This window comes from Phragmites australis, chromosome 14 (genome assembly GCF_958298935.1).
Source record: "Phragmites australis chromosome 14, lpPhrAust1.1, whole genome shotgun sequence".
Taxonomy (NCBI): Eukaryota; Viridiplantae; Streptophyta; class Magnoliopsida; order Poales; family Poaceae; genus Phragmites; species Phragmites australis.
In genome coordinates, this window is record NC_084934.1 from 15,835,938 (window position 1) to 15,908,026 (window position 72,089).

Below are 72,089 nucleotides of genomic sequence, written 5' to 3' on the forward strand. Positions count from 1 at the left end.
TCAATGACCTTCTCGGTTCCCCAGCCCTCAGCCATGTTGCCTTTTGACTAATTTCAGTTAAGAACATATTTCTTCAAAACTCCGATGAACCTCTCGAAATAGTACATCTAATGCAGAAACAAGGGGCCAAGAATTTGTATCTCTTTCACAATATGAACAATGAGATGCACCATGATATCAAGAGACGATGGAGGGAACAATGCCTCAAGCTAGGATAGAGTCTCGACCATGTCTTCCTACAACTTATCTAGCTTGGTCGGATCAATGGCCTTATGTGATATCGTGTTGAAGAACGAACACTACTTTATAATTGGGTTTTAGACCTTCGGTAGCTGAATGCCTCTAATTGCAATTGGAAGCATCTATGTCATCATCAGATGACAATCATGAGACTTCATGCTAGTTAATTTCAAATATTTCATGTTTACTAGTCTCTTTATATTGGCGGAGTAACCGGATGGAACTTTGATTCCATGCAAACACTTGCACGTTGCAATTTTCTCCGCTTTTCTCAGACTATAACTAGCAGGACCAATATATTTGTCGTCTTCTTCCATATCTTCAGGATGTAGACCTTGTTTGAGTTTCAAACATTTCAGGTCCTCTCGTGCTTGGAGTGTATCATTTGTTTTGCTAGGTATGTCTAGTAACATACCAGTCAAGCTATCACACACGTTCTTCTCAATGTGCATGACATCGATTGCATGTCGAATCACCAAATTCGGCCAATAAGCTAAGTCATAAAAAGAATTTTTTTTGAACATAGGAGCTCTAAGATTAGATTTCAGAACCAGTGTACTCCCGCGTCCCTTTCCAAGTATAACCCTAAGTCCCTTTACCATCTCATATACCTGTCTCCTAGTGCGATGCTTAGGAGGTGATCGAGTCTCAACTTTCTCATCAAAAGCTCTCATGTTGCTGCGGTACAGGTGATCCTTATGTAGAAATCTATGATGACCTAGGTACACCATTTTTTGGCTATTCTTCAGCCACAAGCTCTCTGTTTCATCCAAACAATGCACGTATGCACAATAGCCTTATACAGTCTGACCCGATAGGTTTCCAAGGGCTAGCCAATCCTAGATTGTAACGAACGACATTGCGCATAGGGTGAAGTTCTCTCATTTGTATGCATCTCATACCTGCACACCATTATTTCATAGTATTACAAGATCTTCTATTAATGGTTTCAGGTAGACATCGATATCATTGCCAGGTTGCCTCGGCCCTGGTATCAGCACCGACATCATAATGTACATCCTCTTCATACACAACCAAGGAGGAAAGTTTTAGATACATAGAGTCACATGCCAAGTGCTATGACTACTGCTCATGTTGCCGATTGGATTCATCCTATCTGTACTCAACCAAAATCTTATATTCCTCACATCATCTGCAAAGGGCTCCTTGTATTTCCTATCGATATTTCTCCACTGCGTGGAATTAGCAGTGTGTCTCAGCATTCCATCATCATTGCGCTCCTCAGCATGCCACCACATCAGTTTGGGCAGGTCTTTTGTTCACGAATAAACACTCCAAACGGGGTACTATAGGAAAATACCACATCACCTTAACAGGAGGCCTTTTATTCTTTCCTTCACCATCGATATCATCATGGTCACGCTTGTACCCTGATGCACCACAGATGAGACATGCTTCCAAGTCTGCATGCTCTCCATGATACAACATGCAATCGTTTGGACATGCATGTATTTTCTGCGCTTCCAACCCCAATGATCACACAACCTACTTGGCCTGGTACGTGTGTTTTGGCAGCACATTTCTTTTTGGAAGCAATTTTTGTAAGAACAGTAACAATTCTGTGAAGCTTGTATTAGACCACACGTTGCTTGCCTCTAATTGTAGTAGTTAAAGTACAGTACACAACTTTGTGTGCTCTTTCTCGTAGCCCAGGATCAACGGTGTTTTAGAGTCCTCTACCATATGTTAGAACTTTTGAAACTCTCTTTTATTGGTGAAATTCCCCTCCCCATCGCACAACATCTGCTCCATATCATCAACGTCAGTGTCGGCCAACATATCCTCTAGATCATCATCGACCAACGTGTCTCTGGCAGGTGGCATATCGGTGTTTTTGTCAGCTGGCATATCGGTGCTCAAGTCTTCATCTTCTCTGTTAATGTATTGCCCTTCCTGTATGATCTCAGCTTCACCGTGCTCAGTCCAACGAGTATAGCCAAGCATAACGCTTCTTGGCATCAAGTGGGAATGTATCTACATGGTGATGGAAAACTGCTTCTTGTTCTCACAATCGACACATGGACAAAACATGTATTGAGACTGTGTATTTAACTTGTGCGCCACAGTTTGTATCAGGAAACAATCCACACTGTTCTTGTACTAAGTGCTCACATGGCTCACATTGTACATCTATTTTCTATCCATCTACAATTATATCATTATTGTAAATCCAAATTCATAACATCTAGAAGATTTTGCGATCACCAATAAATAAATTACCTCGTCATCTCCTACCAGAAATTGGCCCGGGTTGGAGGAGCCATCTTTTGCATGCTTTCGTGTCCGCTTCCGATGAGTATTTGTTGGTGCTATCCCTATAAATTTTCTTTATTATTAAACCCCCTATCTATGACTCATTAAGGAAATATGAAAAATAAATATGCTCATACATAACATTTCTATATTGGAGCTTGCTAATTAAATAAAATATCAAAAATAAAATTGGATCTTGCTACATACCTAAATATCATGGCGAAATTTTCTAATTCACTAAAAATCAAATAAGGGATAAGATCAACTTTGGTTTTTAAGGTAACATTTTGAGTTAAAATGCTAAATATAGGATTTAACTTAGGGATTTCAACTTACTTGGGCTCAAGAGGCTCCAAGAAGCTTGCTTGTTGTTTCGGAAAAATCCAGGGTTCACTTGCCCAGAAAATGAAGAAAAGGCAAATGGGCAAATTGAGAGCAAAGAAGGGATTTTGTTTGGATAGCTAGAGAGAGCTCATGTAGACCTTCTTCTTGACCAAAAATGAGCTTAAGTGGTGGAATCAAAGGAGAAGAAGGAATGAAGTGGGTGCTGCCATGTGAGAGTTTTTGAGGGGGATAGAGAGTTTTGATCGAACTGTCTGTTAGCTCGAGCTTGGATAAGGTGGGGAAGGGGGCATCACTGCCGGCTCATTTAACCACCCGATAATGATGCGATGCTATCACTGCCAGTTGGTGGATTAAGTTGGTAGTGATGAGGGAGTAGGGCATCACTGCCAGCTCAATCCATTGATTGGCAGTGATGACACTTATCACTGCTGATTCTTTCAACGCGGCTTACGAACCGGCAGTGATGCCACATCACTGCTGGCCCATTAGGAACCAACAGTGATGGGTTGGCATATAAGCCTGGTTTTGTAGTAGTGCCATAAGGCCAAAAATCATTGACAAAATTATTAATTTTGGGTAAGACTTCACCCACCAAGGTTTATATCGCCAATCTAATAAATTTGTTAAAGAAATAGGGGGTGCTTGAAGTATACCAATCATAAGGGTACACACAAGGGTTTTAAATAGTTCGGGGTCCCTGAGAATAATAACCCTATATTATGCCTTGGTTTGCGCCTCAGTTGATAGTCTGCAATCAACAGAATAAGAGAAATGGAAAATAAAGGACTACCAATCGACCAGTCGAGATCAGAATCTAGGACAAACCTCTTTGAATTCGGAAAGTGTGAAATGATGCTTGACTTTAGCCTTTTTGTGGTCACCTTCTTTGTTCTTGGTCTTGTAGGTGGAGCCGGTGGAGGAGTTACACATGGACCAGGCAAAGTCAAGTCATCATTAGCCTGCAAAGAACCAGATAATAAGAATGCATTATCGAGTGAAAGTATGACCAACTAAAGAACGATAATTCGCCTGAAATTACTTCTCTAGCTGAGTCATCAGGCATATCAGGCTCTCGAGTTGGCGATTGCGAGGACGCGCCAGACGTCCCCTAAAAAAGAACCATCCAAGCAACTCGTCATTAATAGAATGACCGAAAGAAAATCGATAACTCAAGAAGAGTTACCTCCAAACCGAATGCATTCGGGTATCTACTTGATAATTTGAAAGGAAATAAGAAGATAATAAAAACTTCAATTAGCATACCCGAGGGCTCCTTCGCTTGCGCTTGAGAGGGCACAGATTTGGCAATAGATGAGAAGACGGGGACGATCTCTTCGACCAAAGAGACCCCTCGGCCTCCTCGTTGGTCGATCCTTTCCCCTGGTCGACGGCATCGACGGAAGTAGCATCGTCGAGATCAAAGACCTCGCTCGAAAGGATATGTTCTTGACGGAAAATTGGAGTCTGTAGTCACACAAATAAGTCAGAACAAATAGACAATAACAGGTCTTACTGTTCCATTAAGAAAATCCTTACGTCTGGTCGAGGATTCGCTAAGGAGTAAGGCGCAATGCCACACTCCGGTGCATCGGAAGAAAAAAATTTGTTCAGTCGGGCGGTGACGTCCTGGGCAGGCAGGGCTGAAAAGAAAAGAAAGGTTTACTCGACAAAGCTCGAAGATCATAGCCAAACGAAAAGGGCAAAGTTCTAACTAAGCCTTACATGTGGTTGCATCCTTGGAAGCATCTTTCTCTCCATTGTACTCCCAAGTCAGGCACGTTCGTGCCTTCAAGGGATTCAATCTCTAATGAAGTCTCTAGCCACATGCTACCCAGTAAGGCCAAATTGCCTCAGCATGCCAATCCTGTTGGCGAAGTAGGTGGTGTGGCCAGACACTTGATGCTCTTGCGTCCAAGAAAAATTTTGGACAGGAAAAAGACCTCTATACACTAAAGGAAAACTGATCGAGTCGCGATTGGAGATGTAAAACCTAAGTATCTTCCAATCCTTCGACCAAGAGAAAGTTAGGGGAACCAAGATATAGGAGTCACCCCACTCCTCAACATGAAACCACATCCCCCAACACATTTATTTTCGGTAATCCTTTTCAGTTTGTAAAAATACTAAAAAATATTCAAACTTGGCTCGATGCCAAGGACAGCCTCACAAAGATGAACAAAAATACTCAACATGGTGACCGAATTGGGGTTCAGGTGGTGGAATTCAATTTGGTATCGATCGAGCACATTGAGAACGAACTTGGAATGAGGGATATTAAAATCACAACGGAAGAAAGACTCAAAAACTATGAACTCATGCTCGATCTTGCAGGAAGGGAATCTCTCACTCAATGTCGTCCTCCATTCGACCAGGCTACGCGGTGGCACCACTCCTTCTGCTTCGAGTTCTTCCACCTGAGTTTCTTGCATAGCTGAGGGCGTCCAGGCCTCATTCATGAACCTCTCCTTGTCATACTGATCGGGCGAGGCGCCGATGGCTGCTACGTCCGACTGCCTCTTCGGCAAGGAGGAAGTTAGAATCATTGAGGAAGAATTGGGATCCATGGATCTAAACTTCTTTCTGGTGATGGTGCGTGCCGAGGCAAAGAAAGCTGAGAGGCTTGTGCAGGAAAATTGATGGCAAAGGATGAAGAATGGTCGCTGCAAGTCTGGGTCTTACGGGTAAAAAAACAAAAATTTATCGTCGTTTCAACCACTCTCGCCTTTACAACGCCTCAGCTGGTGTGAAAAAAAAGGATGATGGCGATGTGTGAATCTCTGCACACCCTTCTGCTCGCATTAAATGCACCCATATCTGGCATTTCAAATTTCAAAAGGTTTTTTAACTCTACTCGGAGTCAGGTGTCGATCAGTTGAGTTTCTTCAAGTCTCGAGTGCAGTTAGGCAAGGGGCGCTCGACCCGACTGAGCTTCCACTCGATACTCAAGAAAGGATCCATCCATACTCAATTCTTTCGACCATGAGTCTGATCTACTTTACTCGATCAAGCTTAAACTTGGCAGTACTCGAGTGGGTGCTTATGGAAACCTCTCCTCCGGGGTAGAGTTAGGGGGATACTATCGAATATCTAACTATGGGGTATGTGCACATAAGGAGTACATCATATAAAGACAACGTATATACGACGCATATTCTGCAACTCTAGATATCACGAAACCGAATCAGCGGTACCTGATACACCCGGAATCAAGGAAGTACATACTGAGAAGAATTAGATTGGTTACCCAAACCGATACGACTTGTATTCGAAACAGATATATCTACTTGGACATCAAGGAAGATAACTCCCTATCGACTACGGCTGGATAGGAGTCGGTACCTCACCCCTATATAAGGCGGAAAGGCTGGGGGAGGAGAACAACGAATAAGGAACTACAAGCAACACGAAAGGCAACAACAGAGGAGTTACTCGACGACTTTAGCCCTAGGATATATTAGATTCAATCAACTCTTTGTAATAGTCTTAGCCACCTTGCTTGTACTCGAGATCATCAATACAAGGCAGCAACACCCCTACAGGATGTAGGGTATTACTCTAATCGGAGGTCCAAACCTGTATACATTGTTTTGTCTCGCTTCGTAATTAATCCCTACTCTCGAAGGTACCTGGTAAATTTACGGATATATTGTCAAGAACTAATCTTCGATAGTGGGGACAATGGTGGACGAAGTCGCTGGCGAGGTTGGGGACGGTGGAGAGAATAGTGGACGGGACAAGATTTTTCTAGCGAAGCATCAGGAGGTAGTCGAGACAATGCGGGGTGGCCTCAGCATATAGAACAGCGGAGAGGTTCCCAGACCTCGTCTGGGAGCGCATGCCACGGCGGCGCGGCGATAGCTGGGATTGGCCGATGGCCAATTCCTCAGCTGCTTCCCGAGACGATAAGGAAAGGGGAGGTGTACTCCGCGCGAGACGATTAGGATAAGCGAACAGGATTTGACCACACGATAATGATCGGACGGCAGACGTTTATTGGCGATGTGGATAGCCTCAACGCTCGCGGTTCTACCACGCTCTAATAGAAAGAGATGTTGACTTAAATTAAATGAATAAACTTGAAGAGTTCCACTACTGAAAACATCAAACTTCATCAAGTAGATTCCTCGTTGAACTTAAAATTAGATGTGCACACCTCACTATGTAGAAATATGAACTACAGGCAAGTCCCAAAGTAGTTGTATTCACCCTGGTGACGATGGTAGATTCCATTGGGGAGTTGGGGTGCAATGAGACCAAACTAAAAAACGATGATTTGGGAGGTTAATTATGGTTGGACTAGATGTGAGACTCGCATTGTGTTGACAGGCCATTTGATAGACACCGGCCTATCAACCCGCCCGTGCATCTATATGGGCTACAAATACTAAAAACACACGAGTATTATAGGGCCGTGAAAAAGTAGATAGCATTATTTTAGAATTACACTTTTTCGTGATTTGCAAACAGGAATGCGAATTTTATTTTGAATATTAAAAACATTATAATCTTATCCGACAACCACTACATCGGAATAGGTTATGACAGACATATTTAAACTCTATCGCAGATGGTAATAAGTTTTGTCTTTGCAAAAGTGTATGTGATATGGACCTTATTACATATGGTTTCCATTGAGTTTACGCACAGATAGATTTTCTGTAAAACCGTCTATGTGTAATAAGAATCACTGATAGGTTTTGTTTAAACATGTCTGTGTTAATGGTCACACAAATACACACTTCATTATTAACAAATTAAAAAAAACATATTGACATATTGTTCAAAATATCGGTCACACATTTTTTAGAACTTCAACACATGTATTTACATATGATATAGGTTAAGAAAATCAAATAGATGCACATCATACATTATTCAAAAAACATAAACATAATTAGCTAAACATAATCCCTAGCTATACATCATTAGTCGATCGACGCCGTCTAACAAAAAGGTAAATGATTGACCTCATGGCGACGCATCTTCCAAAAAGACGAAAAGTGATCGACAAACTTAAGTCTATCGATGCCATCTTTCAAAAAGATGAGATGATAGACATCATCTCAGATCCCTGCATTCACAACATCAACCTAAATATCATCTTCAATGAGCAGCACATAGTCATCTGGATCTAGCTACATCTTGACTATCTCACGCATGAGCCAGAACTAGACTACGTTGCTGCTAAACCGCTAGCCACGGTTAAGTAAGAAATGAGCATTCAAGCATGTCTTGCAGTTGACAAAAATATCTATAATGTGATGAACAACAATAGAGAAATTTATATCCGAAAAAATAGAATGGAGAATACGATTGACAGCATACACAGAGTCGATGGAGGGAGCCTTTGCAGCAGCGAAGAAGATGAAGTCCACCCAGTCAAAGTCGATGCCAAGCATCCACACCATCGAAGCCGTCATAGAGATAACCCCATCCTGCCACCTCCTGATTGTCGTGAACTACACCATTGCAGATCTACGACAGAAACAATGCTCTATCATCAGTTACACAGATCGAAGCAATAAAAACCTAACAAACCCTAACTAAACCGCGATGGGAACCATTTAATACTAACCTCGATGCAATGAAAGGGATTCGGTCCCTGCCGGGATCTCCCTTCTCTGACGCTGATGGCAAGTGAGGATAACACTTCTCAGTGCAGTGGAACACTAAGATATAACAAGTGAGGAAGAAGAATAATCCTCGTCTCTTTATATTGAGGATAAACGAGGGGTTGTGTGTGTGGAAAGCTAAAAGAGTCTGGGGAGACAAGCAGGTTGTATACGTATGAAACTAAAAGAGGCAGAGGAGACGAGTAGTCAAATTTAAAACAGTTCACGGGTCTTTAAATATATACAGTTTTCATAAAATCCGTCTATGTCTGTCATATAGACACCGACGGATCTAACAAAAAATCTTCCGTGACAATATCACAGACGGTTTTTTTTAAGCGCTGTCTATGTCTATTGGATACAAGTAGACGAATTTATAAAAAAGCATATGTGAGTTCAATCACACTTAGATAATTATCTTATTACAGATGCGTTTATCTTAATAACTGTCTGAGAATATTTTATCAGTGACAGGTCTTAAGAAACTGACTATGACACACTATCAGTTATCAATGATTATGTGGTAGTGAACACTTGTACAGGCGACTGTTTTTTCTATGAAGTAGTTGAATGATTTGGTCCAATTCTCTTATGAAGTAGGTGAATGATTTGGTCCAATTCTCTTACGAACTAGGTGAATGATTTGATCCAATTCTCTGCACGAATTCTGTCCATTTACTGAAAAATTATATTATCTATTCTCCTAGCAATCAGAAGAAAGATGTGTAACAAGAGTGAATGTGCTACCCATTAAACCCTCAAAAGAAAAGAATGCACTACCCAATTAATGAGCCACAGTGTGACGGGACGGAAGGGCAGTGATTAATGAGGTGAGGGTGAAGCAAAAGGGGTAAATCTTTGATGGTACACTTTCACATGGCATTCAGGCGTAGAAGAACCATATATTACTTCTGAGCTAGTAACATTCAGGCGTAGAAGAACCATATAAATGGTTCAGTAATAAGACCAACCATCATCCAGAAAACCTTTGGAAGGCCCAGATAGCTCTTTAGTAACATGAACAATTTATATGTGGAAACTCTTTCCGGAGAGGAGACAAAAACTGGCAATAGTATTCGAAGTGTTATGCAATGTTCGACTGCCATTTTCTTAGCAGTAAGCGCAGTAGGGTTGAGAGGCATTGGGAATCTATGTTCCTCTTTGGTCTGAACATTGGCGAGTAGCCCAGGGCAAAATATTGCATGCGTATGTCATGATGCTCCACAAGGGAACGCCCAGATGCTCCACAAGGACACAATGCAAGCAAACAGGAAGCCTTGGTGTCAGGGTTGAACGAGTACATGAGGTGATACACAAGTAGAAGTACACCTTGTATAGCTAGACAAAGAACATGAGGTGATACATTGTTTAAAGAGTAAAAGATGTTAAAAATGGTTTTTTTTATACATCCATGTGGATATGACATGAGGAATTCAGTTGGAATCTTTAGCAAGCGATCGAATTTTACATATTAAATGTGCAGAACCCAGCCTAGTAAACCTAGTGAAGTGGTTAATTTTTTATCCACAGAATCTTTGGTGAAACTAAGAGCATCTCCTTCGTTTTAAAAGAAGGAAATCCCAGCATTAATCCATACTAAAGAAGAAACCGTAATAAAATCTACATTATTCAAGAGAAACATATAATGGTTTACACCACTTGTTTTGGTGAGATCATGTAACAATTGGTAGATTAGACAACTGCAGAGTTTACAGTTGTATAAATCAATACAACAAATTTTTTAATCATACGGACCGAGTTGTACAACTAATATAATAATGTTTCCAAATGAGAAGAAGTCGAAATGACCCCCTCTGAACTATGAGGGCCGATCTACTCTACCCCCTGAATTTCAAAACTATCTAAACAAACTCCTTGAACTTTGCAATACCATCTAAGGGATCCTTTGAAGTGGTCCCGAAGGCCGTTTGTCGTGCCAGGTGACTAGTCGCTTATATGCAACAATTCAAGTTCTATTATAAAATTGAACCGTTAGATATATGTGACAAAATAACTTCTTCATCTTCCTAATCTTTTCTCTCTTCTTTCCTCTCTTTCTGGTCGCCCCGTGGACACACTGAATTCTTGTTGAACCACAGTTCTTTCCTCTCTTGTATTGTTTCTGTACTCAAACCGCCTCCCTCTGGCTACTATGACCAAAGCCGCAAATTTCGTCATGTCCACTACTCCGTTCACAAAATTGGAGTATCCAGTACACCTGCCACCATAGCAAAACTTCCTCCAAACCGCTTTTAGGGATCATTTAATTAGATGGTATTACAACGTTCAAGGGGTTGTTTAAACGGTTTTGAAGGACCCTTATAGTTCAAGGGGCAATTTAGACTACTTCCTTTCCAAATCTACCCTTATACTTTGCAGGTAATTCACCTAGTTGCAAGTAAACCTAGACACATTGTGAAACAATCGAAATCTCATGCTTGTTTTGCACCAAGACAAATATGAGGATATATGGTGAATGTCTTTTGTGGACTACTGACTGATACAAACTTAAGCTATCTTACCACTTTGCCATAGGAAGCTATCTATAACAGATAATTTGACTTAACCAATCTATGGTGAAATCTGATAAATAGTGATCGTTAAATAAAATTATAAGCTAATTTTTGAATTAAACTAACTGGAAATAGCATATGCCTTCATAAAAGATCACCCTAGCCGCCATGCTGGAGCAACAAAGCTATGCTTTCTTTCCATCAACATCTTAAGATAACCTGCCTTGTCAAAATCATATGTAAGGTATGATACAACAAAATTAGGCGCAAATATGAAACCAATAGGAGGGCACAAAAAGAGACAAAGGCCTACTTTTGATTGGATAGGCTATGATTTTAGAGCTTCTAGCTAGCTGAAGAAACGGTTGTGACTGTTGAATTTTGGTCGTTGGTTTTTAGAATAAATTTTTAGCTTCTTAGCACAACAAAGGCCAAAAAAATGCTCATCTTAACCTGCTTCTCAGCTTTTAGTTTATTTCAGCCATTGTCACTTCCTCAGCTAACCAAAAATCACCAGAAGTCGGAGCCAAAAGACAGCTACTTGGATAGCTTCTGACTTTTTTTAAGGAAAACCCAAAAAAAACCTACCCAAATAGAGGGAAAGAAGGGTGACTTATATTTGGATCGAAGGGAGTATTAAGTTAGATAAATTCTAATGCAAATAATACTCTGTTTGGAGGAAAGGTTTGTAGTTTTAGGAGGAGATTGAATGCTAATACTGCCAGTAGTAGAAAGTGGTACAAGACCACAAATTATTAATGCAATTATCATGAAATCAGCGTTATTTCCACTCAAAATGAAATTAGCGTTATGGAAATATGTGGTCATTACAGATCTAATGATAAATATCCGACCACATCAGGGACAATTAAACAATGACAATTATCATGATATATCCACGTTCATACGAAAATGAATCTACCTGTATACAAACACCTCACGACTTTCTTATATATACAATTGGACCGATCGAAAATCCTGGCTATTTTAGATGTTGTACATACAGATTTTGATTCAAAATTTAATAATCCTGACTATATACATGAAAGAGCGATACTAGGTCCAACAAATGAAGTTGTTGATGACATAAATCCACATATACTATCTTTAGGCTATGCCGGTTCGTGTGCTAGCAAAAGTTTAAAATGTATGGGAGAGTTAAGGAGCTATCGAACTACATGTACGTGAGAAAATATGAGCAAAGCCGGTTGATAGACTATGTCATCTGTAAGTATGTAATTGTCAGAGAGAGATCGAGAATGCGGAAGCTAGTTAAAGCTCATCCTACGATATTTAGGCATATCAAGCCATCAAACCAACAACAACCATTTCCCTTCATTTCGTTCTCTTTCCAGTCTAAAATCTCTTCCGGAAAGGATTCTCTTTCCAAACTCGTTCTCTTCAAATTTCTGCACTCCAATAGTATTCACTTCCTTATTCCTTTCTCCAACAAACTTCTAATATTCTATCATTTCCATATACCCCTCTGGCACCAGCCCAAGAGAAGCTTCTCATTCCTCTAGCTGCGGAAGCAAAGCAGTCGCTATCTCTAAAGCCGAGCACCCCCCCCCCCCTTCTATCTCTATCGATTCAAGCCCCATTCAAATTCGAATCCCCTCTATTTCCAAGCAAATTGAGGTCCCGTATCCTATCTCTAATCGAATCCAACTTAAATTGCTCTCAATTTCAACCGACTTGAAGATTTGGATCTCTTCGTCGTAATCTCCAACAATGGCCAAATCGAGATGTTTGAGAGGGGGGCGCCGAGGAGAAGAGAGGGGCGGAGCCCTATGCTGTCACCTCCATGGATGGCACCCTCCAATGGGAAGAGGGGCGAGCCCTCCCTGTCATCGCCGTTGATGGTCATCATTGTGCCACGGCCGCTCAGCCTGTGTCCGTGATAAGCCCTGGTGTGCTGACAAGTTGAGTTGTCGCCACCGTGGATGTGCTCTGGTATTTTGTTCGATATCCGCCGCAAGCCCTCATTTCCGCCTAAGCGCGTGACCTCAACGGTCGTTCCGCTTGAGCGCGCAACGGGATAGGAGAGAGAATCCCGCGCCCCTGGGAACCTCTCTCTTCTTCCGCCCCATGCTGGCCTCTAACGGGAAGCTGTTGGAGCGTCACTTTCGTTCCCTTCACGGTCTCTTTCCCATCGTAAAGGGAATGGGAACTGCGAAGAGAACCCTTTAAAGATGGTCTCGGACCAACAAACCCAAACAACTCAAAAATTAGCGGATGTCAGCTCAGCCCATTTTCGAGCAACTCTCCAAGCCCAATTGATGCCTTATGTTCCACCCTAACCGTCTGACAGCACAACTCTCTCGCTCATCGCCCTGGCAGCGCACCCGCAGTCCCGCACCTTCGCGCTAGCTCCTGCCGCTCAGCGCCCTCGCAACTCACTACCTGCTTGGGCTCTAGTGCGCAGTGCCTGCTCCCATCAGCCGTCAGTCCTTCTCACTGCTCCGGTGCTCCCGGGCCCTGGCAGAGCGTGAGCATGGCGACGCGGCGGGCTGGTGGCATGTGCCGATGGCGTGGCCGGTGGGCGTGCGGCATACTGCGCAGGCGCACACGGAGTCACGGACCAGGACGCGCCGACGCAGCCGAGTATCGGCAAAAGTCACTAACGGTATGTGACATTTTGTGATTTTTGTCAATGCGCACGATGCCAGTCCTTAGTCCTTAATCTTTGAACTTTGAGGTGACTGTAGTTCGGGATTTAATTACTAATTAGAGATCTGTCAATCGGACCTTATGTTAGCTTGGTTCCACCCTGCAAGATACAGTTTGGTTCCGTCTCTGCAGAGTTGCCTAAAGCGGTGAAGCCCGAAACCCCAGCTGCAGCGACAGCAAGCTGAACCTGCAAGGTATTACCCTCTTTCTCTACCCATTTTGTCCGTCACTACCACAGAGAAGGTCATTTGCACCTCTTCTTCGCTGTCAGTTAAAAATAACTGAGTCAACAAAAACTTGATTAACACTGCCGGTTAATAACACGAACCGACAGTGATATTCAAATTATCACTACCGGTTTCATAACTAGAACCAGTAGTAATATTAGTTCATAAAAAATATGATTTTAATGATTGACAGTGATAATAAGTATCACTATCGGTTGTATTTAAGAACCGGCACTGAAATACAAAAATACGTACGCCTTCACGCGTGCGCCTGCTCGACTTTTCCCAGTGCCTTTAAATGTTACTCTCACATTCGACTGTCTCGCTCGCTCTCGCTCTCACCCTCTCTCCTTCCATCGCCATTGTCACTACTGCTGACTCCACCGCCGCGGCCACCACCACCTTCTGCTGACATGCCTCTCACACCCGCGTCATCGTCCAAGGAGGAGGAGGAGGCCTCCCCAATGCAGTCGTCAGACGAGGCACCAATGACTTCGGACTCTTGTGACTCAGCGGGGTCCCCCTCCGAGGACGAGGTGTGGGACTTCTTCATCGACGAGCCTAAGGCAAAGAAGCCACGATTGAGCTCATCTGAGGAGGTGGAGGAGAAGGCCTGCGATGACTTTGGCGAAGGCGAAGGCGATGACTTCAGTGATGGCGACAGCGATGATGCCGAGGATGAGGACGACGACTTCTTCGTCTTCGTGGCTAACAGCCAGTAGTCACGCATATTTAGGGTTTTTACGTGCACAGGTTTAGGGTTTTTTGCACGCAACCATGCATGATGTTAGCTTTTGGTATACAATAATGGGTCAGTGTGATATAAACTCTAATATTATGGTGATTAGTAAAATAAATCTCGGTTAAATTAACGCTTGAATGCTTAAATTTTTATTTGTTTGTCCTAGATTAAGTATTACTACCGATTCGTAGCTAGAACCAACAGTGGCAGTGATAAGTACATAAATAGGTATAATAGGCTCAAGAATCGACAATGATAGCTTGTAGCACTGCCGGTTCATATTACGAACCAGCAGTGATATATACCATCACTATTGGTTCTATAACTGGCAGTGATAATTATGGATTATCTCTACCATTTATTCACTATCAGTTCAAAAATAGCAATAATACAATTTTTAACTAATAGTGATAACCTTTTTTTAAGTAGTACGTGTTGATTAATCAAGTTTCGTAGTAGTGTGTGTTGATTAATCAAGCGCCTCTATAATATGGGCCATCGTCGTGTGCAATTGAACATGTAATTTTCTTGTAAGACCAACGGGTACTCTTATTTAAACAATATGTATTATATTTTGTTTAATTATAACTTTAATTTTATTAAACTTGTAATGTAATGTATATGGCATATGCTATACTAGAACAAGCACATCTTTTCAAAATTTTCTAGACTAGCCACCAATGCTCCACTTCTGCGGCTGCTCCTCCTGCTTCCCCCTGCCCTCCGGGAGCACCTCTCGGCGAGCCACCGGCCAAAGGATGCTGGCGTCCGGGAGCTCCACCCGTTCGTTCCGGTGCCCGGGCTGGGCTGCAGCGACCTAGAGGCGCGGCTCACCGAGGCGTGCCGCCCGTCGGTGCTGTGTTGCGGCGCGATGAAGGGGAAGGGATGGTTATAGCTGTGGAAGAACGCTTCAGACATGCTGGCCCACAACTACGTGCAGTGAGTGCTTCGAGGAGCAGATGCGCCTCCTCTACAACCCTCAACGACTATCGGAACCTGCGGCTGGCGTCGGACGCGCGTCCCCAACTTAGGCGCCGCGAGACGGTTCCACGACAAGAACCCTCTTCACCCGTACGTGATCCCAACAAATCCATAGAGATCGATCAGATGCGGTATATTTGGATGCCATGCTCATATGAATCAAGCTTACCCCGCCCGATGCCACTCTACACATGATTCAGCCTTCGTAAAAAAAAGAAAATGTGCACTGTACTAAAAGTTGCTACTATGTTTGGTAAGCTCTGCAGAAAACAGGGCCTTGACAAGGTCAGAGAGGCCCTTGAAAGGTTCGGATACCGCTACGTAGATACCCTGTTCGGAGCTCCTTACGAGTGGCGCCACGCTCCTCCACTGTCCGCCCAGCCGTCTCAACTTTACTAGCGCTACTTTCAACAGTTCAAGCGTTGTGACTATCTTCTGTTGGAATATTGTCGAATATGTGTATAAAATCAGTTACAGGAAGATTTAAATTGTAATTGGGTGGAATTAAAAATAAAGTTGTAGTTAGATTTCTATTTTCATGCATATAAATATTGTGCATCACCATGTAACCACATCGATGAAAACAGATGAATATTGAGAGAAGCGTCCGTAGTTATTCCCTGATAATTCAGTTAAGATAGGTGAGGTTAAAGTCAAGATAGTCGAACCTCGTTAAAAAATATTATATTTTGGTGTTGATCTTATCGATCTTGGTGATATTTTCGTTAAAACCCTAACAAGTCACGTGATTCTTCTCAACGAAATACACACGTGTGCGATTCGTGATACTTGAACTCAGAACCTCTCAACTTGTGCAACACGTCATTATCATTCTAATACATAAGTACTAGTGATAACAATAGGATATGATTTCTTTTTTATCCTAATTTTCTAAAACTTTGTTATAATTATTTAGGCATTTAAATAACTTCAAATTATAAAGTTTTTAACTATAAAGTTGTAGATCTCATCAAGGGTTATAATTTTTATATAAAGTTTATTCTCATATCCCCTTTGCTCTGCCGCCTGGAGGGTATAGTACAATGTTTAGGAATTCAAAATCCCCCTCCAGCCAGCAGAACAGATGTCCTGCTTTTAGAATGAAAAAATTATGATTTTTTTAAGATAAACTATCATCCGTTATCACTGCCGGTTTATTGCTGGAACCGGCAGTGATAGTCAAGTTTCAATTCTCATTTAGATTGCCGAATCTCATTAGAAACATGGTGTCTTGGTGTGTTGATATTTTCGATTTTGATGATGCTTCCGCTAAAATTCTAACTAGTGGTATCAAAGCTTAAGGTCAGCAAATCCAGAACATTAGATATTGATGATGAGAGAGCATGACTTAAAAATTGGAGTGGCACCCACCTATTAAGCTGGTTTTTTAGATTAAGTTAGTTTAATACCTTGATTGTGGCTCTGATTAGACATGTGTGTTTAGCAGGCCATTGAGACCTGATCTGAGGGTGTCAACTTATGAGTATAGCGAGGTGAGTCACGCTATTTCGCACCCTAACATCTTGAACACAGCTTCGGAGGAATGGTCGCGCTCGAGTTTGTCAGGGACGCCCCGTTGGCATCAAGCACCTCATCCTGGTCGTGACTACACTCTCCGTAGGGTTCCTGCAACAGCTATCAAAGATGATCTACGTCCTGGCTACCGAATCGTCTTTGAGGACGCTGTGGAGGAGTCTTGAAGCTGCCATCGTGGATTTGCCGTTCCCCAAGTGTTCGGGCACAAGCCACTTCTGATCACCAAGCAAATTAAGGAACTACTCTGCGTATGGCATGGAAGATTTCCTCGCCGCCAGCATCGAGCCTCGCAGAAGACAGATGATCCTGAAGGTGCGCTACTTCGAAGTACCCATGGTGCCCATGGCATGCTTCAACGGAGTGGGCAATAGGACGCCACAGCAATTGGCGTTCTGGGAGAGTGACTACGATGTCGCCCCAGAAAATGTGTATGGGGATGGAGATGGGTTTGTCAATTTGATCAGCATGTCGGCGTTTGATGAGAAGATGGGTCAGGAGTCCAGGACAGAAAAAGCAATTCAAGTCCATCAAGATTCGTAAGGCTCGGCACAGTGAACTTGTTATGTATGGATGAATGGGCGTTAAAGGTCGTCCAAGAAATTCTTGAAGAGAATCGGATTTCTTCGTAGACTCACCTGACTTTTACTGTACGCAATAGTCAGATACTCTATATACTTATGTGCGAATGATTTCACTGGCCTACATACTCGTGATTCTCTTAATAAAATGTTAGCAGAATCGAGCACGAAATATTATACGGTGAGAGTGTCGCAGAAGAAATTATTGTAGGATTCGATTAAAACAAAAATTGTTGCAGGAAAGGTGCGTTAAGCAATTTTCTGATTAAAAGAATTTCCAATTTAAAAATTATAAAATATACATATTCACAAAGAATATATAGAGATACATCAGCATTTCAGTAGCATAAATAGAAGACTTTACACTACCTATATCTTAAACATCATTAACATTGCAATCAAACAAAACAGGTAGGATAGAACTTGTTAGGGTTTTAACGAAAGTATTACTAGGATCATCAAGCCAAGTACAAGATCAACACATAAGACACGATGTTTTTTAACGAGGTTTGGTCAAGTTGCCTACATCCTCGGGACATAACTACGGGCGCTCCTCCCCAATCATTTCAGTCTTGCTATTGGTTACAGCGGTGGTGCCTTCTATTTAAAGGCTCAGAATTAGGAGTTCGACTACAAATATAATCCTAGTCTCACACAATTACAACTCAAGTCTATTTGTAACCTACCATATACACATATTCAACACATATTCCAACAAACTCCACCATGACGAATATGCACGCCAACTTGAGTCCACCATGTATGAACCTCCGTGTACCTAGACTTGAGCCATCTATCTCCACTGCTCATTTTGAATAGTCCGACGAGGATGCCTCGCCGCCAGGAACGTATTCCGCAAAATTTGCAGCACCCATCTCCATGACTTCACCTTTCAGCTTGTACTAATGACCTCGCGTCTTCTCACCTATCATCACAGTCTTGCCATCCTACATCATATTCAAGGTCTTCTTATCTGATATCGCCTGATCCAGCTAACCTTCTCCATGCAGAAGTCCAAGTGATATTAGATTCTTCCTAAGTCCCGGCACATGCTGCACACCCTCAAGTAGCACTTCTTGTCCATCATACATCTTCAGTTTAATATTGTCGACTCCCATAACATGGTAACCTGTGTCATCTCCCAAGCGAGAAAGACCAATATCACCTTCAGAGTATGAAGAGAACCACTCCTTGTTTGATGTTGCATGATATGAACTTGCCGAATCTAACAGCCATACTTCACCACAAGACTTTTCTCTTGATAGCACGAGAAGGTCACCATCGCTATCCGAGTCATCTTTCTTAGAAACCACAATATTTTCCACGCCCTTCTTCATTTCTGGACAATCTTCCTTACATGTCCCCAATCCTTGCATTTATAGCACTGTGGCCACTTCTTCTTCTTTTTCTTGTCAGTCTCCCTCCCTTGATCACCTTTGAGGAAAAAAGCATCTACAGATGAACTCTCACTAGCATTGTTCTTCCCCCTTTGTTTATGAGCAAATAATGCCACAAGAATATCATCCACTTTGAGCCTCTTTACCATATGTTAGTGTTGTGACCAAGTGCTCATAAGACCTTGGCAAGGAACATAGAAGAATAATTGCCTTGTCTTCATCATCAATTGTCACCTCCACCTTCACAAGATCAGTGACAACTTGATTAAAGACGTTTACGTGCTCAGCAAGATCTGACCCCTCCTGCATCTTCAGCCCATACAGTTTTTGCTTCAGATACAGCTTCTGAGTCAATATCTTGGACATGAATTGATCATCCAATTTATCCCAAATCTTCTTATGTGATGTTTCATCTATGACATGGTACATGATTTGATCGGAGAGATACAACCTTATTGTCACCGCCGCTTGTGCTTGCATCTCCTCCCACTTGTCATCATCTACCTTGGCAGGCTTCTTGTCGCTAAGAGCTTTCAGGATCCCCTGTTGCGCCAGTAAGTCCTTGACTCTCGTCTGCCAAATCCCAAAGTTGCTAGTCCTGTCAAATCTCGTCACCTCGAATTTGGACACCATCGACGCCATCTGCCTATTGCCGCAAACCGCTGAATCCCGCTCACGTGTACCTCACGTGTGCTGAACGTGCCTCCGCACGTGCCGCTCTCGAGCCCCATCGACAACCACGCCGCTTGCACATGATGAAGTTGACCCGCTCGATCACCGCCCGTCGTTCGCCGTCAACCACCACAAGCAACAGTTCACAAATAGCTCAATTGCAATTCTCCCGCAATCCCGTGAACTTCTGTTTCTTTGGGTTTTTTTTTTCTCTGCGCTCTATTGCACTCATGGCTTCTCGCTCGTATGCTTGTATTTATTTCCTAGGCCGCATCACAATACCGATCCGAGCAGGAAATTAGATCAACTCCTGTACGCACACGAATCGGTCTCCTGTGCTCGTACGCCGGTAGTAGTCGGACTCAGCCTTTGAACCAATCTGCTCGACACGTCAAACACCCTACGGGACCCACTGAATGCTACACGGGACCCACGCCTCCACGCGAGACCTTCGACGCCCGTCCGAGTCGGCTGCCAGTGCCCTCCACACGCCTGCTTCTCGCACGCTCCCCCAGCTTGGGCCTCATCCATGAGCATCTCCCCACGTGTCAACTCCCATGCGGACGCCCCAGCCGAGCCGTCGCCAGTGCTGCGCTCACCCTCTGGCCGAGCAGCCGAGACGAGCGCCTCCAGCACCAGACCGAGTTGTCTGCGTGCCGACTCCTGCCCAGCCTCATGGCGCTTCGCACTGCAACGCGATTAATCCCCGCCATCGCACGTCTCCAGCTGAGTCCAATCCGCCAAACATGCAGCTGCATTTTTTTATTCCATAATCACATGCATGCACGTCACGTCAATGGCCATGCAACATACATACTTGATTTTAATCCAAGTAGTCCTATGCATGTATGACTGCTGCATATGACTGCATGCATCTTTTTTCTATGAGAAAATCTACGATTCGCCATTGAATAACTACTGATTCTATAATCCGCCATCGAATAAATTCTGTTTACTTCTATACCATCGAATAAATATTTCAGTTCCTTATATGCCATCGGCTTCTGATACTGCCCTCCGCTATACTGTTCATGAACAGTACCCGAGAATAAAAAAGGTCACAAAAAATATGTCGATTTTTGTGCACGCTCTATAATTCATAATCAACCCATTTTAACTGTATTCACCTAAAAATACTGTGCAAAATTCAAACTAAAATTTCTCAAAATGAGCTACTTTTGTAATACTGTGTATTACAAAGAACTAATTTTTTCACCGTGGGAGATAATTTTAGAAATTATTACATCACATTAGAGGAATATTAGTAAATTTTCTCAGATTTTTTGTAAATTTTTATGAGGCTTAAAAATTGCAAGAAGTTACAAAAGTAGTACATTTTGAAGAATTTTAGTTTGAATTCTATACAGTATTTTTAGGTGAATACAGTTAAAACGGGTTGATTATGAATTATAGAGCATGCACAAAAATCGACATATTTTTTGTGACTTTTTTTATTCACGGTACTGTTCATACTGTTCATGAACAGTGCAGCGGAGGGTAGTATGGGAAGCCGATGGCATATAAGGAACTGAAACATTTATTCGATGGTATAGAAGTAAACAGAATTAATTCGATGGCGGATTGTAGAATCAGTAGTTATTCGATGTTAAATCGTAGATTTTCTCTTTTTTTTATTCACCAATGCTTGAGACCGTTGCATGTAGATCCCGACCCCACCTGCCACTCCACACGCGTGTTCAGGCCATAAGGAAGCGTCCACTCGGCCACACCCCCTTCGCAACTCCTGAACACCTTCACAACTTCCGAAGTCCACCATGGCTTTCATCATCGCTGTCGCTGCTCCACCTTGAGCAAACAACAGTCGCTCCAATCTGGATTGACCGCCCGTCAATCAGATCGTAAGTTGGAGCCGCCGCCTTGTCCGCGACATCTTCCAGTCGCACTGTCAAACCTGGCCATCACGTCTGACCGACCCCTATCGAACAATAGCCACCAGCCGCCATCAACCCGATCTCCACGTCTGGATGGATCCCTGTTGATGCAGCACATCGGACAGTTCGAACCACCACACTCGAAGTGTCCAAATCCACCGATCGAGTCATTGATCGCCGCCATGCTCCACCTTGCGTCGTCCTTCCCCAGACTTGTGCAACCCTTGCGCAATGTGGAACATATCCACGTGTCTTCCCTTGATCTTTATTCATGGCTCTGGTACCACTTGTTAGGGTTTTAGCGGAAACATCACCAGGATCATCAAGCCAAGCACAAGATCAACACACAAAATACGATGTTTTTTAACGAGGTTTGGCCAAGTTGCCTACATCCTCGGGGCATGACTACAGGCGCTCCTCCCCAACTGTTTCAATCTTCATTGGTTACAAAGGTGGTGCTTCTATTTAAAGACCCGGAATTAGGAGTTTGACTACAACTCTAATACTAGTCACACTCAATTACAACTCAAGACTATTTGTTACCTACCATGTACATATATTCAACACATATTCCAACAGAACTAGCAACATTGCTAATGTTATTGTTTAATATTATAGTGCTCTCAGATGCAGGTCCTCGACTAGGTGTGACAGTTACAATATAAAATTTAGAGGTTTTAGCAACACATTTTAATACCAAGATTAATAACAATATTATCAAGTAGCAAGTGACCAAACTACAACAATTAAATCAACCCTAAAACAGGATATTATGCCATAACAGGAGTAAACAATGGAGAAAATTCCTTATTTTCTATCTAAATATAAGGTAATTCCCTATGTGTCATCCTATGAAATAAACTTTTTTATTTTCCACTGCTTCTAAGTTTTATTTCTTCCTCACCACTACCGTTCATTTGACCTATAGACAAGACATATTTGCTCTTTGAGAGGACAACAGTGGCCTTGTGTGTGGCTGCAAACAGCGAATGGTGGCGGGACTCAAGCCATAAACCCCTCCCAGAAGCAAGAGCGGACGGAAGGGGAAGGCCCCGAGGGCAAGGAGGGGGGTTGTGCAGGGGACCGCATCCCCATCACGGGTGTCCACACTGGCACTATGACCCCACCGTCATTCGCCACCGGTAACCATGCCTGATGCTGTCATCCTCCTCCCTAAGGGTAAATTTGTCTTTTCTATGGGTCAAATAGACGGTAATGTGACGGAGGAATGAAAATTAGAAGCAGTAGCAAATAAGGAAGTTCATTTCATGGGATGGCACGGGAGAAATTACCTTATCTTCCGATGGCAAATAAAAAATCTTCTCTAAACTATCAAGGCGATTAAATAATCAATAGAGATATTAATCCAACAAGAACCCTAGAATTTCATCCAAATTGTCATGCTATTGTCGTGTTGAGACCTTATCAACTCATGACATGTTGAGACCCTATAATTTCATCCTAACACTAGAACTAATAATAATTAATGTGTCTAATAATTTATTGCCTCTAATAAAAAAATACATGATGTTTTGGACATGACACGGTCTTCAGTATGTATATTTGATCATTATTTTATATTAGAATATATGAACAAATTTAATACATTTATGGGATTATAAAAGTATTTTCCAAGATAAATCTATACATATGATTTTTCATGTTTTCAAAAATAAATATTTTTTAAATTTATGAATGGTTAAAGTTACAAAAGTTTGTGACCAGCGGTGGTGATGGTGCTGGTTCGGGCATTCCTCTACTGCCTTGATTAGTGATATGGTGGTATTGTGATGTTCCTAGTGACCGTCGTTCCTGGCGGAGTGTTTTGTGGTCGCGCCCTTCGTGATGCAGTGTTGGTGTTCCAGTTGATGTCCACCTTGGTCCTGTGTTGATACTTGATACTATGAGATGTACGTCTGCTTCTCGGGCTGCTGTTGAGGACGATCTCCTACAATGACAGTAGCAGCTCTAGTATCTTCGTTGACCTCCCACCATCACTCCTCATACAATATAAATTGATTATTTGCCACTCAAAAGATTGACCCTTTGATTATGATGCACTCATGTTAATGCAATATGGGACCATCTGAGTCAATGATTGTAGATCAAAGTGGCAAATAAGCAAAGCCACTTCTTGACGGTGGCAAAAAATCAATTGGTTTCCTTGGACATGAGCGGCTGAGTAGGCTTTCTGGGATAGGATGATCTTCGTTCACTTGACCCTTTTGCACGCAGGCAATATGTGTGTTATGAGTTACCCGTTGCCTTACTTGGTTTATTTAATCTTGCAATCTGCTATTCATATTGAATTAGGTGTGATTGCATGATTGTGGGTGGAATTTACTTGCTCGATGATAGCGGGTTAGTGCGGCTTAGTGTGACAGTCTGTTGCTCTACCTAGGATTTTAGTGTGCTCTTGATACTAGCATTGAACAATTACTTGCTTAGAATTGCTTTAATATTGTTCATTAAATTGCAGTTGAGATTACCTATTAATTCTCTTAATTAATTCAGCTTTTGTTCTAGGCAATCAATTGTGTTTTTAAAACCTTAATTAGGTAAAACTTGAAGATTGTAACACCTGCCTAGGATCGAAGATAGCCATAAGGCGTTGGAAGGCTACATTTAGTAGTAACTCGCATACTGAGAGCAACTTTGATAAAACAATCATGTAGTTAATGGTTTCTGCCTATGTTGTTTAATTGCCATGTTTAATGATGCTTTGAACATGAGTAACTTAATTCTTTTAATTAAAGCCTATGAAATGCTCTTTCTCATGTATGTATTGTCTACGGATGGCAATTATTGTGCTCAAATAATCATTATATTTGGATTTAATTATTTAAATAAAGATAGAAGCTTGTCCCTTATTTCACCCAAACTATAACATAAATCTTGACATCAAGACCATCTTATTTCCGTGGACAACCAAAATTATCACAAGTCCATCACACTTACTATTCAGGGATCAAGGAGCAAATTAAAGGAATATATGAATCTACAGCAGCAGCAACCTCTAAAAAATTCCATGATGACCAAATTAAAAAACAACTGCATTTTTATATCTAACATGAACACAAAATTGTACAAACAAGGTAGCTGCCTCTAACTAGGAAAAGTGCAAAAGATTTTATAGGGGTGGACCAGTGTGTGACTAGAACTAGAAATTAACTAGAGAATTATATGTGCAGCTTTCCTTCAGAAAGTTTAGAATAGTTGCTTGTAAACCTTTATTCCCAGTGTCATTATTAACCAACAACTGAGCAACATGTTCTCCAGCGCATGGCAATCAATTCTTTGCCGGTTGCTCTGACGCCTTATCTGTCGGCACCTCAGTTGCCACTGGGGGAGATGCGGTGGCGAAGTTGTCGCTCAACGCAGCCATCTTGCCACCAGCCATCTTCTTTTTGGCCTCTCTACTGCCTACTGCTTATCTTTGTTGACATCCTTCTTATTGTCCTTCTTGGCATCTTTGTTGCCCTTGTCGCCCTCCTTCTTCTCGTCCTCCTTGGCGGGCGGTGGTGGCACCATGTGCGGTGGCGGTTTTTGCTTGAGATTCATGAGGACTTGGCGCATGGAGAGGTTGGTTGCCTTGCCTGGCTTGGGGCCCTGCACCACCATGATGTTGGGCTTCCTATCTTGCTCCTTCCTCTTGCCCCTCTTCTCTAGCCCCAAGATCTCTTGCGGCACCAGCTCCACGATTGCCTTATAGTATTGTAGATTCGCTTCCTTGTGGAACCTCTCTTGGTCCGTGAAAGGACTGGTGAAGTCCTAAGAGGGGGTGAATTAGAACACTTAAAACTCATCGGCTCTAAAAATTTCACAAGATAAACCTATATCAATTTCTATCTAAATGTACTCTAGGTTCATCTAGTGTGTCTACTATACTGTTCAAAGATTTACAACCTATAGTCAAACCTAGAAAACTACTCTATGAAGGTAAACATACAAGGATAGATTGCAAGAAGTAAATGTGGAAACGTAAAGAGTATAGAGAGAGCAAACTCGGCACAAGAGATTTTTATCTCGTAGTATCGATGGTATAAACACCACCCCTAGTCTACATTGGAGTAGCCACCTAGGCTATAGCTCCCGGATGGCACCCAGGCACGACCCTTGAGCCACTTAGGCCTTAAGTAGGTTGAGCCACCAAGCCACTAAGGCAAGACCCCACCGCAAGCCTCTCTTCCAGTCGCTTGCCGTCGTCTTCACTTTGGAGCTTGAGTTACCAAGACAAGGGTCTCTGCATTCCTGTACAAGATTCTTGTCGCCACTCTACACCAAGTCGGATGGTAAACAAGCTTGAGCCACTAAGGCCCAAGGTATTGGTGAGTCACTAAGACTCTAAGGCGTCGGCGTACCTCTCAGTACAAGCTAGGATCACTCCTTGATCCCTTTTCTAGGAACTAATCACTTCTTAATCTTGTGCTTAATTGCCTTGGATGATCACTTTTAGTACTTTAGTGGCTTGAATATCTTATCAAGTGTCTTTGAGCTTCTCTAGACTCCAACTCATTCAAATGGCCGAATGAAGGGGTATTTATACTCTCAACCCCACGGACTAGTCGTTACCCAATGGTTTAACTTTTCTGTATACGTCGGATGATACAGTGTAAACAGATTGTACTCACATGACCATCCGACGCGTACATCCTCCACAAACTAGCCGTTGGAACCTCACTCAAAACCATTCTGAACACCGGATATTCCGGTGTGATCACCAGCTTCGTCGCCGGACCATCCGACATATATACTCGAGCCAAACCGTGCCACTTCTCTCTATGCAAAATACTCCGGCATAACCAATTTTTATCGTCGACCATGTAGGGAAAATGGCCTTATCAGGCCATATTTGTGATTTTGGTGACTAATGACAACATAGTCAATGAGACTAACATGTTTGCCAAGAACATATGTTAGTAAGTCTCATAGATTTTATACATGAAGAAGTCACCGAAGCCGGGACAAAGTTTGGTTGAATTGGAAAAAGTCTCTGGAGAAATGAACTCACCGGATGGTCCAGTATTCACATAGATGAACACACCAAAGCATTGTGTCCAAAGACATTTGACCTCACTGGAAGGTCCGGTGCCAAGTGTTTGCTAAACACCGGAATATTTCCTAGTGACACGTGTGCAAAATAGACACAAGTGCTACGCCAGATGGTCCGATGCTATGGAAGTGCACACAACGGACAATGAACAGTGCAAGGAGGAAGAAGAAGCAGAAGACCTCACCGGATAGTCCGGGGATGAAGCAAGAGTACAGCGGACAAATACATCGGACAATGAATAGTACAAAGAGGAAGGTGAAGCTCAAGCCATCGAATGGTCTGGTGATGAAGTCATGTGTACACTGGAGCATATTTTTCAGAGAGGGTTGCATTTGGCTCAGATGGCTGAGGATTGCTCATCGGATAGTCTGGTGATGAATTGATAAGCACCGGAGAAGTCACCGGAGCAATTTACACAGAGAAGATGTTGGCTCAGATAGCTAAGGTATACTCACCGGAATGTCCGATGATGATGTTGCAGTATACACCGGAGTGTCTGGTGTTCACAGTGGCTTGAGTGGGGTTTCAACGGGTAGTTTTTTAGAGTATACTCACCGGATGGTCCGGTGTTAGTACTATTGTTCTCACCAGATCATCCAGTGTTAACAGCTTTTCAGAGCCGTTAGGTCAACGGCTAGTGCGCAGGTTTGAGGCTATAAATACCCCTCCACTTAGTCATTTGAGGTAGCTGGAGTCCAGAGAAGTTCATATACACCTGAGAAGACATTCAAACCACCAAAGTGCTTAAAGTGATCATCCAAGGTAAATTAAGCACAAGATTAGAGAGTGATTAGTGCTTATAGGCCTAGGGAGTGTTTTGCTAGGTGATTGTTGCCTAGAGAGTGGATCAAGAAGTAATCCAAGCTTGTACCAAGTAGTACGTCGGTGCCTTAGACTCTTGGTGACTCGTCGGTATCTTGAGCCGGAGTTGCTTAAGCTTGTTGACCCTCCGACTTGGTGTGGAGCAGAGACGAGAAGCATGTACGAGGACGCAGAGACCCTTGCCTTGGTGGCTCAAGCTCCGAAGTGATCACGGCGGCTAGGAACCGAAAGAGAGGCTAGTGGTGAGACCTTACCTTGGTGGCTTGGTGGCTCATCCGGGTGGAGGCCATGTCTTTGTCACTTGGTGACTCAAGAGCTATAACTGGGTGCCAATTGGGAGCATATCCTTTGTTGAGCTCCAACATGGACTAGGGGTGGCATTCATGCCATTGATACCACGGGAAAAAATCCTTATGCCGAGTTTGCTCTCTCTATCTTATTTACACTTTCGCATTTACTTATTTGCAATTTACCTTCTTAGATAGGTTGCAAGCACTTCGATCAGTAAAGTAGACATACTAGATAAACCTAAAGCACATATAGATAGAAATTGATATTGGTTTATCTTGTGTTGTTTTTCGAGCCAAAATAGATCTAAGTGTCCTAATTCACCCCCCCCCCCTCTTAGGACGTCACCGATCCCTTCAAGTAGTACCAAAGTCTCATTCTCTTGATAGGATTAACATCCTAGAGCTATGACGTCCGGGGTTAGGATGAATTCCTATAGTGCTCCACTTTTCGATGGCATAAATTTCCTGCGTTAAAAAATTCTAATGTCTTGTTATTTGCAAGCTAGAGGCTGATGAGGCAACGTATCACCAACCAGGAGAGGCAATTAGATACATTGACAAAGAGTATCCTTTTTATCATCTATATGTGTTGATCCATTTAATCATTCTCTCACCAATGCACGTGATATTTGGAATAGTCTCATTGAAATACATGAAGGTACAAAGGATGTGCGCAATGAAAGATATCTTGTGCTTGTTACTAAGATTAATGGCATCAAGCAACTACCCCATGAAAGTGCTAATGACATGTACTCACGTTTGAATATTCTTGTTAATAAGATCAATGGATTAAGTTTGACGCCAATTGAAGATGATCAAGTGGTGAGAAGAATACTTCAAGCTCTTCTTCCAAAGTACAAGTTGATCGTCTCTATCATCTACAACAACAATGACATCAAGAAGATGACTCTAAGTTAAGTGCTCGGCAAGATCACCGCCCATGAGATGACAATGAACATGGGGGTAGAAACTTCTTCCTCATCCAACACCAGGAACCTTGCTCTCACAAGAAAGAAAGCTCAATGTCAACATATGAAGGCAAAGATGAGGAGACAAGAGCAAGAGTCAAGCTCAAGTGAAGATAATGAAGAAAGCTATGAAGAAGATGAGCAAAGCACCTCAAGCGATAAAGAGATAGATCCCGAAGTCACCAAGCTCATCTCATAAGTGGAGATGAGCATCAAGAAGATCAATGCCAAGATTAATCACCCAATATCCATGAAGGATTTGGTAAAAACAATTGATCATATCAAGAAGGAGAAGAAAAAGACTAAGAACAAGAGAGAGACAAGGGGAAGAGCCAAGGTATTTGCAAGCATAGAAACATGGATGAGCAACGATGAAGAATCAAGCTCAAGTGATGAAAGCTTCACCGTCCCATCCAAACAAATTTGTTCCTCAATGTCATCATCACACAAGTCATCTCGTAAGCCATCTCATAAGTGTCTTATGGCCAAAGGTATGAATAGCTATGTAAGTAATTATGAATCTGATGAGGATTCTCCTTTCTATGATGAAGTCCTTGATTTGATCAATGAGCAACAAAGGGCCCTTAAAAACAATCTAAAGAGCTTAAGAAATTCAATGCACTTAATGACATTCGTGCTACCTTTGTTTCTAATTATGAACAATTATTGTGCAAATTCAATTTGCTGAACAAAGAGCATGAAGAGCTTAAGGCTAAATTTGAGTGCATTGAATCTCAAACTAAGGTCCCTTTGAAGCAATCTATTTCTCTTTTTAATTACAATTATAAGGTAGATGCTTCCACTTCTTATGATGATTTATATGCTTTATCTAGCTCACCCCTTTGTAATGAGATTTGTGTTGAGAATGTTGTTGTAGAACAATCTAATGAACTCATTGCACAAGATAATGATGAGCTTAAGCAAGAAGTAAAGAAGCTCAATGAGGACTTAGCGAGATTGAAGGGCAAAGGACATGTCCAGCCTCCTCAAGATAATCGTGCTTTTATGGTCAAGAAGCTTGTGAAGGAGTCAACCGTGACATACTTTAAATGCTATCAAGAAGGCAACAAGTCCTTCCAATACAAGCAAGTGAAGAAGGAGATCAAGGAGAAGAATAAGATGACGAACCTCTCCAATAAGATCTTCAACCTCTACACCAAGCTCAACTACAAGAACAAGATCAAAAACAATCACTACAAGCTCAAGAAGAAGAACAATGATAAGGTGGTTGCACATATAGTTGGGAGAAAGAACTGAGGGTAGAACTAACCCATTTGGGTGCCCAAGAAAGTCATCACCAATATGAAGGGGTCACAATCGGTTTGGATTCCAAAGAAGACTTGAAGCCCCGAAGCGGCTATGGGGATTTGGAGACTTAGCTCACAAGATGAAGTAAAAGTTCATGCAAAGAAGCTAAGTGTATAAGATTGGGCGTATTGATGAAGATCATGAACATCATATACCCAAATCCCCATCCAAAGGTAGAAGAGGTAATGAAGCTAGATGCAAAATTCCTTCATTTGTCGTAGCTCTTTTTACCTCATCTAGGATTGCATGTGCTTATGTCAATTTATTGCAATGTCTAGTGTAAGTCTCATATGGTAGGTTGCTTATTTCTCTCTTATTTATGAGAAGCCTATATGGTTTATTAGTGGTAGGGTTCTTTTATGGCACTAATTTTACAATTGATATCTTTTATGTGCCATGATCCAATGTATAGGATAAAATCCCCATTGTTATCAATAACAAGTGCATATATCTCACAAGTATTCAACACTTATATACACTTATTTAGGGGGGGTATATCCTATAGGCTGTGATTTTGAGACTAACATATGTTGCTAGTGACATCTTTTGTAGTCTCATGGAGAAATCAACATGTCCTCGGAGGTATGCAATGCTCAAACGCTTCAATTTGTATCATTATCAAATCTTTGTTCATTTAAGCTACCTCCATGCATAATATAGCTTAAACTTCCTATCTTGTCATATTGATTAGTTGTGCACATATTTTATTCTCATCATATGTATGCACACATATAGGGGGAGTTTAATCTATATTATGTGAATTTCATAAATTGTGACCCATGTGCTTTCATAGCTTACAATTGGTATCATACCCTACAATTGGTATCATTCATTTGTAGTGATATCCATTCAATTGGTATACTTTCAATTGGATCATGATTTGTGAACCTCTCTTCCATGTGCTCTAATATTTTTCCCTTCGAGTTCAACATGTGCATATAATCCTTTTTTGGGATTGTTGACAAAGAGGGAGAATGTGGACGAACAAAGCAAGAAACAAGTAACAAAGTAAGGGAGATTGTAGCAACAAGCAAGATAGTCTAGGAATACCAAAGTTGATAAAAGGAGAGAAGAAGAAGATGCTAGAAGCAACATAAGGCGCCTAGATCGACAAAAGAAAAGCTCTTGCATAGGTCGATAAAGGGAGATAGTGGCAATGGAGTAAAGGGAAGTCACAACAAAGGGAGACTAATTGATAAGAATATGCTCTAAGTAATATCGTAAGACTTTATGCTCATTTATGATCCTTAATTTTGGTATCATTTGTTATTTGTCATTTGCTTTGGTTGTGTAGTCATCAATCACCAAAAATGGGGAGATTGTAGGGAAAATGGCTTTATTAGGCCATGTTTGAGATTTTGGTGATTAATGATAATATAGTTAATGGGACTAACATGTTTGCCAATAATATATATTAGTAGGTCTCATTGATGCAATACATGAAGAAGCCACCGAAGCCGGGACAAAGTTTGGTTGAATTGGAAAATATCCCAGGAGAAATGAACTCACCGGATGGTTAGGTATTCACATAGATGAACACACAGGAGCATTGTGTCCAGAGGCATTTGACCTCAACGGAAGGTCCGGTGCCAAGTGTTTGCTAAACACTGGAATATTTTCTACTGACATGTGTGCAAAATAGACACAAATGCTACATCGGATGGTCCAATGCTATGGAAGTGCACACACCAGACAATGAACAGTGCAAGTAGAAAGAAGAAGCAGAAGACCCCACCAGATAGTCCAGTGATGAAGCAAGAGTACAACAAACAAATACACCAAACAATAAATAGTACAAAAAGGAAGCCGAAGCTCAAGCCATCAGATGGTCCGGTGATGAAGTCATGTGTACACCGGAACATATTTTTCAGAGAGGGTTGCATTTGGCTCGGATGGCTGAGGATTGCTCATCGGATAGTCCGGTGATGAATTGATAAGCACCGAAGAAGACACTAGAGTAATTTACACAGAGAAGATATTGGCTCAGATGGCTAAGGTATACTCACTGGAATGTCCGGTGATGATAGTGTCTGGTGTTCACAGTGGATTGAGTGGGGTTCCAACGGCTAGTTTGTGAGAGTATACTCACAAGATGATCCGGTGTTAGTACTACTGTTCTCATCAAATCATCCGATGTTAACAGCTTTTCAAAGCCGTTGGGTTAACGGCTAGTGCGCGGGTTTGAGGCTATAAATATTCCTCCACTCAATCATTTGAGGTAGCTGAAGTCCAGAGAAGTTCATATACACCTGAGAAGATATCCAAGCCACCAAAGTGCTTAAAGTGATCATCCAAGGCAAATTAAGCACAAGATTAGATGGTGATTAGTGCTTATAGGCCTAGAGAGTGTGTTGCTAGGTGATTACTTCCTAGAGAGTGGATCAAGGAGTGATCCAAGCTTGTACCACGTAGTACGTCGGCGCCTTGGAGTCTTGGTGACTCGCCGGTATCTTGAGCCGGAGTTGCTCAAGCTTATTGACCCTCCGACTTGGTGTGGAGCAGTGACGAAAAGCGTGTACGGGGATGCGGAGACCCTTGCCTCAGTGGCTCAAGCTCCGAAATGATCACGGCGGCTAGGAACTGGAAGAGAGGCTAGTGGTAAAACCTTGCCTTGGTGGCTCATCCAGGTGGAGACCTTGTCTTTGTGACTTGATGGCTCAACAGTCGTGACTGGGTGCCGACCAAGAGTATATCCTTTGTGGAGCTCCAACATGGACTAGAGGTGACATTCATGCCATCGATACCACGAGAAAAAAATGCTTGTGCCGAGTTTGCTCTCTCTACCTTATTTACGTTTTCGCATTTACTTATTTGCAATTTACCTTTTTAGATAGGTTGCAAGCACTTTGATCGGTAGAGTAGACACACTAGATAAACCTAGAGCACATATAGATAGAAATTAATATAGGTTTATCTTGTGTTGTTTTTAGAGCCAAGTGTCCTAATTCACCCCCCCCCCCCCTCTTAGGACATCACCGATCCGTTCAGACCATCTGGCGTGTTCAACCATGCTAAACAAACTGTTGACACCTTCTCTAGAACAAATACTCCAGTGCAACCATCTAGTGTGTACCACTCTGAACACCAAACCATTTGGCGTGTAGCTTCTTCAACTCCTTCATTTGTAAATGCTCCGGCGTGCACCATCTTCATATCGCCAGACCATTCGGTGTGTTCAAAACACCCGCGGAAAAAAACTCTGGTGAGTACAAACTCATCTGTGCTGGACCATTCGGCGTTAACATTTTTTATGTGACTTCTGCAATTCAGTCAATCTTCGTCCCAGTTACGGTGACTTCTTCATGTCTTGCATCCATGGGACCTACTAAGACATATACTTAACAAATATGTTAGTCTCATTGACTATGTTGTTATTAATCACCAAAATCACATATATGCCCTAAGAGAATCTTGTTTGCTACAATCTTCCTTTTTTGTGTGTGATTGATGACAACACAACCAAAGCAAGAGGTAAATACTAAAATATACCAATTGAAAGCCAAATGCAGAAGGCATAAAACCTTACCTACTTGCTTAGATTCATGGTAAGAACAAACAATGATAGCAATTTTACTGAAAAGATCTCATCTTTGCCGTATATTGTTCTTACCTTCATTTTATCCCCCTTTTATTGTGATCGTCATGGAGACAATTCTTCCTCTATCACCACTATCTCCCTTGATCAACCATGCAAGAGCTCCTTCTTCTCCCTCTTTGTCAACTTTGGTATCCCTAGACATCTTACTTCCTTACTTGTTCTCCCCTAGGAATGCCATCTTGCAACTTACATCTTACTTTAGTCATCAAAATTCTTTCTAATAATCTCAAAGAGGCTACAAACACAAGTTGAACTCAAAGAAAAAATGTTAGAGCACTTGGGAGAGATCTCATCCAATAAGATGATACCACTTGCAAGAATCTAAATCAAATGGTTATGTGAAAACCAATTGAAATGCAAAGAACATGGATCACAATTCATGAAAATCACATAATATAGTCTAAACTCCCTATATATGTGTGCATACATATGATGAAAGTAAAACATATGCACAACTAGATAATATGTCAAGATAGGAAGTTTAAGCCATATTATGTATAGATGTAGCTTAAATGATCAAATAAATTGATAATTATAGCAATAGATAAATAAACATTGCATACCTCTAGGGACATATAGATTACTCCATAAGACTACAATGATATCACTCGAAATACATGTTAATCTCAAAATCACAACCTATAAGATATGCTCCCCTAAATATGTGCATACAAATATCAAATATTTATGAGAGACATACACTTGTTATTGATAACAATAGGGAATTTATCATATAGATTGGACTCATGGCACATAAAGAATATCAATTGAATAAATATGTCATGTAAAGAACCAATAACTAATAAACCATGTAGGTTGCTCATGAGTTAGAGAGAAATACGAGCAACCTAACATATGATAAAGCTACACTAGGCATTGCAATAGATTGACATATGTACATGCAATCCTATACAAGACAAAGGTATTAGATGCAAAACAAAATGCATGAACAAAAAATCTAGCCGTCATTACCTCTTTTACCTTTGGATGAAGATTTTTGTATTTGATTATCATAATTTTCATTAATATATCCAATCTTGTACACCTTGCTTCTTTATTTGAACCTTCACTTCATCTCCTATGACAAGTCTCCAAATTCCCAACAACACGAGGACTTTAAATCTTCTTTGGAACCTAAATTGATTGAAACCAATAAAGAAGCACTCATCGGCGCCACTCTCTACGGAGGATGCCCTCCTCCCTCATGGCCTCCGGCGGTGGCAAGACGGGCCCATCGTCAGCCGCCCCACCGAACATGTCCTCATCGAGGCCAACACCACCTATGCCCCCGCCCACGCTGCCGTGCATCGCATCATCCATCACGTCCTCAGCGCCCATGATGTGCTCCACACCATTCACCGCATCCTCGCCGTACCAGCACGTGGTGCTGCCGTTGGAGTCCGGCGGCATGCCGAAGCCACCGTACGTGGCATCACCGTTGGAGTCTGGCGGGGTCGAAGGGGGCGGGCGGTGGCGCATCCTCTTCGTCGGCGACGGTCGTGACGGAGTCGAAGGAGGAGGACATGGTGGCTTTGCGGACCTTGGAAGGTTTTGGATCCAACAAGAGTGGAGGTGAAGGTGAGGTCGAGCAAAGCCAATTCGCCAAGTAAACGAAGGCAAGAGAGGCAGAGGAGTTCGGCTCGGTAAGGTGTTTGACCGTTATTTTCCCACACCCGTATTTTGGTGGGAAAAATTCTTCCCTTATTTGCCCTTTTTTCCTTGAATAAAACTTTCCTTTAATAATAGGAAAATCCTCAAGCGTCCAATGCAGGAGAGAAAAGTGAATGCCGCAACCCCACCCTATACCACTAGTTCCTTTAGGACTTGGGAGGTGTTAAGTTTTCAAAATTATCTAAGCCCACGTCTGCTTGCTAACTCTCAAACTATCTACTTTATACCAATCAAATATTAGAATCAATGAAATTTCAATCTTGATACCTTGATGCAGTGGTGGGCCCTCCCCCTCCCTCTCAATTTTTGGGCATGAAAGAGGAAAAAGAGGAGGGGAGGAGGAGAAAAAAGAGGGGAAGCCCCCTAGTTAAAACAGAAAAAAAAAAAAAGCCAGGTGCTAATAATGTATAGCAACGAAGGCCTTCTTGTTTTGTGCTTCACATCTGGGGCTCGTTTCTGCTTACGGATAGCCAGCAATTCTTGCTCACGCCAGTCGTCCGTTGCGCAATCTTCTGCTCGTTCGTGTTACATCTTGCTCACTGCCTGCTTTTTACTCGTGTCCATTTTTTGGTAGATTGCCAATCGAGTGTTTCTGGCTAGCAATGTCCATGCTCCTCCTATGGTCTTTCAGCTCATACTGCTGCCGAATCTTCTTCGACCTCCGGAACATCATCTGTTATGAGTCACGGCTGGCCTCTTGGCTCCTCTGCAGGCTTAAGAATTACAGCAAACAAGATCATTTTCAGTTCATCGTGCATGGCCTTTTATTGGTTCGTGTCCTGCACTCCTGCCTGCCTAGGGCATACACTTGGCCCTTTTGCTGTTAACACCAGGCACCTTGCGAAAACTTGCGCCTTTTCTCATATGCATCATCATTTACGATCCGCATTTGTTGCCGAGGTGCTTCGCATCTGGAGCTGTACAATCACACAATCGGTATGCCGGGATGCATTTGAGACTCAAGATTTGAGTTTTGCTGATCACCATCTCAGTTGTAGAATCACTCAATCAGTACGCCCGGATTCACCATACAAGTCTGCTTGATGTGAGGCTGTGAGCTTCACTTGGTTCAGTGCATCTTACGCATCAACAGGCATAACACTGGTGTATAGCTACTTAATCATCTATTCAGAACTGAGCTTCCGTTGATGCCTGAAATGAAAGTTCCACGAGTAGAATGGTGTAACATCTTCATAGACGAATCGCATGTCAACAGAAAAGCCAAAAATAAATAAATGTGAAAGAAAAGCACCACTTTAAAGATGGTACACATGCTAGGCAAGGAATCGAAGTGTCAACCTTTCTTGCCTGTCAGAATAACAGTTAACACGCCAGCGAAGTAAAAGATGGAACATGAGATGCAATGCTAGGACTTAGGAACCTTCCCTACCAAGCACCTCTAACAAACAATACAGTTCAGTATGTGATTTAGTTTGCTCAGGACCATAGACCTACACATGGAAATTGGAGCATTACTTATTAGAGCAAAACAGAACAGCGAAAATGGGAATCCTCAGTTTCAGATAGGCATGGCGCAAAAGTATGTACACAAGTTCTGAAACCACACCATTGAAACAGCGCAAAAACCACTGATATGTTAGCCAATGCTGGAATTTCATTATTAACCTCAGCCCCCAATCTCCTTATTAACCTCAGCGGCACCTAAGATCAACCTACATCCAGAGTCTCAGAAAGAGTTATCTGGTCCAAGGGCCTCGAAATTGCCTGTTTTTAAAGTCAGGCATTCCAGGATTCTGTTGTATGAAGTTTGTCCAATGCATGTTATTCAGAGAGCCTACAGATGCTACATGACTGCTTGGACTACTGGCCACATTTGGGTGTAGCCGTAGATTTCTGAAAATGGAGGATCTGTATCTTGAGTCCTGGGAAGAAAATTTTGAGGTGGACGAACTTGATTCCTTGGTTCAAGGTGCTGGCTGGGACTCGATCTACCAGGTTGCATGTGTACTGATGGTTTATACTGGGATATGGCACTGAACAGACTTCCATCTGTGTTGCTTCCACTTGGCAAGGCCTGGGTTAAGCAGTTACCCGACTCCCCCAGGCAGATTATTATTATGCGACTGAGTCCCCTCAGGGACCAGTTATATCTATGATCCATGGGAGCAAAAGCAGGATGAGAATGTTGTTCAGCAATAGGAATGTTTCCATTAGTTGGAAACCTCACACCAGAATACAAATTATTGTGAAGTTGTTGCACGTGAAGGCCAGCTTGACTGTGATCAATTAATTGCTGCTCCTGCAAGGGCCTGGAAAATGGAGCATATTGATCCAATGCGGTTATTGGCCAAGGAATGTAAACCAGTTGAATGTTCAGTGCTATTCGCATGTTGAAGGGGGTAGGAGATCATTCCAATGTCCTTTGCTATCAGGAGCTGGCGGCCATTGCTCTGCGGTTCGAGAAGGGTTCAATAAATGATGTTGAATTGTCCACTGGGAACGCAGACATGGCAACTTGGGCCAGCTGCTGACTTAGAACACCATTATCCACATAGATTGCAGAACTATGTTGTCTTGAGGAGAGATACCTCTGCCTAATCTGTAAGTCACCTGACCCCTTGTACATTCTATTCTCTGGAGGATGATAATAGGACTGAAGAGGGGCTGCCAGCTGAGAGCCTGCCAGCTGCCATCTGTCCTTTTCACCTTTTGCTAATAGGCCATTTAGATCCACAAAATCTTCCACAAGAATTTGTTCTCCAGAGGACTTAGGAAGTAGTGAAGAACTGATCGATGGTATCATCGTAATGTTCTCAGCCTCTTCTTGGTTTGCAATTACAGTGTGCATCTTCGGATAACTCTTTTCTGAAGGAATATTTACACCACGGCCATTGTGGTTCACAGTTGCGTTGCTGATGCTTTTTAGGTCCTGATCTTGCTCATGAGCATGACTTGGTGGACTTGTGTAAGCAATGCCATCATGATCTTGAACTTGCATATTCTGGCTGTCAAAAGTGTGAATAAGTGTGCCTGTATGATAGATGGACTTGATCTGTTGACTCTCTGAACTATGATTGTTAAGAGTTGTATTTTTGTAGCTGAATTCTTTAATCTCTTCATATTGAACATCCAGGCCATCTTCACACAATTTAATGTCTTTGATATCTTCAGTCTGCTCATCAGTGTTGTTGGCACAGCAGGACATCCTTTCATCTACACACTTGATATCCTTATGATCTTGATCTTGCACGTCAGAGTTCTGCTCTGACTACCTATTTGTGCCATTGACTAACATGAGATTGTGATCTTCCACTTTCGGACCATCATTATGGTAAATACATATTTCCATATCCTTAGTCTCCTCATCCAGATCTTGAAGAGATGTGCTCTGATCATTCCCTCCTTGTGACGTACTTTGGGGTGAGTGCTCTACCTGGTCATTTTGCAAAATTGGGCTGCCATCGTTTTTGCAAGCATCATGTTGTCCTGGCTCTTTTCTTATATCTGATAACTGGTCTGCCTTCTCATCATAAAAAACATAAATAAACCATAATCATCTATTGATTATAAAATTAATTTAAGATTATTTTGTTAAAAGAATTTATTTTCTATTAAAAACATCGACCTACGACAAAGCATAACTTCTTTATAAAGACAATTTAATTGCCTTATATGAATAAGATAACACAGCAGAGAAATTCACCTTTCATAATGAAATACTAATTAGGTTTTTCATGCTAGATGCCTCATCACAAAATTTAATTGCATGAAGTACATCGAATAGGAATTCTGTTGCACTGGTGAATGGTATGATACATTGTAAAGTGACAAGATACAAATGAATAAGCATGAACTGATATCATCCACTGGACTTTTTATACATTCAGGTAAAAGACCTCCCCCGGCACAAAAAAAAATTAAGAAAAAGAATTGAAGGATATGTCACAGCGAACCTTTCTCATGACAGATACATTGTTTTCTCAAGCTCAAGGCCTATTAACTTTCTTGATTTCTCCATCAACGTCTTCCTGTCCTTAAGAACCTCAAAAGCAGCAGGTAGATCATTGCACGCCATGTTCAACCTATTACATAAATACGATTTTTTTAATATTACTTTTTTACAGATATTACAGAAATAATACCGAAAATGAAGAAATTTCAAAAATAATACCTATTTGTCCAACGGTTTGACAAAAACAAGTTTTCACCCTACCGTACGGTGAAAACACTAATTTCACCAAACCGTATGGCGAAAATAGGTGATGTATCCCCGGCGGCAGTTTAGGAGTCCCCGGCGGCAACTTCGAGGCTATTTTCGCCAAACCATTGGACGAAAAATATTTGTCGCCAAACCGTACACGAAAAATTAATTTTCGCCAAACGGTTGAACAAAAACTCCATGCCCCCCATGACCCTCACCCCTGCGTTCGCACCCGTGAAGTCCATCTCATTTCGCTGCCCAGCGCGACGGTGCGAGCAGATAGCGACCGCGCAAGGGAGAAGAGAGAAGAGAGGAGCAGGGAGGAGAAGAGAAAAGAGAAAGAAGAGAGGAGGGAGGAGGAGGAGGAGAAAGGAGAAGGACGAGGAGGGAGACGGGGAGGAGTAAGAAGAAGAGTAAGGTAAATTATTTTTTCTTTTTAATTTTGTTTTTAGATGTATGTCTATTGCTTTATCTGTATGTAGATTTAATTAGGGATTAGAAAATTAATTTTCCCTTTGTAAATGTTGATTTTAGGTACAAATCTTTGTATTAGGTTATTTTTAGTATTAGGTTAAGAAAATAGAATATATGTGCGTACAGATATTAGATCTCAGTACTCTAGTTATGATGATGTATGTAGGATTATATTATTGGATTGTAAAAATATGTGTTTTACACTAAAATACGATATTTATTGGATTGTAATAATATGTGACTTAGGGCTAGTGGTTTGCAAACAAAACAATAAAACAAAGAAAGCATCCAAAAAGCAATGCAGCACCGAAGTATTTATGTTAAAATTTTAAAATTCAATGAGATTATGTATTTGAAGATTCGCAAGACTCATAATATCAAATGTTATTAATTAATAAATTCTTGAGTTAAATATATTCAATTTTTTGTTGCTAGTAATATGTTTATTTAATACTGTTATCACCGATTTAGATTTAGGATTGTAATATTGATTAGATTTTAGGCAACGAAAACTATAGTACTTCGCATTTTAGGACCAGAAACAGTGGACCAGCATGGCCATTACGTTAGTCAATTTTAAGTTAGTCGTATTGTATGAATGTAATTTATTTTTATTTTCTAATTAATAGCGACAATAAGTTGGTAATCTAATTGATATATTTTTTAGGTGACAGTTACGTCAAACTCTATAAATTTTATAGTATTCTATAGAAATGGTCAAATTCGTAACGGTCCATCTGGTGTTGATTTGAGCAATTTTCCATCTACCATCCTTGAGCACCCAAACCCTAAGGGTACAAGGATGAAGGAGATGAAAATGTGGTTCACCCAATACTTTCAACTTGACCCCCAGATTTATTCTGTTACGATGCAATGCATGTGGACTCGTACGTTACATCTAGTATTTTGGGAGTTAAAGCCGGTGTATCGAACAGACAAGTGGTTGAAATGGTTGGAGTGGTGCAGGCAGTGTCAGGCTGAGTTCAATATCCTAGTGAAACCGTGTCCAAGAGAAACGGATGATAGTAGCAGTGCAGCAACATCAGTAAAAGAGGATACACGTAGGCATGTAGTGTCAACGGAGGAAGTTGAACAAGGGTAGACGACTGAGGCAGAGGTTAAGGAGGGTCAAGCTGATGCAGGGGAGGAAATTGAAGAAATCATTGTTGAGCTCGAGAACGTGGATCGTAACGCAATTCATGAGGAAGAAGCTTTATTGGAATCTGTAAATGTAGATGAAGATGATGGTGATGATGATGAAGACGATAACTATTATAATACTGTCATCCCAGAAGAATGAAACTTGCCTAACAAAACGAGGATGCAAGTTATGGAGAACCATGACTCCTCTGTGGAATATGGTTCAAGTATGGTTCTCCTAAAATAGGTGTTCCCCAATCGGTCTGAAATGAAGGATGCAGTGGCACGGTGGGTAGTAACATCACACAGAGAGGTATTTGTTGCTGTCTCAAGCTTAGAAAAGTAAAAGGTCAAGTGCAGAACTCTTGGATGCAGCTTTTATGTTCATGCATACAAACCGAAGCATTTGACCCATTAGATAGCCTCTAGAGTGGTTCAGCACAATTGTATGTTCGAAAATGTTGGTCGAAAGCACCGTAACCTTACTGATGCACTAGTTGCAAATGAATTCTTCATTGAGATTATTCAGAAGCGGGACATGGAATGCTCGTTCATCCAACGATCAATATTACGAGAGTTCAAATATGAGATTACTTATCAAAAGGTTTGACGTGCAAAGCAGAAAGCCTTAGAGAAACGGTGGGGTACATATGAGGCTTCTTATTATAACCTACCCCGCGTGCTTGAAATTCTGAAGGTCAGGAACCCTAGCACATACACTGCTTTCAAGGAGACTGAATTTGATGAAAACTAGTCTAGGATTTTTCGACATGCTTTTTTTTCTTTAAGTCAGTGTATTCAATCCTTCCAGTATTATCGTCCTTTGCTTTGTATGGATGGTACATTCTTGACGAGCCAGATTCTCACTACAATTGGTGTTGATGCAAATAACCAGATACTTCCTTTGGCATTTGTGTATGTGGAACGTGAGAGCAGGTTGATCTAGCTCTGGTTTTTTAGACATCTTAAGGTTAGGGTTGTCCGTGATCGACCTAACGCTTACATCATACATGATCGGTATGCTAGGATCTTATCTACTATAAAGACACTGCAAGACGATTCAAGTGAACCGTTCCCTTGGAATGACATGCAGAATAGGTGGTGCATGTGTCACATGGGAGCAAAATTCCACAAGCAATTCAAGAGCAAAGCACTTATGGACATGTTCAAGAGATTCTGCAGCCAGAACCAAAGTCGCAAGTTTGATGCTTTGTGGAAGGAGTTGGATAAAAAAAAACAAGGATGCACGTGCAGGAGAGAATAAGAAACCAGCTATTGATGACACTGTACCGAAGGCGCTGCCGCCTCTTGGAGAAGGCATTGATCCTCCTAATATGAGAAGGTTGGCAAGAAACATCAAATATTTCTGGCAGTGGATTGTGGCAGAGCCAAAGGAGAAGTGGTCCTTACTCTATGACACCGGAGGTGCTAGGTTCGTGTACTGAACTACGTCTTTATCGAATATGTGTAGTATGAGCTAGTATATTTGAAAGTTGATACCTATTTGTTTTGATATTTTTTGGTATGTATGGCGTCATGACTACCACTATAGCAGAGGTTTACAATTGGGTCATCAGAGGGCTGCGTGGACTCTCTATTGTTGCAATCGTTGAGGGAATGTTGTACAACATTATTAGTTACTGCTAGGCATGCTGCTGCTGTTAATCACTGTACAGCAATGCGTACATAGCATGCCCAACGAATGATGGACTACCTACAAAAGAAGAGCACGAAGGCAGTAGAACATATGATTCTTAGCATGGGTGTCAATGAGCACCGCTTTGAGATACCCCTGAGATCAAAAGGAGGATTTGGGAGTGATACCAGAATTGTCACTCATGAGGTGAACCTAGGGCAAGTTTTCAATGGATGGTGCGAATGCTCCTACAACAAATCGAAGCTTTTACATGTCCCATGTTCTCATTGGTTGGCTGCATTATCATAAGTAGGTGTGGGAAGCTCAGCGGCACGCTATTATGTTACTCTTTACACGTACCGTACATGTCAATGTTTGTTGTCGTCAGCTATTTATGGTTGGGTCTATTCGCGCTACGACAAAAAAACCTCATGTCACATGTAATGTTCATCAGCGTATGTAACCTCCGTATCGGGTTCTACGCTACTTATGTTTTACAGCTACTATTGTAGGCTCCCATGTAATATTTATCAGCTACGTCCCATTGTCGGACAAACAATTCTATAATTTATTTTACATCTTTCCATTCTATATAAGAAATAAGTTCAATCGCAAACTAAAAAAGCGATATAATATTTTGTCGACAAAAGAAAAAAATTCGATCATTCCGACGCAGGACATATGGTTCACACTGAGCTCGCAGGAGATAGGGTTCACGCTGAGCTCACAGTGAGTTTCGTTCAACCGTTTGGCAAAAATTATTTTTTCATGTACAGTTTCGAGACAAATAGTTTTCGTCCAACGGTTTGGCGAAAATAGCCTTGAAGCTGCCACCGGGGACACATCACCTATTTTCACCATACGGTTTGACAAAAATAGTGTTTTCGCCGTACGGTAGGGCGAAACCTTGTTTTTGCCAAACCGTTGGACGAATAGGTATTATTTTTAGAATTTCTTCATTTTCAGTATTATTTCTGTAATATCCGTAATATTAAAAAAATCACATTAATACTTCTTTGTAAGAGTAAAGATCCACATAAGATGTACATGCTAAATTAATGCATTACTGACCAATGTTCACGCAGTCTTCTCTGTTCACCCTTTATTAATGCTCCATATGGTTTTACATGGGATTTATGAAGCCCTCCAATTACACGTGAAACATGCTTGGTCTGAATGCCATCGCCAGACTGCTTCAGTCTCTTAACATGGTTGAGCTGTGTTCTACTAATCTGAAAAGTTGCACAAGCAAAGGCACCACAACATTCAGGAAAATGCATGATACAACAATGGTCTAAAGTAGATGTTGCTATTCAACTTTCTAGAAAAGATGAAGCAGATCTTCAAAAAAAACTTGCTGAGATTAAATATTTTGTAATTTATTATTTATATTGACATGATGTTGTAATTTATATTGACATGCTGTGATCAATATTGGTTGTAAAGGTGCACCTTGAAGACCTGAAAAGCAAAAGTTCTAATTTGGACAGAAGTGATGATACACCAAAAGTAATAACCAGGCATCAAAAACCACCATGAAGAGTCCAGTTATTGCTGATAATCAGTTTCACTAACGAGGATCACATCCATTGTTGCGGACTAATTTAGGAAATTCTGGATCAGTTCTGCATCATGTTGCACATTAACACATCCCTTCACATTATTCTTCATAAACAATTACGAAACAAGGTAATAGCTCATTAAGAAAATCACAAGCTGGGAAAAAGAAACAGGTTCTATATGTGAGACAATGCAGTGCAAGTGCCCACACCAATCAGGCGTTAGCAGACACCCATTACCAACAAGCAACTGTGCAAAACTGGAATCATTGATTAAACATAACTCTTCTTTTAGTTCACTAACATCACATTTGAAAAGTAGAACGGAAAAATATTTTAAAACTGCTGATACACGGAAAGCAAATATATGAACAGGAATTCTAGTTTTAGCAATATGTTCTTGTTTTGAAGCCATTTTAAGTTGCAGGCAGGCCATAAGGATTGCACATTACAAAGGTTCATGGCTAGATAACTGAGATTTCATTACTTTTTCTTAAAGAAGCTCCAGCGTCCCAAGCTGAACAAAAATATCTCATTGTTAACCTTCTTATGAGATAGGTATTTTACCTCAATGTATGACATAAACTTTGAAACATCAACACTTTGTGAAACATTCAGGGGCATTCCACTCTTAGAAGCAACAACTTGCATAACTCCTGGCTTCTGTTTGGCAGGGTTATCACTGCAAAAGAATAACAGTAAGTTTTTTGCTGAAATTCATCATTGTCTCGTCTTGAATTGAGTTAGCTCTAGAAATTTGCAGTATAATAGGTCAAATGCACCACAAGGAACGTTAGGTTTGCATTTGATATTCTCCTTGAAATTGAAAACCTAACAACTCAGTATTAATAGACCTTTATTGTTGGATACTACAAGAGAAATTACAGTTCAGTAATTAGTATTATCAATATGAATCTCCAGAAAACTAAAATATGACACCATTTAGCACTAAAAGATGAGGTTGCTTGGCATATGCCAACCAGCAGAAACTTATCCAGAAAGCTTTCATAAGAAATGCGTAATGAAAAGCACTGATGTGACGACTAGATGTACCAGGGACTCAAAACTTACAGAGACCTCGACAACATGTAAAAGATGACATCAAATACCAATGTTTGATCCTGCATGCAGATTATAGGTAGTATAACCTAAGACTACCCAAACAAAGGCACATCAGACAACAATGAGATATAGTAAGCATTCCAATTGACTGCGCCAAGCAAGAGCAATACGGCAAAGATACAAATTCAGAAAGGTTCAACAATTTTAGACTAAAATAAAAGCCAGCTTGGGGTGAGCATAGACGCCAGCAGATTTGGCTAGTGAAAGAATTTGATGAAATAAAGCAACTTAGGTAGCTCAATCAATCGTATATGCAGTAAAACAAGGACAAATCCAGTAAAATAAATCGTTACAATATGGGAAAATTTTGTTTTCGACACTCAGATCAAACCTGTTCTTAGTTCTTACATTACTTAAGAACTTACAGGGCTATTTTAATAATTGTCAATTATCAGTATATGCAAAAAGAAAATTGAGGGATGTAAATTACTAGTTTACCTAAGTGCATAGACAATGTGAAAACTGAAAAGTTATTCACAAGAACGAGGTCCACATGTAATTCAAGAACGAGTGGTAAATACAAAATTCTAATGAGAAAGGAACAAGAAGCATTGGTAATCAATATATGAAGGATCACCCAAATGAAAAATTATTTAATCAAGTGCAACCTGAAAAAACTATTTGTATCACCGCAACTTAGCCATCTCTTCCTCCATTTCTTCAAGGTCTCGACCATGCTGCACAATTACTTTACAATCAATATTAAGGTATCACAGAAAAGGTAAAATTGCAATAGACTTGCTCTGGTTTTGGCATACTTGGAATGATAATTACGCAAGTCAATATGATATGCCTTCTCATCTTTTTTTATGTCCTTCTCCTTGTTGAGTACAGTATCTGGATGAATATCACCATAGCAAAGAGAAGATGACCTATAGTTCAACAGTTTAATCAATGATCCACAACTAACAGACATGAAGAGGTAAAAATAGTGCTGCAGCCAAACTGATGGAAAGTTGAATAAACAATGGAAGGGACAAACATAGTTTTAAAGAAGGGACACTAATATGATATATTCTAGTTCAATGTTATTTAAGAATAAACAGATTATGTGTATTAACTCGTAGCCAATAGGAACTAGATTGACTTTAAATGGTGTAGATCAATGTGCATTGCCTATGGAAGGTCATTTCAAAAGCATCAGTGGCTTTTGGTGTTTGATCTGAGCAATTTCTAAAGTTGCAAATTCTTATGTTCAACTTTAAAGTTACTTCCTATTTAATGTGTAAGTACATTTCAAGTTATTAAAAGCACAAGGATATATCTAGTTGCCATCATGTTGCAGCAAGACTAATAGGAATCGTGAGAAACATGTACCTATTTAAAAACCCTACTGAAACAAAAAAAAAAAATCACATACACTGCACTGGAACACAACAGAGCACATAAAAGGCACAACAGTATGCATCTAAAACCCTAGAAATGCATATAAAAATTGTGACAGGAACCATATCGTAGAGAACTTGCCAGCTGAGGAAAGGATTTCCAAAGTGATGATTTTTTCCTGTAAGCAACATATGTACACTTTCTTCTGCATCAGTTTTGCTTGGGAGAAATTGTGTGAGAAACTTTCTCTCGGCCTCTGTCAGACATGTCGCCCATACCTACAACCAAGAACAAACTCAGTTAATGTATAGCAAGAGAATATAGTAGCTGAAACTAGGGCTAACATCACCAAAAACAGGTGACTCTAAAGCATAGAAAATAAATTATCATTAGAAAAGACCAATGGTAAAGAAACTCAGAGCTTAATATGGTGGAAGAAAGACAGACAGACCTCATAGGATAGCACACCTCTCAGGCTCTCGAAAGAAAAAGTCTCTGGAGGAACATATGTAACATCAGCCAGCCCTGAACAATGTTTTGGACTTTCTATGAAAGGGACCAAGTCTGACCACAAAATTCCAACTTGATCCTTTTCTGGCACAACTCTCCTCAAATACTGATCCCATTTAAGACCAATATGAGGCTTCAAACTTACTAGACAATTAGATGACTGAAATTTTGCTTTCTTTCCCGTTCTGTATTGCCCTGAGTTGGTATAATTTATCAGTCGTTTCTTTTGCTTGCTTGATGCCATTCTGCAGGTCATGTGATCATTTAACTGGAAGGATGAATCCTTTTACTTCTGAATAACTCCCTAATGTTGCTTCAACCCTAATATATTCCGTATGTCAAAGACCCATACAGCACCTGAAACGAAACATAATTAGGTTAAATGGGCCAGCTCAAAGACAATGAGAACAAGAACATACAATCGACTAAACTGTGGGCCTAAGCAGCACCACTTGGACAGGGGGAAAATGAGTGAGAGAAACCATGTCAAGGACCCAAGTTTACTAAACCCTGAGATATTGTTCTGTCTAGCTGCACACACCCAACCATGATCAACAAAGCTCTTTGAAAGGAAGATAATCATCACAAAACCAACTAAAACAAGCTAAAGAGATGGAGAATAAAGCTTTGCACGTCTGAACAATAGTTAGAATGATCAACCAAAATCATATAATCTTACATCAGTGAGAAAATTGCAATAAATCCATAAATTTGCATGGTGCTTCACACAGCTCCCTAGATATGTAAAATTAAATTTGGGGGGCCTACGCTTGCTGATATTGTTCGGCTTGGTCATTATCTCTGTTAACTAACATAAATGGTCGTTGTCTCTCTTAACTCCAAGGTGATTCTAATGATCCTAGCCAAATCTATGGTAATCATAGAAAACAGAGCCAGAGGTAACTAAATCATTTTATCTCTGTTAACATAGTTCGGTCATTTTCTCTTATTTGTTTAATGGATATCTCAAGTCTATGATAATTCTGAAATCTAAGGTGTAGTATGGTAATTCTGAGTCACAAATAATCAAAACCTTAATTAAACTATATGACTTTTCTAAATAAGCATGATAGCAGAAAAATAAAGCAAATTGTTTATGTTATTATGCATTTTTAATCAGACAGCAATTCATTCAGTCATTTTTTAATTGTCCATTTTGCATCAATAGGATATTCATCCACAATTTAAATTTCAAACATGTAACCAGGTAAGGCAATGTCACTTCATAACAAAGCAATCAAAATTTGTAGATAATATTACAGAATCACAAAGGATATATTGCCAGTACAGTAAACTAGTTTGTAGTTGAGATTGCATTATTTGTATAAAGAATGCATTCCACGTAATTTTAATAAGCACTCCTACATTACTAGAATTCCTTCCCAAGTTATAAAGAATGTATCCGAAATTGCAGTATATGCTAAAATCCTTTACCCAACAGTCAACCAATCGATTAGAGTTTGACAAAGGGAGGATGAGATTAGTTAATACATTTCAAAACAGAGCCAAGGGTAACTAATCTTTTTTACCATAAGAATGGCAACATATTTAAACCAAAGAAAATAAAGTTTTAGGGATGAAGAAAACAGCTGTGTATCTTATTCTCTTGGATTGCTAGTCACCCAACTAACTGGGCCTTTGCTTCTAGTACCATCATATACTGAGAAAAGAAAAAGGAAAAGGAGGGAATGTAATTCAAATTTGCTAGTTAATCCCTGAAGAAGACTAATGAATATTTAGGGCAATAAGCTTCTATAAGTTGCATGATATAGCGACCAACCTTTCATTCAAGTGATATCACTATAGTGTGGTTTGCTTGAAGGATACTAAATTTCCCTAACTGTCCCTACATTTTGACGCAAGCAACCATCACGCACCCTACAATCTGGAGTGTCACTGGATCTCCAGTTCGCTATAACTCAACAGGCAAGTCAAATTCCAGACTCTTGTGGGTCAGAGCATGTAAAAGTTTAAAGACCTAACATTTTATTTTCTGAAGTCTAGAGGCGCCAAGCGCCACAGATACGTAAGGTTAAAGCCTACGTGCACTCTACCCAATTTCATTTATCACAAGCTTTGAAACACTATTGGTAAAATAAATAGACAGAACAGCATATCATTGATTTCAGAAAAAAGTTCGCTCGAATTTCTGTCCACTGGCTCTACAGCTGATGGCCTCCATCGCTCCCCACCTCCCTAGCATATCACCCAATCCTTGCGGACACGGCCTGGTAGCGGCGCCGCCAGTAGCGGCTATTCACATGGCTGCCGGTGCAGCCCACCGCCTGCTCCGCTCGGCTTCCACCCCCCACACCGTCTTCCCATTGTTCGCCCCCTCTCCATCACTTCGCGTGAACCCCGAACCCTTACCTCACATCTTCATTAATCCACCGCCACCGCCAGCACAGAAATCAACAATTAACTGAATTGAGATAAGGAGAGGAAGAAAAAAATCTGAATTTGATTTGAGAGCAAGACCTGCTCTCCCAATTCCCTTACCAATAATTGTGACAAACACACAGCTAGAACAATCTGTCCAAGCAAGATTGGTTTACTCACCAACAAAGAAGAAATTGACCCAAGTTCGGATGGATCCCACCCCGCGCAAGTCCGGTACCAGAAGAGGGCGGAAAAGAAGGAGGGTGACGCCTAGCGACGAGAGAAGACTTCAGTGGAACGAGGCTTGGTCTGTTGTGACACGTCGCTGCCGGCGAGGTCACCGACGATGCGGCGCAGTAAATACTGGCGGCCGTAGAAGAGAGGAGGACAGGAAATCTCGAGTCCCTATAGTTTTGCAGTTTTTCGGTTTTACCCCTAGATCCACGGCAAAATAACAATGAGGTTGACTGATGCAAGGTCGTAAGGTCATGTGGTATTTGAAAATTCATAGATGGAAAGTCGACTAGAAATAGTAATATAATCCGATAAAAAAGAAAAGAAATACAAATAGAATCACAGGACTCAAACGAGGGTGGATTCGTGATCGGATAAACCCGATACAGTGGAGTCTGAAAAAAAAAAAGGGGTCAATCTAGCATGAGCTCATATTAGGGAGGCATATTAGCAATTTGTTAGCATTTAGTGGTTAAATTAAGTGTTTCTTCAGTAATCTTTCAAGATTAAGGGGGGCATAGCCCACTTTGACCTTCACTAACCTCTTTCACTGCCGATATTATGTTTCTTTGTTGGTCTCTAGGTTTACAAAACCACTGGTTAACCAAACCATGCATTTCAATAAAAAAATTAACCTATATATTTTGCTCTCGGCGACTAGCTATTTACAATTACAACTAAATCACTACGATATGGCTATGACTGAAGGTTAAGGGTACCCTTCATATAGGAAGAAAGAGGGTACAAGCAGCGACGGATCTAAGGGGACACGGGACCTCAACCCCCCTCCCCCTATCACCACCACTCCTGGTGCATCTGGAACCCCTTCCCCTCAATTTTTTTAAGCATGGTTAGATCAGGAACAGTCGAACATAACAAAGTAAGAGCAAGCTAACGAGGAAGAAGAACCAAAGCTCGGATGGGCCAAGTAGGCTAAAACTGAAAGGCTCATCCTTGTAGTAGAGCCCACCCATGGGCTATGGCCCCCACCCACCATCTACTCTTTTGGTCATCTTCAATTCCCCAATTTTTCAATCCCTAATTCTCATCCCTGATTCCCCAACCAATTAGCGTCGGACCAGGTAGGCGGGGGCGAGTGGGTGGTGCCGTCGCGGAGCACAGGAATGTGAACAGCGCAAGCGTGGCATGTAGGAAGACAGGCCACTAGCGGGTGGGCGGCCGGCACTCAAGTGGCACAAGCAGGCAGGCAACAAGCAGCGACGCAGGACTGCGTGAGGTATAAAAATGCTCATTGCTCACATATTTGTGATTAACATTTCACCATTTGTGAATAATGGACTACGATATATGAGCCTCCTATCCATATCTGCTGTTGGGGGAAACGCCCCAGCCTGAGATATTAATACGGTGCACTGTAGCATTACTGTAGGAACCATAATATCCCCACTACCACATGGTGTGTACAGGGATGAAGGATCCAGAACCCCCCTTGTCCATGTGGTTGTGGGATAATATCCTAGGGGCAGGGTGGTAATATCCCCTGCTCTTTCTCCCTGTAAGAGAAGCCCCACAGGGGAGGTGAAAGAGAGAGGAGACCCTCAGGGAAGGATTTTTCTCCTCTGATTAGATGTAGAAACTCATCTTGTAACCAGTTGATACACACCATAAGCAAAAGCACAGGACATATGGCTGTTATCTGACCAGGAGGTCCGAACCTGGTAAAATCTCTTGTGTTTTTAGGTCCATCTGAGACACACCCCTTCTCTCGCTCTCTCCTCTCAGCTCACTATTGTCCCTAAGCTTGAGCTTCCTCGTTGGAAGAGGCTCTCATCGTACTCTATTCGCGCAAGACATCCTCTTGCGTCAACAGCGCGCCGTTCGTGGGAGTGCAGATACAAAAGGCCAAGAGAGGAAAGAGGTTGGGAAGACATGAAAAGAGCAAAACATGTCATCGGGTCTATAGGCCAAGACGACGCCTCCGAACACAGGTCCATGCGGAACATGTCCGGAAGCTGCCGGAGCCACCCTCCGCCCATCGGCAGTCATCGGCATCTTGCAGGTGAAGAAACCACCATTGCATCAGCCCAGGCGCGCGCGAACGGCAGCCATGGCGTGCCGTGAGCCACTCCTGAGGCCATCCAAAAGCAAAGCACGTACGAGTGTGGCTCCCCATGCCCATCTAGCCTCGAGCGAAGGCTAAACCAGGTGAGACAAAAGGCAGAAGGTAAAAAATCTGTGCGAACCTCCATGCACAAGGTATTAGCTTGTATCCATTTATTGTGCAGCAGTTGAGAATACCTTTATTTGTTATTAGGATCAGCTGGTGGACGATGAGCCTGCAGGTGGGCTAGCAAATACCCCTGCTAGCTTTCCAAAAAGCTAAAAATACCTCTTATGATAGAGCCCACCTGACACACCCACCATCCACGGCAGGGCATGCGCCGCAAGGCTTGACCAAAGCCCTTGCGTTCACACCGTGCCCTTGGGATATTTATGTTAGTGGTGTAGAAAATAGTAATATGTTTATTGCTATCCGCGTATGGGGGTCTCTATAGTCTACAACAGAGGGTGCACGTGGATGGTGCCGAAGGGTAGCTCTTGACTTTTTACAGTACCCATGTATCCTTGCTCTGGAAAGCTTATCGCGTTGTCGGTGGAAGGTGCATTTAAAATATGGCAGCCCGGCGTGCTTGCGTCCCACTTGCACACAGATATTTTCACACACGCCTAACACTAGGAGCAACTCAACTTGATTATGCACTCCTCTCTGTACTAGCTGCCTGCTAGCCACTCCTTTAAAGGGAGCAGACCCGTTTAAAATATGGCAAAGTTAAGGCTTGTGTCAGTACTGCAGGCTGCTTCTTATCTTCCCACCTAGAACTTTGCGCTCCACAGCATGCTGCGCTCCTTTTTTTTTTTTACTCACCTGTACGAAGTCCCTTGCTTTTTATATCCTACATGCATTACAAAGGCCATGCAACTGGACGGTGTCGTGTTGTGTTTGCCTCTGTCATTTCACCATGCATGCAGGCTTATAAAAGCTACAAAGCCCCTCACACCCGAGGCATTTCACCGTGTCGGGTGTCACTAGCTCCGACTCGAGCACCAGATAGCCTGCCGAAGCCCCTGCTCACTCAGTCAGAGCCTCACCGGAGCCATCCGCTCGCTTGCCAAGGCCTCCCCTCGGCCTTAGCCGAAGCCTCCACTGCACCAGCCGGAGCTCTTCTGCTCCGCTGACCGGAGCCTCTCCACACTCAACACCAGGAACCTCCGCTTGTTGGACCACCACCGCGCTACCCGCCGGAGCCCTTCCACACTCACGACTGGAGCCCTCCGCGCTCTCTTCTAGATCAAGCACACAAGCTCTCAGGGAGCACACGCATGCACATAGAGAATAAAGCTAATACTGCTCAGCCCATAGAAGCTCACCAACTACATATACACAAGAGGAGCACCTCACGGCCGGAGCTCCGTCCAGTTTCCGCAAACCACTGTGTTCTATGGTAGGAACCCATCCGCCTTGCCACTGGCAGAGCCCCACTCCGCCAACTCCATGCCGAAGGCCGCCATCCGGACCACCTCCGGCTTCGGAGGCCATCACCGGCTCCACCTCCGGGCTGAACTACTCTTCGGCCCATCGGTCACCTCCTTCACCCCTCCAGCTACCACACCGTCAGGCCGAAAGCCATGCTCCTCCCTCATCCACTCCAGAGCCCCCTCGTTCGTCTACCTTGACCAAACAGAGCCATCCGCACTCCATGGACGAAGCTCCATCCAGCTACTAAAGCCCTCGCGCTCTATGACCGGAGCTCCGTCCAGCTGCCAGGAGCCCTCCATGCCGCGACCAAAGCCCCTCCAAGCTCTACGCTGGAGGAATAATCCAGACCGCCCAACAGCGCGCTGGCTCTCCTCCGTGTGCTGGTCGTTGCCATAGTTGCGTGCGAGCGGACGAGTAGATGACACACTACATGCCCGTGTGGCTTCTGCATCCACTGCGTGCTTCACAGACTACAGACATCAACATCGCGCTCCCTTCATCGAGTGTTGTGGCACTCATTTGACGTCAGCGGCGCTTGAGTGCGCCATGTACCTCACCAAGCTTCGCTCCTCTAGAGGCCTCGCTCCACGCTAGAGGCCACTCACCAGGGCCCCAGCCTCTACAGCAACCATGGCGACTCATTCTGCTCAGAGCCTGCTAGCAAGTGTTGCAACGACAACCTCATAGGCCTAATCCCCAAGGAGCTCTTTGGGCTCCAGAACTTAGCGAAGCTACTGCTGCTGAACAACGAGCTGTCCGGGTTCCTACCGACGGGTAGCGGCAACCGTACCACTCCACTGGCTCTGGCCTAGCGATAGCCACCTGACCGATGCCATGCCCGCCGGGATGGCACCCTCAAGAACCTCAACTTCCTCGACATAAGAGAGAGCCACCTCGTCGGGCCAGAGCATCGCCGAACACATTACTGCACAGTCCCCAGCTCGTAGATGACCCTGACAACCAGCTCTCTCAGCGTTGTTGAATTTAATCATGCTCAACACCTACAATGCCTTCTCCGGCGAGGCTCCCGGACACTCCATCCTCCCAGAAGTTGCCCCTTCGGAGGCCTCCAAAGGCATGCAAGCAAAGGCCAGAACCTGCGGCCATAGGCGCGCAAACGCGTTGCTACCTTCCACAGAGGACGAGCTCCTCCAAAGGCCAAAATACATGCTGGAGCTCACCTCCGTGCCCACATCAATGTCAGGGGCTGGCTTCCAGCCGCCATTCACTTCAGAAGCATACTCCGACCGCTCTTCACGCCGGTAGTCCGGCTCCGCTCCCACATCGTGTCGGAGGTCAGGGCTGGCCAGCCGGCCAGGAGATCGTTCTTACGTTGAGGACTGCATCTCCAGGCGTGCCCTGCCGCTGCCTGCCACCAGCCACCCAAGGATGTATGATTATCGGTGGCCAGGCATGCAAGAATGCAACCATGCACGTTCTGTGGCGCGCTGCTGCTGGATGTGTGCATACAAGACCGCACACATCGATCCTTGTGTGTGCATACGCGTACACCCATGCTCCGGTCCACCGCACCCGCATCCTCGCAGGAGGCCGCGTCGGAGGTCAGGCTCTGGCCCAACTTTGCTTCAGAGGCTGCCCACGATAAGCTCAGTGCCAGACGGAAGTGTCTTAAAAAACCCTCCGTAAAAAGGAGATATCTTAAAAACCTCTACACCTGATGGCATAGCCTCGGTGACGGAGATATCTTAAAGACCTATCTCAAAAATACCCCCGACCTCTTGAAGGCAGTGCCTCCATGCCAGAGAAGTATTCCGTCCGCCATCTTCAAGGTCTAGCTAACCTACATGGCGGATAGGCAAAGACCGCTTCGGCATCTTAAAGGCATAAGCTTTCGTGCTAGACAGATATATTCCGTCCACCATCTTTAAGGTCCAGCTAACCTACGTGGAGGATAGGCAAAGACCGCTCCGGCATTTTGAAGGCGTAAGCCTCCGTGCTAGACAGGCATATTCCGTCCGCCATCTTTAAGGTCTAGCTAACCTACGTGACGGGTAGGCAAAGACCGCTTCGGCATCTTGAAGGTGTAAGCCTCCGCGCTGGACAAGCATAAACCCTTCGCCATCTAAAGGCTAGCAAGCCTCCATGGCGGAAAGGTAAAGAAATCCTCAGGCATCTTGAAGGTAATAGCCTCCGTGCCAAAGAGATATAGCACTCTACGCATAAAGATGTGTGGGCCACTTATTCATACATATGCACACATAATACATACATCATACATACATACATTCATACATCATACATACATACATATATACATACATACATACACTCATACATCATACGTACATACATATATGTACATAAGCTTACAGATGGTCAGGGAGCAAGAGAGCTCGGCCGATCCTGCACAGGTTGCAAAATTCCGCCATTTCTTGTCGGAACACATTATGTTCAAAACCCTCTAGCATCTTGAGGGCAATAGCCTCCATGCCAGAGAGGTAGAAAACCCTCTGGCATCTTAAAGGCAAAAACCTACGTGCCGGAGGGGTAATTATTCTCCAGACAGTTACAGGCACAATGCAGGAGCGGAAATTCCAACAAGTTGAGTGGAACTCGAAGTATGCAGGCTCCGGATGACTTCACATTCGTTACGTCCCTCAGCCTCGCCATCGACTACACTTCCGGCATCCACCGTTGAGGGGGTAACGGGCTGCTTCCCGTAGCCCTATCATCGACTTCGCCTCAAGCTTCCATCGTCGTAGGCTCCGAACGTCTTCACCTTTGTTACGTCCCTCAGCCTCACCGTCGACTATGCTTCCGGCATCCACCGCTGAGAAGGCAACGAGCTGCTTCCCATAGCCCCAATCTCGACTTCACCTCCGGCTTCCATCATCGTGGGCTCCAGACGAGTCCGCCTTCGTTGCATCCCTCACCCTCGTCATTGACTACACTTCCGGCATCCACCGCTAAGGGGGTAACGGGCTGCTTCCCGTAGCCCCATCGTCGACTTCACCTCCTGCTTCCATCGTCGTGGGCTCCGGACAACTCCGCGTTTGTTAGATCCCTCAGCCTCACCGTCAACTACGCTTCTGGCATCCACCACTGAGGGAGTAACAGGCTGCTTCCCGTAGCCCCATTGTTGACTTCGCCTCCAGCTTCTATCGTCGTGAGCTTCGGACAACTCCGCCTTCGTTACGTCCCTCAGCCTCACCATCGACTACGCTTCTGGCATCCACCACTGAGGGAGTAACGGGTTGCTTCCCGTAGCCCCATCATCGACTACGCTTCCAGCATCCACTGCTGAGGGTTAACGGGCTACTTCCCGTAGCCCTATCATCGACTTTGCCTCCGGCTTCCATCATCGTGGGCTCCGGATGACTTCACCTTCGTTACGTCCCTCAGCCTCGCCATCGACTATGCTTCCGGCATCCACCGTTGAGGGGGTAACGGGCTGCTTCCTATAGCTCCATCGTCGACTTCGCCTCCGGCTTCCATCATCGCGGGCTCCAAACGACTCCGCCTTTGTTACATCCCTCAGCCTCGCTGTCGACTATGCTTCAGGCATCCACTGTTGAGGGGGTAACGGGCTCCTATCCATAGCCCCATCATCGACTTCGCCTCTAGCTTCCATTGTCATGGGCTCCTGATGACTTCACCTTCGTTACGTCCTTCAGCCTCGCCGTTGACTACGCTTCCAGCATCCACCGCTGAGGGGGTAATGGGCTTCTTCCTGTAGCCGCATCATCGACTTCGCCTCCGGCTTTCATTGTCGTGGGCTCCGGATGACTTCGCCTTTGGTACGTCTCTCAACCTCGTCATCGACTACGCTTCCGGCATCCACCGCTAAGGGGGTAATGGGCTGCTTCCCGTAGTCCCATCATCGACTTCGCCTTCGGCTTCCATCATCGTGTGCTCTGGACGACTTGCACCTTCGTTACGTCCCTCAGCCTCGCCGTCGACTACGCTTTCGGCATCCACCGCTAAGGGGGTAATGGGCTCCTTTCCATAGCCCCATCGTCGACTTCGCCTCCACCTTCCATCGTCGTGGGCTCCGGATGACTTCACCTTCGTTACGTCCCTCAGTCTCGCCGTCGACAATGCTTCCGGCATCTACCACTGAGGTGGTAACGGGCTGCTTCCCATAACCCCATCGTAGACTTCGCCTCCGGCTTCCATCGTCATGGGCTCCAGATGACTTCGCCTCCTTATGCCCCTCAGCTTCACCGACGACTCTACTTCCAGCATCTACTGCTGAGGGGGTAATGGGCCGCCTCCCGCAGCCCTATCGTTGACTTCTCCTCCGTCTCTCCACTGCCGGGGGCTCTGGATAGCTCCGAACGGGTTGCCTCCTTTACGCCCCTCAGCTTAGCTGATGACTCTGCTTCCGGCATCTATCGCTGAGGGGGTAACGGGCTGCCTCCTGCAGCCTCATTATCGACTTCACCTCCGGCTCTCCGCCGCCGGGGGCTCCGGACGGCTTCGAACGGATTGCCTCCTTTACGCCCCTCAGCTTCGTCGATGACTCTGCTTCTGGCATCTACCGCTGAGGGGGTAACGGGCGGCCTCTCGCAGCCCAGTCATTGACTTCGCCTATGTCTCTCCGCCACCGGGGGCTCCGAACAGCTTCGAATGGGTTGCCTCCTTTACGCCCCTCATATTCGCCAATGACTCTACTTCCGACATCTACTGCTGAGGGGGTAACGGGCCGCCTTCCGCAGCCCCGTCGTCGACTTCGCCTCCAGCTCTCTGCCGCCAGGGGCTTCGGACGGATCTGCCTTTGTCACGCCCCTCAGCTTTGCCGATGACTCCGCTTACGGCATCTACCGCTGAGGGGGTAATGGACTGCCTCCCGCAGCCTCGTCATCGACTCCACCTCCGTTACGCCCCTCAGCTTCACCGATGACTTCGCTTCTGCATCTACCGCTGAGGGGGTAACGGGCAGCCTCCTGCATCCCCGTCGTCGACTTCGCCACCTCAGCCTCGTCATCGACTCAGTCTTCCACTCCATCTCCGGCTCCATCACCGTAGGCTCCAGACAACTCTGCTTCTGACGCGCCTCTCAGCTTCACCAACGACTCCGCCTCCGGCTTCACCGCGACGCTCCGTCAGGCCTCTCCTCCGTTGAACCTCGCGGCCACCGCGTGCGGTTATCGTTGAGATGTTTTTCGAGGATGGGAGACCGTTCGGGACATCCAAACTCCAAAGAGGCTGGAGCTAATTCATCGTGCATCCGCTCGCCCCTTATAATCTCGAAACTAGTGGATGAGGGGGTGCTGTTGGGGAAAACGCCCCAACCTAAGATATTTATATGGTGCACTGTAGCATTACTGTAGGAATCATAATATCCCTGCTACCACATGGCGTGTACAGGGATGAAGGATCCAGAACCCCCCCCCCCCCTTGTCCATGTGGTTGTGGGATAATATCCTAGGGGCAGAATGGTAATATCCCCTGCTCCTTCTTCTTGTAAGAGAAGTCCCACAGGGGAGGTGAAAGAGAGAGGAGACCCCCGGGGAAGAATTTTTCTCCTCTGATCAGATGTAGAAACTACTCTTGTAATCAGTTGATACACACAATAAGCAAAAGCACATGACGTATGGCTGTTATCCTACTAGGAGGCTCGAACCTGGTAAAATCTCTTGTGTTCTTAGGTCCATCTGAGACACACCCCTTCTCTCGCTCTCTTCTCTCAGCTTACTGCTGTCCCTAAGCTTGAGCTTCTTCGTTAGAAGAGACTCTTGTCGTACTCTGTTCACGTAAGACACCCTCTTGCGCCAACATCTGCGATCTAGATAGAGTTACTTACGTAAAGAGGTAGCAACACCGATAATGTTAGAGAGAGGCGTGTTGATGGAGCAACAAAGAGAGACAAAATAGGAATGCATCGGCGGTAGAGGTGAGGAGGGGAACACAAGGAGGCTAGGTTTCTTTTATACGCTCTTCATGGTGGCTACTTGGGCTCCGTAGGTTAATGGTTTTTTGGGCCGCTCTAAGAAATACATAAGCCTTTTAAATCCATTCGTCCATACCTTGGGCTTGTATGCATTGGAGAGCCTCGGTAGCTGGCAGGTAGGCCCTAGCAGGCTCTCAGATTGTTTATGCACGGAGTACAAAAGAGGAAGCAACAAACAAGGAAGGCATGGATCTGCTCCTCTACTTATTAGCGGCCTCAGCTGTACTCTTTCTTTCACGGATGCACACACTTCGATCGCTGACATTCCTTCCGAGATAATATAGAGAGAGCGTCGCGTGGCGGCGTGGGACTTCTCCACTGAAAACATCTTCTCTCCTTACTCCCTCATTTCCTCTCCCTCCTTCCTTCCCTTTCTGCTTCTAGATACCTGTGCAGGGTGCTAGATGCCCCCTCCCATTCGAATAACAAGTAGCACTAGAAGCACTAGTGATGTGAAGAACCATAAGCCATATATGCGCCTCTAACTTCAACAATTTAATCTGTACAACACATGCTAGGGACACAACTAACCGTCACGAAATGGGTAAGTGTTGTATGTTGTCGTAATGAAGGTAAAAAGCCTTAATTTTCTACCGTAACGTTCAGGAAATAGCTCCTCCGCTAATGATTCTCCAAAAATCCCCAACCAAATAGGATATACATGTAGGTCCCCAGTAGATTTAAGCGCTTATAAATAAGGCATTTGGATACTCAACGTGTTTCAAGTTCATTTATCTATTCTGCTACGCACAGTGAGATCTATCCAAAGCCTAATTGGATTTTCCCATTAGAGTGCATAATTTTACAAGAATTTCATAGAGAAGTTCTATTCTTGTAGGAATCGAGGAAACTTCCCAAGTTTCAAATAGGCCTCATAGGAGAAAAGTTCCTAAGGATCAAAATGGGCCTCGACAGTTTGTCGGCTGCCAAAAGAATCCGAAATTTCATACGATCCGAGATATCCTTATTTGTCTTCACCATAGGAATTAAACCACTTTCACAATTTTATAGTTCAATATAATGTGCTTTTTGACATGCAGGAATTTCAAGTGCTCCAAATAATCCCGCAATAATCAGTGGCCCCAAAACATCAAACATTTTTAGAAGAACCAAAAACATCAAACGTTTTTAGAAAGGAAGGGCAAAAATAAACACCCGAGGACCGGAAAAATCAAGTAAGCATGACAAAGATATACATATGAACATCATATAACGTACTACGATACGTGTATTCCATGTCCAGAACCCAATCCAATAATCCAAACAGTATACAGCCCAACTGAGTAATCTCATACAAGAACCTAAAGAAACAGCGAATCCAGTAACCAATTACACCGTAACCACTAAGGTAATGTTAACAAGAACACTGCACTCCATGGCGGCCGCATCGGCCTTCAGCAATTCCCTCAGTTGTAAGGGCCCATGCCAATGCTGGATCCGCCGTACGGAGCGCCACCAGCAGCATCGCGTGACTTTGAGTAGCTGATGTAGTAGAACTCGCCCAGGATGGCTGTGAAGAAGGTGAAGGCCGCACCGGCAGCAAAGACACCCTTGCGCACCGTCTCACAGGAGAGAGACTCGCCGTAGAAGATGCCCCTGTACCGGGTGTGGTACGCGTTACGAACTGATCCAGCCAGCAAGCACGCCTCCGCGATGAGGAAGGTCAACCTGACAATGAGAATGAAACATCTTACTGGTAAAAATTTGGATGGGAATTGCAATTGGTATGATGATATAATTTATATCTTAATCCACATTACTGGTTCTGGCAGCAACAGTTGCATTTTAAAGTACCAAGAAAAGAGAAGCAAATCAAATCATTTAGCTAAGTATCGTTCATACGATCGAACATCAAGAGGCATATGCTGAATTAATGTTTAGGATACCCAAATCTGTTTGACGTATTACGGATGTGTGCCTAAATATGCTTGAAGCTGGCAGTAACAGTGCATCTAGTTCAGGTTTCAATATATGTAGTGAGGAAGAGGCAAGAAGCAGCATCCAGAAACAGAAGTTTACAAAATCATGATTTGGCACAAGCTGATTCATCCCATTTTCAATTGGATCTGGCAAAGTCGCTGTCAGATGAAGCACAAAGTTTTCTTCTGGCTTCTTCTGAAGGACAGATTAAATACTCGAGATCTCCTAAGAAGGAAAAAGTTGGTCCTGTAATCCTATACTTGTGATCTTTGTATCCTTCAGTTGCATGAAACCAGGAATCATTTATTCTTTCACTGCAATTTCTCGAGGATATGCTGGCTAAAACTAAACCTTAGTGTTAGAGGACTTTTACAGTACACCTAAATGAGTGCATACCGTCCATTTTCTTCATCCGGTGGCTTAAATTGGTCCAATGATACTCTATCGCCCATCAGTATTATGGATATCATTAAAGAGTATCATGGGTATCATAAGGGTAGGATTGGAAAAAAAAAACTATGATAAACTTGTAAATTATATGTTTAATTAGGGAAGATCAAAATGTTAGTTTATTCTTCGAATAAGCTTTCACTTATTCTGTTCATTTCATGTATTAGGGTTTCCACCCTCCGTCGGTCGGTCGATGATGGGTGGCGAAAGTCCGAAGTCCGGTCAGTCAATGACGTAATTACCCCTAAGGGTATCAAGATAATTACAATAATACCTATTAAAATGGACGGTTGGATCACAACAATGATACTCTCCATCATCTGGTATCATGGTGTACTGTAAAGGTTCTCTAGTGTTAATGTCCTTCATAGACCGATTCAAACTTTGAGATCTTTCAAAAAGAATCTTAATGTCCCTTTTGCCATGGAGATTATCATTTTCATGTGCTGGAGTATTTGGAAGGTTAGGAATAATTGGGTCTTCAATGAAGTCCCTCCAACAACAGAGGAGGTTTGGAGGCTTTTTAAGAAAGAATTCAGGCTGGTCATCTTTCGTGCTAAGGCTGGTCGTGTTGACTCAATGTTCCAATGGCTTGCTTCTTTAGAATGACTTGTATAGGTCTTTTCTGCTTTTTTGTTTTTGGTTTATAAATGTTCCTTGTATCTCCTCTCTTTCTTTTTTAATATATAACCAGTAGGAGCCGATCCTACTGTTTCATCCAAAAAAAAAAAACAGACAGACAAGTAAAAGTGGAGCCAAATGAAATTTAGCCAGCACTGGTTTTTGTGAATAGATTATGGCAGATCCTGAATTCCCCCAGAAGGCTGGCTAGCCAAGGACACAAAGAAAGCAATCCTATTAATTGATGTTGACTTGCATAGGAAATGTTAACTATCATTGGTGATTTCAAGAGAAACTGATAAACAATTCAATGACACACTATTCAAAGAACTAACCTAGTTCCACAGTTCATCTAAAAACTTAATAGAAGTCAACCAGTTTGTAAACAAATAATCATAAGCTGTCAGGCACTAAAAGATAATATGCTCGGCTATGAAAGTATAGCTGGTGAGCTGTACCAAGGTACCTAACATGGTTTTATTACTTTATTGCAAGTCAATGACCTACTGATTAGCTAAGCTACCCAGAAAGGACAAGGCAGATTATTTGCTACTCTCTCGAGGGAAAAATAACTGACTTCCAAGAAATCTATCTATGCAAATCTTAATTGATATGTAGAGTTAATATAAGAATGGATGTCTCAAATATACATTCACAATGTTATAATTTTGCTAGGCTCTATAAGTGTATTATAGTGAAAGTTGTACTTTGGAGACTATGTCGATTGTCTAAGAAGTCACTTATTTGTGAGTGGAAGGAGTTTCAACATCTCCATGATATCACAGAAATAAATCAAAATTATCCACCAACTGCTACAGGAATACCCTTTCAGGCCATAAATCCTACAAAGTGACCCGTGTCAAGCACTTTGCGGTACAAGTACATTAGGAGAAGTTGGACATCTATAATCACTAATATAGAAATCGAGCAGATCTATCACATTGTATTGAAGTCAACTACTCCTAGTCTCCTACCAAGAACCAATTATATTATTAGCAGGACATAGCTTGAAACATTGAAAAGTGTTAAATTGTATGTAAAGCACAGCTTAGCTTGCATGAGGCTACAGAAAATGTCAAAAATATGGCAATTGCATAAATAAAGGACATGTCTGCTATCAACTTTGAGGTTTTGAATATTGAGCCATAGTGTGCAAATGCAACTTCTGTAATAAAGCAAAAGCCAAAGGCCAGCACATGAAGAACTGGAAAAGGTGGGACTGACTTCCTTCTGTATAGACAAGTAATTGATGGTTCTCACTTCTGCTCGCCATCAACCGGTAGAATAAAGCAGTCGTTAGGCATTTGAATTTTCATTTGGCAAGCAAGAAAGAGACATTTCGCTGCTAAAACAAGAGGCACTTCACCTAAGATTTAGGGTCCGTTTCGCCTAATGAGATCGCCTGACTAAGTATTAGTGAGCCTGGCTCAATCAGCAGTGCCACTTGTTTCGTTGACTGCATGTGCTCAGTCTGGTTGAGAAGAAATTGTACTTGGTTGCCCGCATGAATACATGTTACATTAGATTAATATAAAAAAGCAAGTGTTAACATGATGTTTATTTTGCATAAATATACTCTATAGTACTTAATTTATCATATTAAGCATTAATCCAATTTCAAAAAATATTAATATGAGTTAATACTCACTAATTATACGCTAATACCATCATTAGCTAAACACGCGCTGCACCGAGCGAGCTTGGCCCTGGGGAAACGAAGTCAAAATCCGTTTCCGCGGGGCCAGGCTCGCGTGTCAATTTTGCATCGCTCGGGATAAGACCATTCGAGCGCCCGGGCAACCAAACAACGGTTCCCTGCACGCGCGGGGCCAGGCCAGCCCCGCTGCAGGCAGCCAAACAGCCCATTAGAGGGCATGTGTATCTTCCTGCATCTAATAACAGCAGAGCTGAACTAGTACACGGTTTACCACATCGACGGAGAACCCCATATGTACTCAAAGAACCAATAATGTCAAGATTGAACTCCATAACATTTGATCATTTTTACTGCCTAGGACTTAGAAATTTAGCTAGAAGTGCTAAGACCAATCCACTCTAATAAAGCGGTCCTTTGCTCTAAATCAGGAGGCAAGCCAACCCCAGAATTGACCGTTTTCGCCAGTCTGGTTCACCTCCCATCACCATCAATCACCACGTTAATTCCATATCTGCTGCAACTTGCGCAGCACAAGATCAGTTCCAAACCACAAGATCCAGTCCCCACATCAGCCAGCGGCAAACGGATCTTAGCTAGAGCCGTGCGCAATGAACTCAAACCACACGAAAATGATGTAGGTCTCGTTTCAATCTGCTCCAAGAACCAATTAAGCCACCGCCGTCGCAGATCACGAAGACAGCAATGGCCACGAGATCTCAGAGAGCAGCGTAGGGTACAGCCCAGCCCAACCCAACCCAATCTAGCTTTGCTGACCGATAGCAGGTACTAGCATCCAATCAATTTGAGGTGTGGGGGATTAAGATTACCATGTGATGAGGAAGAGGATGAGAGCGCATGCGCGCGACCCGCCGGGCTTGAGCCCGCGGCCGCAGCAGAAGCAGCGGCTGGCGGTCATGAGCACGACCTGCGCGGCGGCGAGCAGGAGCAGGGCGCCGACGCCGAAGCCCGTGGCAATGTCGGAGTCGTAGACGCAGTAGTCGTACTCCTTGGCGGCGTCGGGGGTGACCGTGGCCTTGCTCCGGCGCTGCTCGGCGGCGACGCCCAGGCCGAAGGCGATGAGGTCGAGCAGGATCACTACCACTTGCACGATGATGGACGCCATTGCTCGCTAGCTCAGTAGCTGCTCTCGCTCCCCTCTCTTTCTCGGTCGGTAGCTCAGCAGCTGGTTAGGAACTTAGGATTGGTCGGGTGCTGGAGGAGAGAGTTAAAAAGGCGGCGGTGCGGTCGGGTGTCGGTGTGGAGTGGGGAGCCAGGAGATTTATGCTTTGCTGGGTGTGGTGTGGGTGGGTGGTCACGCGGATCTGGTGAGTCGAAGTGGACTGGCTAACAACGCGGGGGTGGGTGGGAACCACCTGGCAGCGGCTACCAGACTAGTGTTTCATTCTCTGGGGTTGGTGCGTGTGCAGCGTGGCTTGTCTCCGAATTCTCCGGCGACGCTTTTCTTTTCTTGTTCCCTTCCTTTTTGTCTCTCTTCTTACTTTCTCCATTTCTGTTAGCTGCTACAGTATACTCGTATAAGCACATGTGCATTGCGAGTGCTTGAATAGATGGATACAGGGAAAACCTCGAGTTGTTTTTTTTTTGTTTTATAAGATAGAAAAGAGCATTATTTCGTAGCATCGGTGCTTGTATATTTGCTTGAATAAAGCTTGATCTAGCCCTCAAGCGTTTGGTTTTGGACTTACGCTTGATTTAGGCATTTTACAATGCAACAAGTTGTCACCAAAGTGTGTCACGTCATCAAGCGATCTTATAAGTGGTTAGGCTTACATTGCAAGCACTTTACCCTTTCTTGTTCGCATAGAGATGGTTAAACGGTCCGGCTTGAATACATTGAGACATGGTCCGTTTAGTCACGTTAGTTAAACGGATTGTGTTGTGTCGATTCAAGTGTTGCGACTCTAATTCAGGCACGGCTCACAGATCAGATTGTGCCGTGTCGGTTCATGACACAGTAGACTCGATAATTTTTTTGGCTTGTCAGCCCACGAAAAATTAGGAAAATAATCATAAAAACTTATTTTCACCGAGAATTGAACACACAATCTTCTGTTTTGAAGTCAAACACACCATCATTACACTACATATCCTATACGGTATTAGATCTAAACAAATTATATAAGATATTTAAAAAAAAATAAACAGATCATGCCATGCCGACCCGTCGTACCGCAGTTCCGACCCAAGCACGGTCCAAACCGTCGTGCCGTGCCGATTTAACCCGTTAGCCGTCATGTCATACTATACCTAGATCAAGTCAAAATAGTCATAACTCGTGTTAACCTATTTGGCCCAGCCCTACTTAAAATCATGCACAAGAACTTGTCAAGCACCAATGTGAAATCAAGCACGGATAGACACCTTATCTATCATGGCTTGTCCAAAAAGATTGGCACTTTAACTATTTACCATCCCTTTTCACCGACCTATGGCAATGGTAGTGGGTCAGATCATCAAGTGTTAATCATGAGGATGACAGATGGTTAAATATCTAAAAAGAAAAGTCCATTTTTTATGCACCTCCATAAGCACCAGCATCATTTGCAAAACTATCAAGCGCATGTACTAAGAGTGATTGCGTTTAAAGTTTTGGGCTATCCAGCCTATGGCGAGCTCTGGCGGCCCCCAGGCTAGCCCGCTGGCGTAAGCAGAGGAGCCAGCGTGTGGAGGTAGAGATGGACGTGAAACCATCTGTAAATCTATTTTAGTTAAATTTAATCAACTAATTAGTTATTTTAATTAGATCAAAATGACTAGTTAGTAAATTAAATTGGACTAGCCCAAATTTATGGATATCTATTGGTGCTTTTGGCCTATCCCTATGTTGAGGAACGGGTTAGCTACGCTGGTCTAAAAACAAAATTTTTCTACTGTATTCACTCAGAAAATTATATAAGTAGAAGATCATAAATCATTACCACTTAACGCACAGTGCAGCGGAAGAAGTGTTGGAGTAGACCAATCCAACGTCATGCGCGTCAAACTTCTCGATCAGCTTTTCGATCAGATCCATAACCAGCCTCGTACAAGTGGTTATCTATGCAAATAGATATCCAATCTATGCAGTACTGATTTTAGTGGCCATAACTCCTAGATCCGTTATCCAAATAGAGACTTCCATAGGTGCAACTTTGTTATTATGAAGATTTGCATTTGAGGTCTTCTTGAACTCCGAAACTTCATGATAAGACGAGCCTGGTGATAAGAAGTAACTGGCAGCCGGCTTCAATTGCCATTATGGTCATTAAACTTACGGTTTTGATCATGAATTAAGGGAAATAAAGAGGGAATTGATGAGGGTATTGAATGAGGACAACATCATGTTTAATATTGACATTTAAACAGCACGGGTGCATATTGGATTCATCGGTTTTGGGAGCTCCAATGTGCAGCCATGGAGTCAGGAAGGCGAATGGCTTTGTGAAAGAACAATGATGTCGCCTAGAGGGGGGGTAAATAGGTGTTTTACAAAAATTCGTCCCCTTTAACCGTTGGTCTAAACTTGCAGCGGAATATAAAATAACGGGTTTTTCACAAGTGAAAAAACTAAATATGCTAGGCTCAACTAGTGCACAATCACCTTAAATAAGTGCAGAAATTATAATCCTAAGGTGACAAAAATTACTCAATTCTAGTAAGAGATATGCAATAAAACTTAAATTGAGAAAGGCGGAAAACACTGTTCATATGCCTGAAATTACTGTTCACCGGAGACTCCGGTGTAGTTCGGATACTCCGGTGTGTACAGGTCCGGAAACTCCGGTAAAGGCCGGATTCTCCGGGTTCTGTACAGAACTGAGCCCGAAACTGAATAAAATTAATGAGTAGAGAGTTCTAGCTCAAACCAAGTGATGTCGTGTGTTCCCGGAGATGATTCCAAGTAGATTCACGAAGAACCTACACTCAAATACACACAAACAAGTAGATCGAGCAATATGCACAAAGATTTGAGCAAGAACATAAAAGTAAGGAAACAGGAGAGGAGACACAAAGATTTGTTTCCCGAAGTTTGGATTCACCACCGTGAATCATACGTCTCCGTTGAGGAAGCTCCAACGAGCCAGGTTTCTTTCAACCGCTTTCCTCGATCCACTAGCTTTATCTCTTCCCTTTCGGAGGCGATATCGACCTTCACAAACTTTCCCGCGGCTCACCACACGCGCAGGAGCTCACTGGGCAACACTTAATTGGCTAGGAGGCTTCACCTCCAAGAGTAACAAACGCAATCGAACTTCTTGCCGAGAACTCAAGTGCTTAAAATTGAATTTTAGCTCACTTGCACTCAATCTTCCAATCTCTCAACCCAACTCACTTTTCTTCTCAAATCACACACTAGAATGGAGTGGAAGAGGTTCTTTTGGCTCTAAAATGTGTTCTTTCATGCCCCTTGCAGCAGCCCCAAAGGATGGGGTGAGTGGGGTATAAATAGCCTACTCCAAATAACTAGCCGTTACTGTTTTTGTCAGAACTGACCGGAGTATCCGGTGAACACCGGAGTATCCGGCCCTAAATCCAAATACGGCGTCAGAACGGTCACAGAATGTGTCAGAACTAGCCGTTACGCTCTTTTCTGGACTTTTACCGGAGTATCCGGCCTACACCGGAGTCTTCGGTCGGCACTTAACCTAGAAAACAGCCCCTGAGACTTCCCGGAGTCTCCGACCACTTCAGGTACTGGAGTATCCGGACTTCACCGGAGTCTCCGGCCTTTCCAGGTACCGGAGAATCCGGCCTACACTGGAGTCTCTGGCCACAGCACAGCTGACCTCCGAAAAACGGCGATAACTTTTGATCCCGGAGTCCGATTTCGACGATTTTGGACTCTATGGAAAGCTTATTCAGAGGGCTACATATCCCAACTGAATTCATGACCTAAAACACATAGGATCAAATTAGGAACACTCCAAAACCCATTTTGGACACTTCCGCACTTTCCACTCCGGACTCTTAACAACAAACTCTCACTTTGGGTTTGGTTGGGAACTCTTGAGCACTGAGACGCGACAATTAGCTCACATTGCATCCCTCTTAATAGTGCGGCATACCTATACTTAAATTCAAAGATAAAACTCGTTTGAACCACTTTGAGCATTTGAAAACTTTCAAGTACCGCTTCTTTCTTTCAAACCTTGAGGGTTGCCAACTTTCATATATTCTTCACTCCATCTCTTCTTGATTCTTCATATGATTGATGTGAATCATCCATAGCTTCCCGTGGCCTCGCACGGTCCATCGATGCAAAGCCTTCACTCGCTCTTCACCACCGCCTTGGTCCTTCGGCGCCAAGCCATTTGCTTGCCCTTCACCACGGATGGTCCATCGCAGCCGAGTCTTGCTTGCCCTTCACCGTCTTGCCATAGAAAACTATTTTGTATTCAACATCTTCAAGGAATTCATTTTTTCATATATGGAGTCCACTCTTGTTCTTCACTCTTGGCATATGTGATTTCGATTCAACTTATGCCTTCTTATAGATCCTAACCCCAACTCACTCTTAAGCACAAAGCACATGGGTTAGTCCATAAAACCTAAATGACAATATTTATACCTTAAGTTACTTGATCTTCACAAGTAACTTATTAGCCTTCACGCATATTGTCAATCTTCATATAGAACATAACCCCACTCATTCTTAAACACATAGCACACGAGTTAGTCCATAAAACTCTATTAACAAGTCATACATTTAGTTACTTGATCTTCACAAGTAACTTAGCATTCAAGCTTATTGCTAATGTTATTGAGCTTCTTCTTCTTCTTATGAGCATCACTAAAAGCTCATTTATTTAGATGCATATTTCTCCATTCACCTAGAGTTCATGCATGTCTCTTCTCCATGCATCACCTATTGAACAACCTACTAACAATCTCAACAATATTGTTAGTCCATATGTATTGTCATTAATTACCAAAACCACACATAGGGGCTAGATGCACTTTCACTTTGTTTATGTCCTCCTCTTGATCTGCAGAATGAAGAAGGGACAGGGCAGCTTGGGTCATCTTTGATATGAGAAAGAATTAGAAAGAAATAAAGATAAGAAACTTCGAAGTTTTGGAAAAATGATGATAATATGTAAAATGAAAGAAATTGATATAGGAATTTTGGATAATATTGGAAAAAAAGGACCAAGGAGTTATCCAACCTTGAAATTTCTTAACCTATTCTAATATTTTATAATACATTTTTCATCGTACAAAACAAATCCTTTTTAAACCCTAAACAAAATTTTGGTAAAGCTTTCATATTTCAGAGAAAAAAATTATTTTATTGTTTTAAAATGATCATAACCAAAATTAAAATTTTAGGTGTGACAACTAAAATTACAATCATAATCTAATAGAATCATTTTTTCTATAGTAATACTGGATGTTATTTTGTGTATGCTTATTTCCCGTTACATATTAGTAGTAGTTATGTTTTCCATCCTAGATGTGTCGGTGGCTCCGGTGCCTGGCATGTGCTGATCCACCGATGACTAGTCCTCACTCGCACCAACACTGCAGATGCACAAATGGGCCTTGAGCTAGGACCCACACCCACGCACTTAGCAAAGGCAACTGCCCGGTCCGTTCACCGCACGCCCAAAAAAATCCCGCGGTGCATTTTCCATGGGTGCAGCACTGCTTGGCGGGTGTCGTTTTCGCTCTTGAGGCTCTGGTGGACTCGCGTGCCGTGTTGTGTACGCACGCAAGTGACAGTTGTCGTCCGTCACAGGATGCGCGCTGCGCTCCTCCCCCCGGCTCGCGACAATGTAAAACAGGTGTCGGCCTTTCTACAGATCGGCATGGTGCACTCCTGCAGTGCCGAAAGATTGCAATGCTCGTGTGTTTGTGCGGAGCATACGAACAAGCGAGGTTGGCTAGCACCTGGACGGCTGGTTATACTTTCGGAATCCAGACAAGACAAGCACAACACTAGAGCTACGTAAGGTTTACAAAATTGTCTGGCACTTAAAAATTCGGACCCAGTGATTTTTCAAATTTCGTGAAAACTAGAAAATTTGGTCAAAATTTGATGAGAATTCGTATAAATTCACTTGATCAAATTTGTAAATCGGTGACAAAAACTGACCGAATTAAAAAAATGAGTGAATTCTCTGATTTACCGAGTCAATTTTTCAATTTTTGAACGAATCCATCAAAAACCGCTCGAATTTCCTGATTTATCGAGCATATTTCTCAAACTTCAGTCAAGTTTAACAAAAAATAAAAAAAGCTTAACCTTGTAAAATCAATAACTAATTCATCTGAACTTCAAATCAAGTGAAATAATTTTTTGTTGGTTTCCATGTAACATGATCTACATGATAAAAATATTTTTACTCATAAAAAAGTTGAATATTTTTTGTGAGAAAATATATTTTCTAAACCTAGTTAAATGCATAGTTAATTCTATGCTAATCTAAAATTCATGAAACTAATTTTCTTAGTCTTATTACATAATCATATATCTTTTAAAAATACATTAGCTCATGAAATAGTTATTTTAACATAGAAAATTAATAAAAATGTGTTGCAACTAGATTAATTCATAACTAACCCATTACACCTCCAAAATTAGTGAAACCACTTTTATTAGTTTACTTATATTATGATTTATATATAAAAAATAATAGTATACATGAAAAAGTTAATTACAATATTGTTTCTTAACATGTTCACTTTATGCTTGTGAACTTTGTAAAAATCAGGGAGAGATCGATAAAACTCTAAATGAAGTGAAACTAATTTTAAAAATTCCCTTAACATACACCCTGTATAAAAAAAATATGTGTTTGTATGTTAAACTTTTACTTAATGTGATGGGCCAAATTATCATATTCATACGACCCATTTTAGCATATATTTTTTCAAACTTCCTCTCAATGAAATATGATGCAAACGACATTATTTCTAAATTTTTTATAGAAGATTTTAGAATTGTCTCTAAGTATTTTTAGAATTTTTATGATTTTTTTGAATTTTTGAATTCAAATTCAAAAACCCGATCTATTTCTAAATACAGTACGAACCAAATTGACCGATCGAGCGATTTTCAATTATTTTTCACACGGGCACGACCCGGCACAGCAC

The 72,089-nt window shown here is 42.8% G+C and overlaps 2 protein-coding genes and 2 pseudogenes across 2 annotated transcripts; 1 reads left to right on the top strand and 3 right to left on the bottom strand.

The window, feature by feature from the left end:
* The first annotated feature begins 14,294 nt into the window (after window positions 1-14,294).
* On the top strand, window positions 14,295-17,769 carry LOC133890263 (uncharacterized; annotated as a pseudogene).
* A 7,333-nt stretch (window positions 17,770-25,102) lies between these two features.
* Window positions 25,103-26,331, bottom strand: LOC133890264 (clathrin light chain 1-like). The gene is made up of 2 exons (XM_062330694.1): window positions 26,311-26,331; window positions 25,103-25,450 (listed from the first exon to the last, which is right to left on the bottom strand). Exons 1-2 carry the CDS (start codon window positions 26,329-26,331, stop codon window positions 25,103-25,105), a joined length of 369 nt encoding a protein of 122 aa, XP_062186678.1.
* A 10,296-nt stretch (window positions 26,332-36,627) lies between these two features.
* On the bottom strand, window positions 36,628-50,136 carry LOC133890440 (uncharacterized; annotated as a pseudogene).
* Window positions 50,137-60,520: 10,384 nt separating this feature from the next.
* LOC133890930 (uncharacterized) lies at window positions 60,521-65,255 on the bottom strand. The gene is made up of 2 exons (XM_062331570.1): window positions 64,820-65,255; window positions 60,521-61,012 (listed from the first exon to the last, which is right to left on the bottom strand). Exons 1-2 carry the CDS (start codon window positions 65,113-65,115, stop codon window positions 60,751-60,753), a joined length of 558 nt encoding a protein of 185 aa, XP_062187554.1. The 5' UTR covers window positions 65,116-65,255; the 3' UTR covers window positions 60,521-60,750.
* Between the last annotated feature and the right edge of the window lie 6,834 nt (window positions 65,256-72,089).

Excerpts from the sequence above, each read along its gene's own strand:
- LOC133890264 (XM_062330694.1), bottom strand. The coding sequence starts at position 26,331 with ATGTACGCGTCGGATGGTCAT. Across the intron at positions 25,451-26,310 it reads TGTACGCGTCGGATGGTCAT|GACTTCACCAGTCCTTTCAC; the intron begins GTGAGTACAATC and ends ACCCCCTCTTAG.
- LOC133890930 (XM_062331570.1), bottom strand. The coding sequence starts at position 65,115 with ATGGCGTCCATCATCGTGCAAGTGGTAGTGATCCTGCTCGACCTCATC. Across the intron at positions 61,013-64,819 it reads ATCCTCTTCCTCATCACATG|GTTGACCTTCCTCATCGCGG; the intron begins GTAATCTTAATC and ends TCTCATTGTCAG.